Below are 72,089 nucleotides of genomic sequence, written 5' to 3'. Positions count from 1 at the left end.
AATCTTTAGTTCTTTTCTGATGCTCCAGCCGGACAGCTCTGGGCCAGGAGGTCACATCCTGACCTTAAGTATTTTTATTGATTTCAGAAAGGAAGGAAGAGGGAGAGAGAGATAAAAACATCAAGGATAAGAGAGAACCATTAATCAGTTGCCTCCTGCATGCCACACTGGGGATTGAACCTGCAATCCACTCATGTGCCCCGACTGGGAATCAAACTGTGACCTACTGGATCATAGGTCAATGTTCAACCGCTGAGCCACACTGGCTGAGCTACTTACGTACTGTTTTAAGCTGCTACATTTGTGGTGATTTGTTGTAGAGCAACGAAAAACTAATGTCAAGAATAAAAGAAAGAAAAAAAGAAAGAAAGAAAACTAATGCAATAGCTAATAACTAATGCAGACCACAATTTAATCTGTTGAACACCTCTTCTTTTATCTCAATGAAATAGAAATCAGATCTTGACATTTACCTGTAACTTTATTGATCTACTAGGAGCCCAGTACATGAATTTGTGCACCTTGATGGGAACTGTGGGCCGTGAGGCTGCGGTGGGCACAGGGGCGGGTCTTGGCCCATCCTCCGTGCCCCTGCTTGGCCCCTCCCACCATGGCCACTGTATCCTGTCTGCTGGCAGCCCCGCTCCCACTGCCACTCCCACACGCTGACAGTGCCAGCCCCACTTGATGGCCAAGTGATCGGGATGCGCCAGCAGTGGGTGTGAGTGAGGCAGCACCAGCAGAAGGTGTGAGTGCCCTGCGGGACCACAGTGCATGGGAGCAAAGAAATTTCAGTTACCACCAGAGGTTCGCCCCAATGACAGCAACCAGCACCCCACCTTGGTCTGGCACCCCGCTCACCTGTTCCACCATCCCTCTGTTGCTTATGCCTGCCATGTTCTGTGTATGCCCCCTGGTGGTCAGCACACATCATAGTGACTGGTTGTTCCATTGTTCGGTTGTTCTGCCATTCGGTCTATTTGCATATTAGGGTTTTATATATAGAGATTCCTAGTGGGCTTAAGCTGACCCTATGTAGATCATTATAAGTCATTTCCTCCAAAACAATCTTTTTTGTTGTTTGTTTTTGCTTTATAGTCATCCTACCTAAAATAGAACCAAGGTTAATAAGCCTTCAGTTGATTCCACATTTCCTTTGGTACAGCCTTATTTATTATTCCAATCCATACAGTCTCTCTTTATTGAACCTATGATTAGTATATTCCTACAAAATTTAGTATTTAATTGTTCTTAACAATTATATTGTTTCTACAGCATAATCGTAGATCCTCTATTTGTCTTACAGGTATTTTATATTTCCCAACAGCATCAGGCAAAAAGGAGATGCTCATTAAATATCTCTTGATTGACAAGCATGATCTGGTATCTCAGCTGTTCCTGCTAACAACTTATCTGCCTGGATATTGCAGAATTATAAACTTGCCCTGCACCACCATCCACTCTCCACTCTCCTCTACTCTGGGCTGTTTAACTCATCCCAAAGCCCCAAACTGAAATAACCTCTGGGGGAAAAATGAGGTCTTATGTCAAAATCACTTTCTGGGTTAGTTTTATTTTCAATTACTATGTGACATAATTTATCCCCATGTCAGAGGACACATCCATTTGAATACACAGGATTAGTCTTTATACATAAATTAAATCAGAATTTCAACATATCTGTTACAAAAAGAATAATGGAATGGATAATTAGGTAATCATAAAAATGAGGAGGAAAAAAATTTCAAAGATCCTTCCAAAAATACAAACTTTGGCCTTAGCTGGTTTGGCTCAGTAGTAAAGCATAAGCCCACACACTGAAGGGTCTCAGTTGCAGGCTTCATCCCTCTTCAGGGCTTCATCCCCATTGAGGGCGTGTGCAGGAGGCAACTAATTTGTGTGTCTCTCTCACATTGATGTTTTTCTCTATCTCTCCCCCTTCCTTCCATTTTCTATAAAAGTGAGTGGAAAAAATATCCTCAGGTGAGGCTTAACAAATAATAATAATAATAATAAGTAAAAATACAGACTTTGTTGTAAGGAAATAAGCATGTATCTATAATTATTGGATACTAATAGATTTAGGTTATAATTTTATTAGCCATAAGTTTAAACCAGTCACTTCTCATTCCTAAAATTCTTTCTAGTGGCAAGCAGCCAGCATTCTTGGGATGATATATAAAACGTTGGCATTATAAACCTTTTGCATTTTACCTCAAACTGGAATATATCTGACAAGATAAAATAGCAGATAGTTCAAGTTTGGCTTTATGATTTAATAAAGACTAATTAGGCTCTAGCTGGTTTGGTTCAGTGGATAGAGCGTCAGCCTGCGGACTGAGGGGTCCTGGGTTTGATTCCGATCAAGGGCACAGACCCAGGTTGTGGGCTCCATCCCCAGTAGGGGGTGTACAGGAGGCAGCGAATCAATGATTCTCTCTCATCATTGATGTTTCTCTCTCTCTCTCTCTCTCTCTCTCTCTCTCTCTCTCTCTCTCTCTCTCTTTCTCTCTCCCTTCTTCTCTGAAATCAATAAAAATGTATACAAAATAAAATAAAATAAAGACTAATTATATCCCCCAAAAGTGAGTTATTGCTATATGCCTGTTCATTTTCTACAGAGACATGATGGGATAAAGCCAAACATTCGTAAAAGTCTATTTTTTAATTGATTTGAGAGAGAGGCAGAAAAAGAGAAACACTAATGTAAGAAACATCCATCAGCTGCCTCCTGCAAGCCCCCTAATGGGAATCAAGGCCAAAACATACCAGGCATGTGCCCTCTCAGGGAACCAAACCAGCGACCTTTTTGTGCATAGAACCATGCTCATTCAACTGAGCCACACATGTCAGGGCTGTAAAAATCTATATATAAAACAAACAAACAAACAAACAAAAAACACAGAAGAAAACACAAAAACATAACTTTTTACTTGAAAAATATTTTTGACCCATTCATATTGGAGGAGAAGCTCTCTGTCTCAGTTTCTCTCACACACATAATTGGAAATTTCTGCTTAACTTTTATTTACATAAGCCTGTTTGAGGAATTTTTAAATTGTATAAACATTGAACCAATCACCTGCCATTTTAGCTTTAAACCAGTAGTGACTTACTGCTTCCTTTTGAAAATAACTTTGTTAAAACAATTGATATAATTCTAAATTACAGTCTATGTATAAAGATAATGATAATGTTAACTTAGTGGGATGTATTGTTACCTACATTTCTTTACCATAGAATTACTTGAATTTCCATTTCTTAGATGGTGTTTAGTATTCGCTGATCCTGACTTGCTGTTATATATTGTTCAGTCTATACTAAAGGCAAAGTATTTAAAATAGAAATCCAAAAGTTTGAAAACAATCACTTCCTTTGTTAAGAACTAAAGGCCCGGTGCACAATATTCATGCATCAGGGAAGGGGTCCCTCAGCCCGGCCTGCATCCTCTTGGGATGTCGGGCCTAAACTGGCAGTCAGGCATCCTTCTCGCAATCTGGGAGGCTGCATGCACCAGTGACCATACTTTTCATACAGGTGAAAGGCATCTTGCTGTTGTATGGGCAGCTACATGTTTTTGCCCTGATTATAAAAAGTACTACATAACATGATCCCTCTGAGGCAGTAGTACCATTTCCCCCATTTTATGGGTGGAAAAACTGAAGCAGAGAGAAGTTAAGTAATTGGCTTTGTCACATGGTTATAAGTGTCAGAATCAGGGCTGGCCACAAAATGTGCAAGCCAGAGTCCATGCATGTCATTGCTGCATCATCCTCTGGGGCTACCAGCAGGCGGGGCCATCAGGGGACCTCAGCCTGCACCCACCTTGGCTGGTGGCCTGGCGCCGCCCGCTGGTCGGGGGGAGCTCCTGCATTGAACGTCTGCCCCTGGTGGTCAGTGCACATCATAGCAATGGGTTGTTCCACCAGTTTGGTAAATTTGCATATTAGGGTTTTATTATATGGGATACATTAGATAATTATTTAGTGCCTTGCTCATATTTTGTCCTCAGTAAATATTTGGAAAATTAAAAATAGCCAAAAAGAGCACAAAACTGGGATAGTTCATTACAAGAAGACCTGTCTTACAAGAAATGCTAAAGGAAATTTTTCAGACTGAAGGGCAATGACACCAGATAGAAAGTTAGTTCTATAGAAAAAAATTAAGACCACTGGAAATGCTCTTTTAAAAAAGACAACAGAAAAAAACATTCCTGATTGGAACCAAGATGGAGGCATAGTTAAACAACTAATCTGCTGCCTCACACAACAATTTCAAAAATACAACTAAAAGACAAAAACGTCTACCACCCAGAACCACGGGAAAGCTGGCTGAGTGGAAGATTTACAACTAAGAAGAGAAAGGAGCACAATCGCTGAAAAGCTGAGGTACGGAGGCACGCGAATCGGGCCAGCGGCGGGCGGCTGGGTGCGCGGCTTTTCTTCAACCCGCAGGGAGACAAGCTCCCGATCACTCTGAAATCCAGTTTCTGGGGACACTCGGGGGACCCAGGCACCTACGGGGAGAAGCTGGACTCTCAGCCATCGGGTCGGAAAGTGAGAGTGACTTTTTTGCAGTGGTGCGCCCAGCAATCATTGTTTACTGCACTGGAGCGCGGGGCGCAGGGACTTGGAAACGTGGAAAGGCAGAGACGGCTGACGGCAGCCATCGCCGTTGGCCACGCCCCAGCCTAGTGACGCCCTGAGACCCCGCCCCGCCCTGAGGCCCCGCCCCGCACATTCTACAAACCCTGCCAGGCTCCACACAGCGGCTTTTGCATATAAATGGCCTGTTCTGTGCCAGCTTAACCAAAATAACTGCAGCTCCAGTCAGACTGCTCCAAAACCGCCCAAGCAAAGGAGGAGAAAACTAGCCCTTGCTGTAGCTCCTGCTGGGGGAAACACAGTACACAAGGGTACACCAAGAGTGTCCACCTCAAGTAACTGGGAGGCTGACCCGTTGAACCAATAGGACACCTAGTACACAAAACTACCCTACCAACTTAGGGAAGCAGAGAATATGAGAAGGCAAGGAAACAGATCACAAACCAAAGAAATGGAGGAGAACAAGCGACTGGACATAGAGTTCAAAACCATGGTTATAAGGTTTTTCAAGAATTTCATGGAAAAGGCCGATAAATTCAATGAGGGCCAACTAGAAATTAAACATACACTGACTGAGATAAAAAATATTATACAGAGACCCAAAAGCAGACTAGAGGATTGCAAGAATCAACTCAAAGATTTGGAATACAAAGAGGCTAAGGACACTCTTCCAGAGAAGCATGAAGAGAAGAGAATTCAGAAAGTTGAAGATAGTGTAAGAAGCCTCTGGGACAACTTCAAGTGAACCAACATCAGAATTATGGGGGTACCAGAAGAAGAGAGAGAGCAAGATGCTGAAAACCTATTTGAAGAAATAATGAACGAAAACTTCCCCCACCTGATGAAAGAAATAGACTTACAAGTCCAGGAAGCACACAGAACCCCAAACAAAAGGAATCCAAAGAGGATCACACCAAGACACATCATAATTAAAATGCCAAGAGCAAAAGACAAAGAGAGAATCTTACAAGCAGCAAGAGAAAAACAGTTAGTTACCTACAAGGGAGCTCCCATACGATTATCAGCTAATTTCTCAACAGAAACCATGCAGGCCAGACGGGAGTGGCAAGAAATATTCAAAGTGATGAATAGCAGGAACCTACAACCAAGACTACTCTACCCAGCAAAGTTATCATTCAGAATTGAAGGTCAGATAAAGAGCTTCACAGATAAGAAAAAGCTAAAGGAGTTCATCACCACCAAACCAGCATTATATGAAATGCTGAAAGGTATTCTTTAAAAAGAGGAAAAAGAAGAAGAAAGATAAAAATTATGAACAACAAATACATATCTATCAACAAGTGAATCTAAAAGTCAAGTGAATTAAAAATCTGAGGAACAGAATAAACTGGTGAACTTAATAGAATCAGGCATAGAATGGGAGTGGATTGATAATTCTCAGGGGGAAAGGGGTGTCTGTGTGGGGAGTATGGGAAGAGACTGGACAAAAATCATACACCTATGGATAAGGACAGTGGGGGGGGGGGAGGTAAGGGAAGGGGGGGTAGGAACTGGGTGGTGGGGAGATATGTGGGGAAAAAGGAGAAACAATTGTAATCTGAACAATAAAGATTCATTAAAAAAAACAAAAAAAAAACACACACACACAAAAAAAAAAAAGACAACAGATTGTTCAATGTAAATATTACAATACTCTTTTTGGGGGATGATAACTTTTGTAGTTTTAAAATACTTGGCAATAATACTACAAAGAATGGATGCAGTAAGTGGAAATATACTGTAGTGTTATATGGTTCTTACATTATGTGTAACTTAGTGGTTTGTGGTTCTCTTTCATCTGTAAGCTGGCAATGACCAGTCAAGTCTTCCTCATGTACGTCACTCTGCCTCTGCCTTCCTCGTCCTCATATTAGGACCCTTGTGATTACATTGGGTCCTCATGATTAATCCAGGATAAACTCCTTATTTTAAGGTCAACTGATTAGCAACCTTAATTCCATCCACTACCTAAATTTCTGGGGATTAGAATGTGGACTTCTTTGTGGAGTCACTATTCTTCCCACCACAATCCATATGTTACATATTAGCAACCCACCCCCTAGATTATTTCGGAATAAAAATCTCTGACATCCTATCATCTCATTTCTTAGCTATTTCAGTATATATTTTTATTTTTTTAATCTATATATTTTAAATATATTTTTATTGATTTCAGGGAGGAAGGGAGAGGAAGAGAGAGATAGAAACATCTATGATGAGAGAGAATCATTGATCATCTGCCTCCTGCATGCCCCTCACTGAGGATCAAGCCTGAAACCCAGTCATGTGCCCTGATAGGAATCAAACTATGATCTCCTGGTTCATAGGTCGATGTTCAACCACTGAGCAACACCGGCTGGGTATCAGCATATATTTTTAAAAGATAAGAATTATTTAAAAGGAGCCCTGAAGAGCCCTCGCTGGTTTGGCTCAGTGAATAGAGCATCAGCCTGCAGACTGAAAGGTCCTAGGGTTCGATTCCAGTCAAGGACACATGCCCAGGTTGCAGGCTTAATCCCCAGTGCCGGGCATGCATGCAGGAGGCAGCCAATCAATGATTCTCTCTCGTCATTTGATGTTTCTCTCTCTCTCCCCCTCTTCCTTCCTCTCTGAAATTATATATATATATATATATATATATATATATATATATATATATATATATTTAAAAAGAAGCCATAAAGAAAAAGAGAAGGAGAGGGCAAGAGCGAAGGGGAAGGGGAAGGGGGAGGGGGAGGGGGAGGGAAAAGGGAAGGAGAGGGAGAAGGAGAAGGAGGAGAGGGAGAGGGCGAGGGCGAGGGTGAAGGGGAAGGGGAAGAAGTAGGAGGAACCCTGGCCAGGAAGCTACAAATGGTTAGAGCATTGTCCCAATCCTCCAGGGTTTCAAGTTCAATCCCAAGTCAGGACACTTATAAGAATCAACCAATGAAAATAAATAAATAAAAATAAAAATTAATAAAATCATCTTTAAAAAAAAAAGAATCAACCAATGGATGCATAAATAAGTGGAAAAGCAAATCAATGTTTCTCTCTTTCTCTCTCAAAAATAAAAATTATTTAAGAGAAAATAATTTCTTCAAATCATCAAATACCCAGTAATTATTTAGAGTTCCCTTACTCTGTCATGATTTTAAAAATATTTTGCAGTTTGTTTGAAAGAATTTAAGTGAAATCTATAAATGGCATTGAATAATTGTCTATTAAAAGGATAATATTTCTGAGGATTCATAATATTCCTTTAAATTATTTTAATTTCAGGTATACTTTTGGTTAAATACATACAAACATGAAGCCAGATCTAAATTCCTCAAGTGTATGGTTGTCATATATATATATATATATAATAAAATAATATTCTTGAAGCAAACTTGTGGACCCAATTTGAGAAACATACTCCTGTATCATTCTCTACATAGTTCATTTTATATAATTTTTTAAATTATGTTTTTATTGATTTTAGAGAGAGAAGGGAGAGGGATAGAGAGATAGAAACATCCAGGAGAGAGAAACCTCATTGATCGGCCTCCTGCACACTCCTTACTGGAGATTTAGTCTGCAACTCGGGCATGTGCCCTGACCAGGAATCAAACCAGTGACCTCTTGTTTCCTGGGTTGACGCTCAACCGCTGGGCCACATCAGCTGGGATCTACATAGTTCATTTAAAGTTAGCTATATCATGTCCTGTGAGAGTTCTTCATTATTGCCTAAACTGATGCTTGATATTCTTATTTAATTACCATTATTCAGTATACAATTTGCTCACCTACTATTTGCCAGTCACTTTCCTAGGTAGGAAAACAAAAAGGTGAAGAAAACTTGACCTATGGCTCAAAGTGAATTTTTCAAAAGGCTGTATATTATCAGGACAACTGGAATGTAAGTTCTATGAAGATGGGAAGCAGTTCTTATGCATCTTTATATTCCCCCAGGGGCCTGAGTGCTTTTATAAAGTAGTACTCAACCAATGTTCAATAATTGATTATACCTGAACGTCTATATTTTAGTAGCTCAGTCAAATTTGGCAGGCAAGCCTGGAAAGAACATCCCTCTGTCTTTCTCTTTTTCTCTTTAGAATGAAGAGGTGAGTGTGCATGCTTGTGTGTTGGCAATTACAGTGAAGGGAAGGATGCTTGGAGATAGCAACGGTGTGACAGCCACTGTGGCCAATATGAAGCCAAGCAAGTCATAAAACTGACCTCGTTGTGGGCAGCTCCTTACCAGTCAGTATAATAGATGGATAGCTATTATGGGTCAACAGTGATGGATGGAATTTGCTCAAAATAGCACAACAAATTCAGCTTTTTGGGGACCATGAACATTTATCACTGATGATTAATCCTTTCATGAGTCCATTTCGAGGTTAACAGAGCTCTTTTCTTCTATTCTTTGTTCTCTGTATATCAGGCCCATAGTCCTGCTCACAGGATATGTTTACTTGATGGGGCTATGCTATATGTAGAACTCCTGGATATTTATTTATTTATTTATTTTTGGATATAGTACTTTTTTATTTTATAAATAGATTTTTATTGTTCAGATTATTACAGTTGTTCCTCTTTTTTTTTCCCCATAGCTCCCCTCCACCCAGTTCCCACACCACCCCATGCCCTTACCCTCCCTCCACTGTCCTCATACATAGGTATACTATTTTTGTCCAGTCTCTTCCCACACCCCCCACACCCCTTTCCCCTCTGAGAATTGTCAGTCCACTCCCTTTCTATGTCCCTGATTCTATTATATTCACCAGTTTATTCTGTTCATCAGATTTTTTATTCACTTGGTTTTTAGATTCACTTGTTGATAGATATGTATTTGTTGTTCATAATTTTTATCTTTACCTTTTTCTTCTTCTTTCTCTTCTTACAGAATACCCTTCAGCATTTCATATAATACTGGTTTGGCGGTGATGAACTCCTTTAGCTTTTTCTTATCTGTGAAGCTCTTTATCTGACCTTCAATTCTGAATGATAGCTTTGCTTGGTAGAGTAATCTTGGTTGTAGGTTCTTGCTATTCATCACTGAATATTTCTTGCCTCTCCCATCTGGCCTGCATAGTTTCTGCTGAGAAATCAGCTGACATGCCCTAGCCAGTTTTGCTCAGTGGATAGAGCATCTGCCTGCGGACTAAGGGGTCCCAGGTTCGAATCCAGTCAAGGGCACATGCCTGGGTTGCAGGCTCGACCCCCCAGTGGGGGGCTTGCAAGAGGCAGCCAATCAATGATTCTCTCTCATCATTGATGTTTCTGTCTCTCTCTCCCTCTCCCTTCTTCTCTGAAATCAATAAAAATATTTAAAAAAAAAAGAAATCAGCTGACATTCCTATGGGTACTCCCTTATAGGTAACTAACTGTTTTTCTCTTGGCTGCTTTTAATATTCTCTCTTTGTCTTTTGCTCTTGGCATTTTAATTATCATGTGTCTTGGTGTGGTCCTCTTTGGATTTCTTTTGTTTGGGGTTCTCTGCACTTCCTGGACTTGAAAGTCTATTTCTTTCACCAGGTGGGGGAAGTTTTCTGTCATTATTTCTTCAAATAGGTTTTCAGTATCTTGCTCTCTCTCTTCTTCTGGAACCCCCATAATTCAGATGTTGGTACGCTTGAAGTTGTCCCAGAGGCTTCTTACACTATCTTCATATTTTTGGATTCTTTTTTCTTTTTGCTTTTCCGGTTGGGTGTTTTTTGTTTCTTTGTATTTCAAATCTGACTTGATTCTTGCTATCCTCTAGGCTGCTGTTGATCTCTGTATATTATTCTTTATTTCAGTCAGTGTATGCTTAATTTCTAGTTGGTCCTTTTTCGTATCTTCAAGGGTCTCACTAAATTTATCGGCCTTTTCTAGAAAGTCTTGAAAAACCTTATAACGGTGGTTTTGAACTCTATATCCAGTAGTTTGCTTTCCTCCATGTTTTTCATTTGTGACCTGTTTCTTTTTCTCCATGGTTTGGCTGCTTCCCTGTGTTGATAAAGTGGCTTTGTGTGCTAAGTGTCCTATAGGGCCCAGTGGCTCAGCCTCCCCAATTACCTGAGGTGGACACTCTTGGTGCAACCCTTTGTGGGCTATGTGCACAGTCTTGTTGTAGTTAAGCCTTGATTGTTGTTGGTATCACTGGCAGGAATTGACCTCCAGGCCAGCTGGCTGGGAGGATCAGTTGTGTCTAAGATGGGAGAACTTCTGTGCTGGAGATACCCTATTGGGGCAGGATTTGTTCCAGTGAGACTTTGGTGCTCACTGTGTCTGCCCCCTGAGTGTGTCCCTTATGGATCTGAGGAGTTGTAATCTGGATGGTCCCACTCTGACCCCTGGGTACACTGGCTCTTGGATCTCCAAGGAGGTGCAAATTTAGCTTCTGCCTGAGACCACCCAGCAGGAGCTACAGAGATATCTGCAGATTCCTCTTCTTTTTTGGGGGTTTGGAGGTGCCCAGATGAGGCCCAGCTGTGAAGCAATGCAAGCTGCTTTGGAGCCTTGGGCCTTCTTTTGGAAGTTCTGGGGCTCTCTGACCAAGCTGCAGTTTGTTAGGTAATTTTAGATTGCAAAGGGCCAGACCATTCATATGCAAAAGCCTCTGTGCACAGCTGGGGTGGGGTTGTAAATTGGGTGGAGCAGGGTCTCAGGGAATCAACAGGGTGGAGCAAACAGCAATGGCTGACCTTTAGCCTTGCCCTAAGAGTAAGGTGACCAGATTTTAACATTGGTAAAGTGGGACACCATTGACTAGGGGGGGTGGGAGATTCTTTTTTTAAAAAATATATTTTATTGATTTTTTACAGAAAGGAAGAGAGAGGGATAGAGAGTTAGAAACATCGATGAGAGAGAAACATTGATCAGCTGCCTCTTGCACACCCCCTACTGGGGATGTGCCCGCAACCAAGGTACATGCCCTTGACCGGAATTGAACCTGGGACCCTTGAGTCTGCAGGCCAATGCTCTATCCACTGAGCCAAACAGGTTTCGGCCTGGTGGGGGTTCTTGATGAAAAATTTGGTCTATATTGTAATCGCTTTTGTTTTTTTTAATAAAAGGAAATTCACTTCTTAGATCATCATTGAATTTGCATCCTCTTTTCTTACTCATTATGTTAAAAATCTAAAAAAAATAATTTAAAATTATATTATAAATTATTATATACATATTGCTTAAAAACACAGTAAGTAGGTACATAATTACATGAACATATTTTATTGTTAGTTTATAAATTAAATTAATTTGATTGTTATAAAGTAACTATATTTTAAAAATTATTTTAATCCTATATTTCTTTCTAAATAATAACAATACTAACTTGTATTATTTTTCCTCTGAATTTGCCGTAACGTAAGTCGTAAGTATCACTTTCAAGACTGACGCTAGACGTTTTGCTGCCACTATAAAATATAAATAATACAAGTACTGTCTGCTAAATTCAAGAAAATTTATGTATTTATGAAATAAATAAATAAATTACTTACCTAAATTATCTGAATAGCTGATTTGTAATGACATCACTTGTTTAACTAGCTTACTAGCACACAGTACGATGTGTATCGTCTGAGAGACAGTTACAAAATGTTTTCGTCATTGCCAATCCCCAAAAAATGCCATTGTTCATTAAGTCCAAACAATGGTGGTCGAATTCTAACAACTGATCAACAATGCGAACTTTGATAAGCAGTTCTCGATAATCAGTTCTCAACAATTATTTGTTATTATTAAAGTTTAACATTATAAAATTAACAAAAATAATATGAAACTCATATACTGGGAGAAACCAAGATGGCGGCATAGGTAAACACCTAACCTGCAGCCTTGCACAACAATTTCAAAAATACAACTAAAAGTCAAAACAGACATCATCCAGAACCACAGAAAAGCTGGCTGACTGAAACACCCACAACTAGAAGGAAAGAGAAAACCACAAGGAAAATCAGAAGAGCTGTATAAGCCTGAGGTATGGAGACACGGGTGGAGACACGGGCATGCGCGCATGCGGGGAGGATGACAAGTGTTGGCGAGGATGCGGAGAAAAAGGAACCCTCGTGCACTGCTGGTGGGAATGCAGACTGATGCAGCCACTGTGGAGAACAGTATGGAGTTTCCTCAAAAAACTAAAAATGGAACTCCCATTTGACCCAGTAATCCCACTCTTAGGAATATATCCTAAGAAACTAGAAACACCAATCAGAAAGGATATATGCACCCCTATGTTCATAGCAGCACAATTTACTATAGCTAAGATTTGGAAACAGCCTAGGTGCCCATCAGCAGATGACTGGATCGGAAAACTGTGGTACATCTACACAATGGAATACTATGCTGCCATAAAAAAGAAGGAATTCTTACCATTTGCAGCAACCTGGATGGAACTGGAGAGCATTATGCTCTGTGAAATAAGCCAGTCAATGAAAGAAAAATACCACATGATCTCACTCATTTGTGGATAATAAAGAACATTATAAACTGATGAATAAAAAGATAGATACAGAGGCAGATAAGCATCAAACAGACTGTCAAATTACAGTGGGAGGGTTAGGGAGAGGTGGGGGACATAAGAGATCAACCGAAGGACTTGTATGCATGCATATAAGCATAACCAATGGACACAAAACACTGGGAGGTGAGGGCATGTATGGGAGTGGGGTGGGGGAGGGGCAATGGTAAGATATGTACACATATAACACCTTAATAAAAAAAATGGCCCTAACCAGTTTGGCTCAGTGGATAGAGCGTCAGTCTGCAGACTGGGGGGTCCCAAGTTCGATTCTGGTCAAGGGCATGTACCTTGGTTGCAGGCACATCCCCAGTGGGGAGTGTGCAGGCAGCTGATCAATGTTTCACTCTCATCGATGTTTCTAACTCTCTAACCCTCTCTCTTCCTCTCTGTTAAAAATCAATAAAATATATTTTAAAAAATAAAAAGAAATGGAAAAAAAAAAAGAAAGAAAAAGACAACCATGTCCTCAGTTGCCAGCCCTTTCCTCGCGCGCCTCCGTACCTCTGTACTTTACTTCTGTACCTTCTCTGAGTTTCAGTGTGCTTTTCTCTTCCCTTCTAGTTGTAGAATTTCCACTCATCCAGCCTTCCTGTGGTTCTGGATGATATCCGTTTTGTCTTTTAGTTGTAGTTTTGAAGTGGTTGTATGAGGCAGCAAGTTCAGGTGTTTACCTATGCTGCCATCTTGGTTTCTCCGAACTCCAGGATATTTAAACATGGACCTGCATGGCATCATTGCTTTTATGCATCCTGTATTTGCCTGTAGACTGAAACTTTGATACTGAGAAATTACAATGTCAAAATTTCAAATAGCAGCTTGCCCAATAGGGGGTGCTCCTGAAATAGAATAATTTACAGTGAAATAATTACTTGGAAAAAAATAGTATTTGAGGCAGAAATATCTGAAAGAACTGCAGGCTTATGTGGTTTTTGGTTAAGTCCTAATTCTTTGGATGCATTATCAAAATTATTACTGAAGCTGTCATTGAACCTGCAGACTCCTTTTACAGAATTATCTAAGGAACATAAATTATAGACGTTAGCATCTTGGTGGGACCCCAAGAACTATAACAGTACAATCACTGCTTTGAGGAAACATAAGTGATAACCTAAATGCAAACTTAAATTACAATAAAATGCAGTATTTACAATAAGAATTCAGACAACAAGAGAAGCAACTCTCAACTTATGTGGGGAGTCCTTTGCTGTTTGGTCTTTTTATTAGAGAGGATGGAGTAGGCAGAGAAAAGTACATGGAGATGACAGGTCAAGGTTGGAGGACAACTGGAACTGAAGTCTAGAAGTAAACAAGAAAAAGACCTCACTTGCTGGTGTGGCTCAGTGGTTGAGCATCGACCTATGAACCAGGAGGTCATGAGTTTGATTCCTGGTCAGGGCACATGTGGGTTGTGGGCTCAATCCCCAGTGTGGGCTGTGCAGGAGGTAGCCAATCAATGATTATCTCTCATCACCAATGTTTCTATCTCTCTCTCTCTCCCTCTCCCTTTCTCTCTGAAATCAATAAAAAAATATATATTTTAAAAAATGAAAAAGACCTCTCTACTGCCAGTCAGGATTAGAAATTTACACTGGGAATCTGAAAAATAAATTTGAAAATAAAGTAACAGATTATGAACAGACATGAACTTCCTACTAAGGCAGTGGCAGAGGAAGACAGATTTCAAGCAGGTGAGTTAAATAAGGAAGAAAGCTCAAGATTCTTTATTTGACAATCGAGACATTTTGGAAAAAAATTGTACAAAAGGTAAACCTTTCATAATCTTCCAAGGGTCCTGCCTGATAATTGTATAGATTCTCCTTCCTTTTCCACACTTTCTCCTATCTACTAAAAATAATAGCTACCTTTTATTAAAGATCTGTTTTCTGCAAGGAGTTTTACAGGCATTCTCTCACAAAACAACCACCAGCCTGGTAAAAAACCTCGCTGTTGTTTTACTGATGACGAACTCACAGCTGTCAAGTGGGGAAACCAGAATTTTCCCACTGCTCTGTTTAATTCCAACATTATTATCCTTTTCAGTATGCCTTTAAAATTCAGAGAGATCAGCCTGGCTGGCATGGCTCAATGGTTGAGCATCGACCTATGACCCAGGAGATCAAGGTTCAAATCCCAGTCAGGGCACGTGCCTGGGTTGCGGGTTGCAGGATCAATCCCCAGTAGGGGGCATGCAGGAGGAACCTGATCAATGATTCTCTCGCATCATTGATATCTCTCTCTCTCTCTCTCTCTCTCTCTCTCTCTCTCTCTCTCTCTTTCTCCCTTCCTTTCTGAAATCAATAAAAAATAAAGTAAAATTCAGAGAGGCTAAGGACAGGCATGGGAGATCATAATCTTTAATAGTGCCAATGGGAAAAGTCCTTGAGATGTCCCAATAACACATTTATTTATATGCAATGAGTAGTCATCTGTACATTTCATGATCTCATATACCATTGTCTAAGTTGAAGGACAATATTTAAAAATAGGTATATCCCTAGCCAGTTTGGCTCCGAGGATAGATCATCAGCCTGCAGACCAAAGAATCCCGGGTTTGATTCCGGTCAAGAGCACCATATCTTGGTTGCAGGCTCCTCCCTGGCCTGGGCCTTGATTGGGGCAAGTGTAGGAGGCAACCAATTGATGTGTTTTTCTCACATCGATATTGCTCTCCATCTTTCCCTCTCCCATTCTCTCTAAAAATCAATGGAAAAATATCCTCAGGTGAGGATTTAAGTAAAGAAATAAAATAAAAATAGATATAAACCCTAAATCCCATCATTTAGAATTTCATAAAGTACATTTTGCTAACAAGAAAGTGTCTGTGGGCTTTTAGGAAAGGCTCTTTTTATTTTAATCTAAATAACTTTCAAGTAATGTTATATAGTTTATAATTTTGGCCATATAGCCACTAATTTGCCTTTGTACAAGAGATGATAAATAGCAGAAGGTAAGGAGTGACCAAAACCAAGATGGCAGCATAGGTAAACACCTAAAATGCAGCCTTGCACAACAATTTCAAAACTACAACTAAAAGACAAAACGTCTATCACCCAGAACCACGGGAAAGCTGGCTGAGTGGAAGTTTTACAACTAGAAGGAAAGAGAAAAGAGCATTGAGATGTGCACAGGGTCTGAAAAGCTGAGGTATGGAGGCGCACGAATCGGGCTGGCAGCGGGAGACTGGGTGCGCTGTTTTTTTCAATGCAAAGGGAGACAAGCTCCCAATTACTCTGAACTTCAGTTTCTGGGGAGATGCTGGGGACCCAAACTCCTACAGGGAGAAGCTGGACTGTCTGCCATCGGGTCAGAAAGTGAGGGTGGCTTTCTTGCAGAACTGCACATAGCAATCATTGTTTACTGCGCTGGGGCACGAGACGTGAGGACGAGGAAACTCAGAGACACAGAGACGGCTGACTAGCAGCCATCACTGTTTGCCACGCCTTAGCCTAGTGACTCCCTGAGACCTCGCCCCGCACAGTCTACAAACCCACCCAAGCTCCACACAGTGGCTTTTTCATATAAATGGCCTGTCCTTTCACAGCTGAACCTAACAAACTGCAGCTCTGGTCAGACAGCTCCAAAACCTCCAAACACCAAGCAAAGAGGAGAAATCTGCAGATATCGCTGTAGCTCCTGCTGGGTGGACTCAGACAGTAGCTGACCTGCACCCCATTAGAGATCCAGGAGCTAGTGTATCTAGTGGTCAGTGTGAGACAACACCAGATTTCAACTACTCACATCCATAAGTGACACATTCAAGAGGCAGACTCAGTGAGCACCAAAGCCCCAATGAAATAAGTCCTGCCCCATAAGCGTGTCTCCAGCACAATAGTTCTTCCATTATAGACACAGTAGGTCCTCACAGCCAATTGGCCTGGAGATCAATTCCTCCCAGTGTACCAAAAGCAATCAAGGCTTAACTACACCAAGACTTTGTACTCAGCCCACCAAGGGGTGCACCAAGAGTGTCCACCTCAGGTGATAGGGGAGGCTGAACCACTGGGCCCTATAGGTCACCTACCACAGAAAACCACTCCATCAACACAGGGAAGCAGCAAAATGCAGAGACAAAGAAACATGTAACGAATGAAAGAAATGGAGGAAAGCAAACTACCGAACATAGAGTTCAAAACCACATTTATAAGGTTACTCAAGAATCTTCTAAAAACCACTGAGAAACTTGATGAGACCTACGAGGAGCTTAGTGAGAGCTTCAAGGACCTTAATGAGAATTCAAAAAAAAAAATAAAATGGAAAAGGACCAGTCAGAAATTAAGTATATACTGTATGAAATAAAAAATATACAGAAATTCAACTGTAGATCAAAGGACCCCAAGAATTAAACCAAAGATCTGAAATATGAGGAAACAAAAAACACCCAACCAGAAAAACAAAAAGAAAAAAGAATCCAAAAATATGAAGATAGTATAAGGAGCCTCTGGGACAACTTTAAGCGTACCAACACCCAAATTATTGGGGTGCCAGAAGAAGAGAGAGAGCAAGATATTGAAAACCTATTAGAAGAAATAATGTCAGAAAACTTTCCCTACCTGGTGGAAGAAATAGACTTACAAGTCCAGAAAGTGCAAGAACCCCAAACAAGAGGAATCCAAAGAGGACCACACCAAGACACATCATAATTAAAATGCCAAGGGCAAAAGACAAAGAGAGAATCTTGAAAGCAGCAAGAGAAAAACAGTTAGTTACCTTCAAGGGAGTACCCATACAACTGTCAGCTGATTTCTCAACAGAAACTATGCAGGCCAGAAGGGAGTGGCAAGAAATATTTAAAGTGATGGACAGCAAGAACCTACAACCAAGATTATTCTACCTAGCAAAGCTATCATTCAGAATTGAAGGTCAGATAAAGAGCTTCACAGATAAGAAAAAGCTAAAGGAGTTCATCACCACCAAACTAGGATTATATAAAATGCTGAAGGGTATTCTTTAAGAAGAGGAAGAAAAAGGTTAAGGTAAAAATTACGAACAACAAAATGACAACAAATACATACTTACCAACAAGTGAATCTAAAAATCAAGTGAATAAAAAATCTGATAAACAGAATGGACTGATGAATATAATAGAATCAGGGACATAGAAAGGGAGTGGACTGACAATTGTCAGGGGGAAGAGGGTGTGAGAGGTGCGGGAAGAGATTGGACAAAAATCGTATACCTATGGATGAAGACAGTGGTGGGGGGGTAAGGGCATGGGGTGGGGTGGGGAATCAGGTGTAGGGGAGCTATGGGGGGGGGGGGAAGAGTAACACCTCTAATAATCTGAACAATAAATATTTATTTAAAATAAAAATATAAAAAGAAAGTAAGGAGTGTTTTCATCAAGTTGTATACTCTCCCCGACTACTGCATGCTCAGTATAAATTAGTATCACAATTCTGAAACCACACTATCAATTCATAGCACTTTTAAAGACAGACCTCAGAGTACTTTGCCCTGTCTATTTTGCTCTGAGAGCCCAGCTAAGCACTCTCTTGGGAAGGCTTTCAAGTGCCATTTGATCTTTCAGTTCTAGTCTCCCCACCATTCTGGGCTCCCTATAAAACACTGATGACTAGACAACTGTGTTGTCAGCCATCAATAGCCTGAGTTCAGGGTAGCCTCACTTTAATTCTACAAAATATACTGCAGGTCACAAATACTCATATTCTCAAGCTTGTAGAGTTTGAAATGTAAGTAATAAAAGTGTCAAGCCCTGCTGACGTGGCTCAGTGGTTGAGCATCGACCTATGAACCAGGAGGTCAAGGTTCCATTTTGGGTCAGGGCACATGCCCAGGTTTCGAGCTCGATCCCCAATAAGGGGCATGCTGGAGGCAGCTGATTGATGTACTTTCACATGGATGTTTCTCTTTCTCTCCCTTGCTCTCTCTAAAAATCCGTAAAAAAAAATTTCTTTTAAAGAGTTGTTGGGAAGGGGCAAGATAATCAGATGATGTCAAAGTATCATCCTACAAAGTAATTACAAATTTCAAAGTGAAAACTGCACCTCAGACCTTGGACAAATAAAATGTTTACCACTGTAATTAAGTCATAACATCTACACTAATAAAAGAGAAACATGCAAATTAACTATCACTCTGCTACGCCCACCAACCAATCAGGAGGGAATATGCAAATTAGAAGGAGAAAGATGGCGGCCGCCCAGCTGCTCCAGGTGTGGAATGGGCAGGCAGGATGCCTGCTATAAGAGGGAGGGCGGGGGGGCAAAGACGAAGACTGCAGACTCCGGAGTCTGCAGCGAACACGAAGAGGGCAGACTCTGGCCGGAGCCTGCAGCAAAGACAAAGAAGGCAGACTCTGGCCAGAGTCAGCAGCAAAGATGGCAGACTCCAGCTGGAGCGAAAGCCTGGGTCCCAGGTGTCAGAGGCAAACCAATGCTGGAAGCCAAGGGAAGGAAGGCCTATTGCACGAATCTCTTCATGCAACGGGCCTCTAGTTTTTATTATAATGATGAGACCATCTGAATTATGTACCTTCTCATGCAATGAAATATGAAATCCTCAATCTCATGTATGAAGTATTTTTCTAAAAATGTTTTATCTAAATCTAATCAAGTCTTTAGTCTTATTTTTGAGTTTACAGAAAATATAGAGAATTAGTCGAAGAACACCACAGGAAACAATCCAGAATGTAGTATAATGTACAAGAAAAGTGACCTTTTCAAAGACAGTATTATAAAAAAATCTATAAAAAAAAAAGATCTTTGACTAAAACAAACTAGAAAAATATTACAATCAATTAAATGTCTAAAACTACTGAATCCTGGATTTTTGAAAGTATAAAACATATTTTGGAGACAATTAATCATATTTGAATATGAACTAGATATTAGATGCCATTATATTACTATTTCTTAGGTTTGACAATGACATTGATTATGTAGACCGTCCTTATTCTTAGAGGCTGCATGCTAAAGCATTTAGGGGCAAAGAATACTCTATATAGCAGGATAACCAATAAAAAACAAATCAAAAAGATTTCTCAACTGTGGGGAAAATGATAATCATAAATTGTTGCTATTCTTCCCACTTTGGTGCAAAATTTTTTGCTTGTTTATTTTGTTAATTCTCATCCAAATATATTTTCCCATGGATTTTTAGAGAGTGGAAGAGAGAGAAATATTGATGTGAGAGAGAAATATTGATGTGAGAGAGACACGTTGATTTATTGCCTCCCGCACATCCCAGATCAGGGTTCAGGTATCGAGCCTGCTACCAAGGTATGTTCCCTTGACCATATTTGAACCTGGAACCCTTCAGTCTACTGTCCAATGCTCTTATCCACTGGGCAAAACTGGCTAGGGTCAAAATTTTTTTAATAAAATGCATAAGGTAGCAATATAAAAAATAAAAGGGCATTTCTACATCAAAATTAATGTTTACCACACTTCCTGTGAACTAAGGGATAATTTCTTTCAGAAATGCTTTGCAGTTCTTCAGTATACATGTCTTATAATTTATTAAGTTTATTCTTTTAATATATTTTTAATGCTACTTGAAATGAAATCATTTTAATTTTTTCAGATTGTTGCAACTTTTGTGATTTATATATTCTTCAAATTTGCTGTATTTGTTAATTAGTTCTAAACGTTTTTTAAATAATTACTATAGACGCCCTAACCGGTTTGGCTCAGTGGATAGAGCATCAGCCTGCGAACTCAAGGATCCCAGGTTTGATTCCGGTAAAGGGCATGTATCTTGGTTGCAGGCACATCCCCAGTGGGGAGTGTGCAGGAGGCAGTTGATTGATGTTTCTCTCATCAATGTTTCTGGCTCTCTATCCCTCTCCCTTCCTCTCTGTAAAAAATCAATAAAATATATTTTTAAAAATTACTATAGATAATTGTCATCTATAGTTTTCTATAGATAATGTCATCTGTGTATAGACAGTTTTATTTCTGCAGTTCCTATTTAGATGACCCTTATTTTTCTTGCCTAACTTCTCTGGCGAGAACTTCCAGTACCATCTTGAATAGAAGTGGTAAAAATGAGCATCCTGCCCTAGCTGGTTTGTCTAGCGTCAGCCTGGGGACCAAAGGGTCCCAGGTTCGATTCAGGTCAAGGGCACATGCCAGTGTTGTGGGATGGATCCCCAGTAGGGGGTGTGCAGGAGGCAGCAATTGATGGTTCTTTCATCATTGATGTTTCATCTCTCTCCCTCTCTGAAAAAAAAAAAAAAAAAGGCGGGGGGGGGGGGGGGGGGGGTGCATCCTTGCCTTGTCCCTGACTTCAGGGGAAAAACTTTCAGCCTTTCACCACTTAGTATATTAACTGTGGGCTTTTCACATGAAATCTTGTTATCACCTTGAGGTTGTTACATTCTAGTCTTTTTTTTTTTTTTAATTCTCACCAGAGGATATCTGTGGATTTTGTTTGACAGAGAAAAAAAAAGAAACATCTATTGATTGCCTCCTGTTATGTGCCCCGGATGGAACCTGCAACCTAAGTATGTGCTCTGACTGGGAATTGGACAATTTGACTCACAACCTTTTGGTTTAATGGACAATGCTCCAACCCAGGCAGGGCTCCATTCTAAATAAATAAATAAATACACACACACACACACACACACACACATACACACACACACATAAATTATATATATATATGTATATATATATATATATATATATATATAATATATGGATTTCAGAGAGGAAGGGGATTGAGCCCACAACCTGAGCATGTGCCATTGACTAGAATTGAACCCAAGACCCTTCAGTACGCAGGCTGATGCTCTCTATCCATTGAGCCAAACCAGCTAGGGCCATTCTATTCTTTTTGTATTGAATGTTTCCATCATGCTAACATTGTATTTTGTTAAATGCTTTTCCTGCATCCAGATGTGTTTTTAAATTCTATTAATGGTTATCCATTTTATTAATATCTAATAAAATGTTTCAATTAGAACCAGAGAAGGGAACAAAAACAAAACATAAAACTAAAAATGGGGGAATGAAAAATATCTCAATGCATCTCTATTAATCATTTTAAATATCAATGATCTAAATATACTAATTAATCAACAGAATGAGGGGACAAGCCAAAAACTGGGAAAAATATTTGCAAAAGATTTATCTGATAAAGGAATGTCATCCAAAATATAAAAAGAACTCTTAAAACTTAATAAGCCTGGCTGAATAGCTCAGTTGGTTAGAGTGTTGTCCAGATATGACAAGGTTTTGGGTTTGACCCCTAGTCAGGGCACATATAATAATCAACCAATGAATGCATAATGAGTGTAGTGTAACAACAAATTGATGTTTTTATTTCTCTTCCTCTCTCTCTCAAAGCAATCAAAGAAAAAAAATTTTAAAAACATATTATAAAAGATCACTAACCTTCAAAAATAAAAAAAATAAATGAATAGCCAGGTTAAAAACAAATGGGCAAAAGACCTGAACTGACACTTCACCAAAGATATACAGATAACAAAGCATATTAAAAGCTGGTTCACATAATATGTAATTAGGGAATTACAAATTATAACAATGAGATACCATTACACACCTATTAGAATGGCTAAAATCCAAATCACTAACTCTAATTCATCATTGGTGGCAATTCAGAATGGTACAGCTACTTTGGAAGAAAGTTTGGCAGTTTCTCATAAAGCTAAACCCTCTTAACATAAGATCCAAAAATCATGCTCCTCGGTATTTACCCAAATAAGTTGAAAATGTATGTCCACAAAAACCTGAACACAAATGTGTATAGCAGTTTTATTCATAATTGCCAAAATTTGGAAGCAACCAAGATGACCTTCAATATGTGAATGGATAAACACATTATGGTACACCCAGACAACTGAATATTTAGTGCCAAAAAGGAGCGGGCTATCAAGCTGTGAAAAGACACGGAGAAACCTTACATGCATCTTGTTGTGAAAGAAGTGACTATGAAAAGGCTATGGTATGATTCCAACTGTATGACATTTTGGAAAAGGCAAAGCTATGGATACAGTAAAAATATCAGGGGGTCAGGGATAGGGAACGGGGAAAGTCAAATAGGAGTACAGAATTTTTAGGGCAGTGAAACTATTTTTGTGTGATTTTATAATAGTGGATACATCTCTGTAAATTTGTCAAAACTCATAGAATATAAAACACAAAGAGTGAACCCTAATGTCAATTATGGGCTTTCAATGATAATGATGGGTTAATATAAATTCAACAAATTTACAATTCCGGTGCAGGGTATTTATAGTAGTAGGGGAAATTGTGGGGAGGGAGGGGGGTGACACAACAGAATTTGGGAACTCTTACTTTCTGCTCAATTTTTCCAAAAGTCTTAAAACTGCTTTAAAAATCTATTAACTAAAATAAAACTATATTCTACATAGCTGAACACCTGAAGCAGCAGTGACAGTCACTTTTTGGTAAACCTCCAATACAGAATCCAAACATTCACATCTGTTCTCAAGGCATCAGGAATGCTGAGGGTGTCCAGGGCAGAGCACAACAGTCAATGGGACACAAGTTAATTTAGTTGTGAGCTCTCCACCATTTCTTCTGGGTTGGGAGTGTTCAAACCAGGTTACCTTCTCTTCCTCATTTTACCTAATTTCTCCATCATCTTTTTATTCCTAGAAAACAAGTGAGAAAAGAATTAGAATAAGATAACCATTCCATACCAACCCCCTGGAAATGAGCAATAAAATAAGGAATCTACTTCTGGAGTTCCTAAGTAGTTAGCACCCGCATCCTCACCTAAAAATGGTGGGTGAAAGAATTCTATGTCTTAAACAAAGAAACAAGATTGTCCACTTAATATCAAGCCACACATTCTGTTTACTACAATCGGTTCCATTTCCTTTATTCTTTATACTGTCCCTTCCCTTCCCACAGTTTCTTCCACATTCCCTCTCTGTTCACACATGCTCATGATTTTCCCATTAAAAAATACAAAGAAAAAAGAAGGGAGGGAGAAAGGAAGGAATGTAGGAAGAAAGGAAGGAAGCACCCATGATCTTATTATTTCAGCTGACTGCTATCTCCTCACTCAGGTGGTACAGATTATCAGTCAGTATGTCCTGCCATAATCCTTCACATGCTCTAACTTGTCACTATCACATTTCTGCATATACTGACCCCCTTAACCCACTCTCGGAAAAGGTACCAATTATATCCTAAACTGACATTCTCGATAGTACTGTGGCTGTGGCCTATGTGGCACAATTGGATGGAGCATTGTCCCATGCACCAAAGGGTTTGATTCCCAGTAGGGGAACATACCCAGGTTGCAGTTCCATCCCAGGTCCGGGCATGTGCAGTAGGCAACCAATCAATGTTTCTCTTTCTCTCTTCCCCTCCCTTCCTCTAGCATCAGTTAAAAAAGCAAGCAAACAAACAAAACAAAAAAAAACCAGCACTGCATTATTCATAATCTTACATGGCCATCTCACTGCCAACCATATTCTTCAGAAACTCTGCCCATTGCTTCTTTTTCTTACTTGTTTCCCAACCTTTAACAGTCCTTCTACATCTCCATTGTTCACCTGCCATCAAAATACTGATTCTCTTTAGGGTTCTTTCCTATGTCCCTTTTAATTCCTACATTCTCTTATGTACAAATTTACCATTCTGGGGCAGGGTGTTGATAGTAGTAGAGGAAATTGGGGGGGGGGAAGGGTGTGACACAACAGAATTTGGGAACTCTTACTTCCTGCTCAATTTTTCCAAAAGCCTTAAAACTGCTTTAAAAATTTATTAATTAAAACAAAACTATATTCTACATAGCTGAACACCTGAAGCAGCAGTGACAGTCACTTTTTGGTAAATGCTAATGGCTTCCAAAAATGTTTCTCTATAAAACCATCCTTATCTCAAGCCTCTAGGCCCATGTCAAGCGTGTCCCACATGTCATATTCTTCCCCACTGAACTGAATAAGCTAGCACCCTTCCTTTTACATTTATCCCATTCCTGTTTAAATTTTTTGCCAAGTTTATGCCGAAACCGGTTTGGCTCAGTGGATAAAGCGTCGGCCTGCGGACTCAAGGGTCCCAGGTTCGATTCCGGTCAAGGGCATGTACCTTGGTTGCGGGCACATCCCCAGTGGGGGGTGTGCAGGAGGCAGCTGATCGATGTTTCTAACTCTATCCCTCTCTCTTCCTCTCTGTAAAAAATCAATAAAATATATTTAAATAAATAAATAAATATTTTGCCAAGCTTATAAATTATCTTTTCAGAATTATTAGAGTAATCTCTTACTTACCCTCCAACCTAGTTTTTGTTGCAAGATTACAGTCCACATACAATCCATGTCCTTAAAAAAGCCTTAGTTTCCCTTGACACCCATCTTACATCACCTCCACCCAAACTTATCACTAAAAGCTGTTACTAATGGGTGAACATTAAGAGTTCTATAGTCTAAAAAAATAAACAACCAAAAAACAGTTCTATAGTCTATAGAAAATCTAAACGAGTGCTTGTGTATGCCTAATGCGTATTTTCCTGAACACTGGGTTTATAATTATCATAATATTCTCAAGGGACTGTATGTCCCAAAAGTGACTGAGAAATTATAACCCACCAGATAGTGAGACCATCATTACAGATAGAAACCCATTAGTGATCTACCCCTCCCTCTCCAGACTTATTTGTCAATATAGCTTCAATCATATTGACCTATCTGCTATTTCTAAGTATGTCATGTTCTTTTACTTCCAGTTATTTGTATGGGCTGTTTCTACTACCAAATGCCCAAATTATTATTTCCCAACTGATAAGATCTTCCTCAGTGCATGTACTCCTTTCTGAAGTTTCCCTAAGCTACTCTACTTATTCCTCAGCATCTCTTTTTTTAAATTTAAATTCTTTATTGTTTAAAGTATTACATAAGTCTCCCTTTTCCCCCATGCTACATGGATTTTGCCTTACTAATTTTTTTTAACCCAGCTAAATATCTGACATATTAAGAACTTTATTTCTTAAAACAGATCTCTAAACTTGAGGAAATTAATATTCTAACTTGTCACATACTTTAAGATTGCTAAGAAGCCACACTTATCTGAGTTCTAATCCACTATCAAGTTCTTTTTCCTTCCTATGTTTGCCTGATCTATATGGCAAATTAAGAAAATAATATGTTTGACCATTTGCTTTCTCCTACCAGTTAGATATACAGAAAAAAAATATTTAAGGGTTACCTCTTAACACAGTCAGGGCATAACATATTATCTTCTAGGTCTGGGGATGGGAAAGTACAGGCCGGTAAAAGTAAGAGAGAAATCATCTTCGTGGGAGTGTCAGGCACCCAGGTCTGACCTGCATGGAACTGCAGGCGAACCCAACCCTTTTTGTCTGCCAGGAGATGTCTGCCATGGACCACACACCACCTGACACCTGGGGAGGAAAGAGAAACAAATATAAGCAGTGAAAAGCAAGTAATTGCACCCCAATCCAACCTCTCAGCAACTCACTCTTGACTTTGTTCTTATTTTCTGTTGATGGATCAATTGATTGAGAAGCATGAAAAAATGTAGACCAAAAGACATTATACTCTAACTTCACAGATTATATAGCATAAGGGATAACAATTACATTTTTAAATGCTTGCTAAGTGGTTTGCATGTATTCATAAATTTATTAAGAACATTTATATTTACCTTCTATTCACTTTTCTTATTTAAAAATGAAGTAACTGAAGCTTGCAGTGTTAAATATTATAATTTTCTCAGAACCAAGCCATGGATCCAGGTATTAATTCACAACCCATTTGTCTAACTACTTCATTCTACTGTTTCAAATATATAAAAAACAGGCAAAAAGATCTTTGTTGAAAGCCTAAGGAACAATCTAATTGGGGAGAGGGTTATTTAAGACAAAACAAGGTAAGGTATCAAGTGTTTGAAATTGAGAAAGAAGCAGTCACAGTGAGCTCAAATATTCATAAAAACTCCCCAGTCAGACTGTAAAACAATAGAGATTATGTTTAGCACTATATACCCGGTGATTAGGAACACTCTTAGATCATAGTAGATGCTTAATAACTGCTAAATAGAGAGGTACTACTGCCCTAGCTGATTTGGCTCAGTGGATAGAGCATCGGCCTGCAGATGTTTCTGTCTCTCTTTCCCCCTCCCTTCCTTTCTGAAATCAATAATATATGTATATATGTATATGTGTATATATACTATGTATGTATGTATTTAAAAAATAGAGAGGTACTAAAAGGATGAATAAGTGTGCAATGCTACTAGGTCATATGGCACATTAATGAAAATTAGAAAGGTGTCATTGCTGGGTAAGCAGTCCTTCAGAGACAGCTATGTTACTAGACAGTGCTTTTGGAAATTAGCAAAATGGTGCTCATTTCTTTTCATACGAGGGAGTGTGACTTGGAGAGCAGACTGTAGGCCAGTTTCAGCTTCTGTCTGTCTTCCTTTTGGTTGGGTTCCTTGTGTAATGAACAACGTGCCTTACAAGTCAGCCCTGGATAAAAGAGGAGCCAGAACACTTTTGGAAATGATGTGGAGAGAAAAAAAACTCAAGCAAAAAAGAATGGAGGACTTTTAGCTGACCTGAGGTAGGGCCAGCTAGAGAAGAAAACAAAAATATCAAGGAGAGAGGAGGATTTGGAGGAAGGCAGGGCTAAGTTATTCTCAAGATTTCTTAAGAGGATAGGGACCCCAAACTTTGCTTATTGCCTGCTTTTTAATGTGCCAAGTTATATCTCTTAAGTCTCACAATTACTCTTTGAAATACAATAGTTGTAATCTTCATTTTATAAAACAGGATACCAGGGCTTGTGCTAACTTGCCAATGCGACATACCAAGGAAGTCATAAAACAAGAATCTGGCCTGGGTGCTCTCCCTCCTGGGAGCATGCCTGTGCCTTTTCCTTTCCCCTGCCCTTTCCACTCTCTCTCTACCCTCTCCCCCAGGCATATTACCATTAGCTTCCTCACTCCCAAGCTCCAAGGGCCCTTCATTTACCTCTATAACTTGTTTCCAAAGCCCATTTCTTCTAGAAATTACTTTTTCTACCTCTGTAATTTACCCAATAATTGTTCTCTTACAAAAAAGAATCTGGTCTAGCTCAGTGGTTGAGCATCGACCTATGAACCAGGAGGTCATAGGTTTGATTCAGTGGACACATGCCCAGGTTTCGGGCTCGATCCCCAGTTTGGGCCCATGCAGAAGGCAGCGGACCAATGATTTTCACTCATCACTGATGTTTCTCTCTCTCTTTTCCTCCCTTCACTTCTGAAATAAAAAAAATATATATCTTTAAAAAAAAGAATCTGAACCAGGGCTGTTCAAATCCCCACATTATACTATGAAGAAAGCCTTGAGGAAAGGGAGAGGAAAAGACCTCAGGTTGGCCCTAGCTGGTTTGGCTCAGTGGACAGAGCATGGACCTATGGGTTGAAGGGTCCTGGGTTTGATTCTGGTCAAGGGCACATGCCTGGGATGTGGGCTCGATCCCCAGTGGGGGGCATGCAGGAGGCAGTGGGTCAATGATTCTCTCTCATCATTGATGTTTCTATTTCTCTCTCCCTCTCCCTTCCTCACTGAATCAATAAAAATATGTTTTAAAAATAAAAGACCTCAGGCTATGGCTGACCGCATTATCAGATTATGCTTTTTTCCCCACCTTGTACTTCTGCTTTGTCATCAGAAAGGGTCACCACTCTATCACCTGGCTTAGAAATTCATCCAGAAAAACTCGACTATCAATCAAAAGGTAAGTTTTCTATGAATCTAATATCCAATCTACAGATATTTTAACTCTTTTCCTTATACCACCTTTCAGTATTGGACTATTGAAAGTTAACCTTCTTTCTCTGCTATGGCGCTTACTATTTAAAGTTGATCTTACCAGATGTTTGCAGCAGAAAATTCTCAACAGAAATAGGAATTTTATATGTATTTGCAGCCTTAGATAGCGAGCCTCTTGCAGCAATTCTTGACCATGCTGCCAACATGGCCTCACGAGCTGAAGTTATCACTTCAACTGTATTGGTCACTTCAACTGTATTGGCCACTTCAACTGTACTGGCCACTTCAACTGTACTGGCCACTTCAACTGTATTGGCCACTTCAATTGTACTGGTCATTTCAACTGTATGAGTCTCTTCCTCTCTTTTACTCATCTGATGACTTTTCTTACTCCTTGCTTTCTTGGTCAATTCCCCCGAACATGACTGCAATGTGTCCTCTTCTGGTGTTTCAGCAACACTCTGCAAATGAGATTCATGAAGAGTATTCTGTGAAGTGCTACTACCATAATGACTTCTATATCAATTTTATCATTCTTTATACATTTACCCAAGTAGGTCAGCATGGGAAAGGTTTAGGAATATTAGTTCCTTTAGAGTAGTGGTTCTCAAATGGAAGAAATTATTGATTGCTAAAACTGTGAGGCAGGAAGCACTGCTACTAACATCAAGTGGATAAGAGGCCAGGGATGTTTAGTCTGCTAAACATCCTAAAATACACAGGACAGCCTCCAAACAAAAAGAACTTATTTGGCTCAAAATGTGAATAGTCTTGGTTGAGAAATCTTGCCTTAGAGCAAGCAAGGTTGAGGAACCTTTTTTTGACCAACAGCCATTTGAATATTTGTGACATCATTCGCTTAATATAATTCACTTAATATAAATTCATGTTGCTATGAAACAAGCTCCTAGACAACCTGCAGTTGTCTTGGCATGGCCAGATGAAATGATTTCATGCGCCTTAGATGGCTGGACATTCCTCACCCCTACGTTAGAGGTACAACATATGAAGAGATGCTGGGAGAGGAGGAACAATTCAGTCAGAACTCACATTTACACTGCATCCATGCTTCCCATTCACTCGCTTTTTTTCAAAATAAGCATGTTCCCTGAGCCTCAGATAAACCTCTAGTTTCTAAGGAAATTAAGGAGAGAAAAAGCAAAGTTAGCAAGACTTTGAATATTGGCTCTGAGCAGCAGAAATTCTCACCAATGTACTCACCTTACCATCAGTACTCAAATTCAATTGTTGGCACCAGTTCTGCAAAGTGTTGAGACGTACTTTATTATATGATGGCAAAGTGGTTGGCAAGGGAAGGATTGGTTTTGGGCAATCTTTGAATTGTTCACTCATTTGAGGAAGATTAACTGAAAAAAGAAGAAAACCAAAGTAGTAATAATTTAAAATTTGTAAGATTCTTTATAATTTTACCTTACAAGTTCTCATTTATTTCTTACAACCCAATTTATGCAGATAGGTACCAAATATTTTTTCTCATATTACAACTAAGATAACAGATTCAAGAATAAAGAACTTGCCCTAGCTGGTTTGGCTCAGTGGATAGAGCATCAGCCTGAGGACTGAAGGGTCCCTGGTTCTACTCCGGTCAAGGGCACATGCCCAGGTTGCAGGCTCAATCCCCAGTAGGGGGTATGCAGGAGGCAGCCGATCAATGATTCTTTCTCATCATTGATGTTTCTATCTTTCTCTTCCTCTGCCTTCCTCTCTGAAATAAATAAAAATATATTTAAAAAAAAAAAAAAGAATAAAGGACTTGCCCTAACCGGTTTGGCTCAGTGGATAGAGCATTGGCCTGCGGACTCAAGGGTCCCAGGTTCGATTCCGGTCAAGGGCATGTGCCTTGGTTGTGGGCACAAGTGGGGAGTGTGCAGGAGGCAGCTGATTGATATTTCTCTCTCATCGATGTTTCTAACTCTCTGTCCCTCTCCCTTCCTCCCTCTAAAAAAACAATAAAGTATATTTTAAAAATAAAAATAAAGGACTTGTCCAATACCACATATCCAATAAAATGACAGACTTGGGACTCAAATGTACATTTTGATATTCAAAATTCCATGTTGTTTTTTAAATATATTTTTAAAATTGATTTCAGAGAGGAAGGGAGAGGGAGAGATAGAAACATCAATGAGGAGAGGGAATCATTGATCAGCTGCCTTCTGCATGCCCCTTACTTGGGATGAAGCCCAAAACCCAGGAATATGCCCTGACTGGGAATTGAATCGTGACCTCCTGGTTCATAGGTAGGTGCTCAACCACTGACCACGCCGGCTGGGCTCCATGCTTTTTACACTAACATAGCAGCAACCTGTTGTGTTTATGGCCATCACCACCACCTAAATAGAACATTTTGGATAGCTCCTCCACAATGTCTAGATCTTGGACCAACAGGAATCCAAGAAAGCACCCTAACCAACAATAGTTATCCTTTTACTTTCCTCTACTCAATCTGCTTGGCCGTAATTTGTCATTATGTACTTCATCATCTGAAAATACTTATTCAATGCCTTATATGAAGTGCTAAGGAAATAAAGGGTTATGATATTAAAAGCTGCTAGATATTTGATCAGTAATTACTCAACCTAGCAAAATATTACATGTTTTTCAAAATTATTTTATCTTCCTAATACTCTATGATCTCACTTGTATGTGGAATTTTGAAAAGCAGAATTCACTCATAGAAACCGAAAGAATGGTGGTTGCCTGGGGTTTGGAGGTAAGAAAAATGGGGAGATGTTGGTCAAAGGGTATACATTTTCAGTTATAAGATGAATATGTTTTGGAGATCTAATGTACAGCATGGTGCCTATATTAACAATATTGTATTGTATGCTTGAAAGTTACAAGATAGAAAATCTTGCCCTGGTCAGTGTGGCTCAGTTGGTTAGAGTGTCATCCTATATGCAGATTCCTGGTCAAGGCACATATCCAGGTTTTGGATTGGGTACAAGAGGCGATTGATCTCTCTCTCTCTCTCTCCCCCTCCCTCGCTCCCTAAAATCAATAAAAACATCCTCAGTCCTAGCTGGTTTGGCTCTGTGGATAGGAGTGTCAGCCTTCAGACCTAAGATTTGTTTCTAGTCAAGGGCACATGCCTGGGTTGTGGGCTCAATCCCCAGTAGGGGGCGTGCAGAAAGCAGTGGATCTATGATTCTCTCTCATCGATGTTTCTATCTCTCTCTCCCTCTCCCTTCTGCTCTGAAATTAATAAAAATATAATTAATTAACTAATTACGACATCCTCAGATGATGATTAAAAAAAAAGAGTAAATCTTAAATGTTCTTACCACAAGGGGAAAAAGCTAAGTGTGTGAGGTGATGCATGTGTTAATTAACCTTATTTTTGTAATCATTTTACAGTATATATGTATACCAATCATCACAATATACACCTTAAAATTACAGTATTGTGTAAATATATCAATAAAGCTGGAAAAAATTAGTCTTTGTAAGAGGTATGTAAAGTATGTATTAACCAAAATGAAGAGAAGGTTGAGGGTCATGGGTTGGAAATTTGAACTTCTATCCAGCTGCCCCATAAAACTATGCTCTTTCCAAAACACGCCACATGCTGATTTTTGTGTGTCTTAAAAGCAAGGCAGTACATAGTGCTTAGCAAATGACAAGCATGGGAGTTAGAGAAATCTCTTATTACAGGTAATTGAGGTGAGATTTAAGCTGGGTCTTGTATGGCCAAAGAAGAGAAAAGAAAAATCCTTTTTCCTGGGCTTTCCAGAGCTGGAGGAGCAGTACACTGAGCAATCCTTATCATCACACCTTTATCGTTGCTGTCTGAGGTTGAAGAAACACTTGGTTCCACTTGATGTTCATTATGTTCCTCGCTTATTGGAACCAAGGTGAGTATCACATTTTCTTCTTCTAATTCATCCTGAAAGAAATCCTGAAAAGGGTCAGTTACCAATTCTCATTTGATGCATACAATTAAACTGCTTACTTTCAAATCACAACTAATGAATACAAAACTGAGAAGGTGATGGGAAAAAAAATTACTGAGATTTCCTTAAATATGATGTTATTATCAGACCCTTTACTAGATTTTAAAAAACAAACAAAATGAGAAAATGGGTAAAAACAGATTTACAAGTGATAAAGAGAAAATGGAAGGGCCCCCGCCAGTTTTGCTCAGTGGATAGAGCTTTGGCCCGTGGAAGGGTCTGTGGAAGGGTCCTGGGTCCCAATATGACCATGTGCCGGAGGCAACCAATCGCTGTGTCTCTCTCACATCCATGTTTCTCTCCCCCTACCTTATACCCTTTAAAAATCAATGGAGGCACTTCCGCTTCCGGTTCCCAGCGCAGCCTCCGGTCCCCGCTTTGCTGTCAAGCGACGAGATGGTGGCGTGGGCAGGTTCCAGGCGATTCGCGGATGATGGAGGTTGTTTTACAACGACCGTCTGGGGAAGAAGGTCCGCGTGAGGTGCAACACCGATGACACCATCGGGGACCTGAAGAAGCTGATCGCAGCCCAAACGGGGACCCGTTGGAACAAGATCGTGTTGAAGAAGTGGTACACGATTTTTAAGGACCACGTTTCTCTGGGGGACTATGAAACCCATGATGGGATGAACCTGGAGCTTTATTACCAATAAAGCGGAATTCCTTCCTCGTGTCCTGTCCACTCTCCCCTTTTCTCCTGCTCTCAGCCCCAGCACTGGGATGGATGCTTGTTTTTAAAAAGTCATGTTAATAAAAACTTAGAACAACAACAACAAAAAAATCAATGGAAAAATATTTTCAGGGGAGGATTAACAAAAAAGAGGAAATTGAAGGGGTTTGCAGAAACCAATCCCCTCGTGGTCTCCCTTTCCATCAACTAAAACACTAAATACTTTCATTTAATCTCCGAAATCCATATGAAATGTGTTGCTGCCTTCCCATCTTCCATCACATGATTTACAACTCAAGCGATCATTAACTCTTACTGGCAGATGCAAAAATCTAGTTATTAAAAATCCATTCTAACTCCATTCTTTCTTTAGATTACTCTCCTGCTTGATTAAAATACTTGCATCGCTCATCATTTCTTTTTGAGTAAATGACAAAACTCTCTCAGGTAGCTTACATGACACATTCCTAGACAGTGTGGCCCTGCCATTCCAGCTTAAGAGCTTTCTGAGCTCCAGCCATCTTGGCTTATTTCAGCCTAGGACCTCAGGAGAGAGAATGCATCTGTGCTACTCCCTTTGCTATCACAGTAACTAACGCAGTGCCCAGCACGGATTGGCCTTTAATGATCTAGTGACTGCAAGGAGAAGTGGACAGGCAGGAAGTAACATTTACTGGTTTTGTACAGTAAACATGCACTATGCTAGATGCTTTCTGTATTTCTCTTGTTTAATCCTTATAACATGCTTGTAGTAATTTATTAGTTTTCCTATTTTACAAATTAGGCCACTAAGTCTCAGAAATTAAATTACCAATGCCACAAAGTAACACATGCTTGAGTAAATCTCTGAACTGTAATACACTTTTCCCACAGCAGCCAAGTGGCATCTGAAGCAGCCATCCATTTCCCCTATTTAAATAATCTTAATGACTTTCTGTAGCTATCAAACTCCTAGCTTGCAAATAGGGATTTTACATTTGTATACCACTTTTTCAAAGCACTTTCACACACATGCAATGGTCAGCTTCAAAAAAGCATTGACATTATTGGAGAAGTATTACTCCACTCTAGAGATAAATGGGGCTCAAAGCAGCTATATGGCCTGCCTATAATCATATATTTAATGTTGGCCAACTCAGTCCTCGTCTAGCCTGGTACAGCAGCCCTGAAAATACCCATGAAGCCTCTCCTCCAGTCCAGGGTGACCCAAGCCTGGTCTGGAAACCCATTTGATACCAAGGCCATTGGGATTACATTACTTCTCACTTCTGGAAGAAACTAATCGGTCCCTTCATGTTTGGCCTTATCCATGTTAATCTTTCCCGAGTTCTTTGTACAGCAGCTCTCCTTCTTTTCAGTCTTTATCTTGTTGACCTACAACATGCCTTTCTGCAAAATAAATCTCTTACTTTGTACTATGAAGAAGAATCTTTGCTTTTCCTTTCTACTCTCGCCCAAGTATACAGAGCCACAATCACGTGCAAGAAAATAATCAACCATGAAGAGATTCCTAGATGAAGAAATGAGAGATTCCTAGACGAAGAAATCAATTAAGATTCTTGGCAAGAGAAAAACATAAGTGAGCTCCGAAAAGGCTTTGAAAAGTGAATCTGGGGGAAAATTAATTTTATTTAAATTAAACTTACCTTTTCGCTTCTTGAGTTTGCCATTTCCAGGAACACTCAGAGGAAGGCAATGCCAGCAGTGTTGAAGATACGTGCAGTTGACTCCATTTAACCACAGGGTTTCTCTTTTTATAAGCAAATGTCTCCTTCGACTTCCTGTTTCTCAAAAGAGCTTTTCTTTCTCTTCCCAAGCCCCGCCCTTCCGCCATTGTCTGACTGGGTGATGTTTTTATCAGTTTTATCCCCTATCTTATCTTAGAATTTTTGGGTAAGTATTAGCATTCGTGAATTCTTAAAAAGAGAGATTTTTACTTTTAAGAAATAAAGACTTGGGATAAAACTGGAAGTGAAAAACTCTTGAAGACAAGTTACAATTGAACAGAGTAGTTTTAAATATTTCTCAGAGAATACTGATGATGGATTGAATGGTGTTATTATGGAAGGAATAAAAAATATTCAGAGGTATTTCATAACTGATTTAGGCCCAAAGGTGTGTCACTCACTGGAAGATTAGATTTGAATTGTAGGGTTTGAATAACATAATCCCTTCTGGATTTAGTTCTAGACGTAAATATTAACATTGTAATACTGGGGAGCGACCCACAGTTTGAGAACCCCTAGCAGGGTCGCCTAAGATCATCGGAAAACACAGATATTTACATTATGATTCATAACAGTAGCAAAATTACAGTTATGAAGTAGCAACAAAAATAATTTTATGGTTGGGGTCACCACAACATGAGGAACTGTATTAAAGGGTCAAAGCATTAAGAAGGTTGAGAACCACTGACCCTGAAGAAGCCACTCCAAGGAGTCAGAGCCACTAAAGAAATTATTAGCAAGCATTATGGCAGCTTTGTCATGCAGTGGTCTCACGGGGCGCTTTCTCTGCCCTAGGAGATTGGTCAGTCCTTTGGTCTCAGGACCCATGGAGCCCAGATCAGTTTAATTTCGTTTATATGTACTATATTCAAAATGTGGTCTGAAAGGGCTCAGCTTCAGTTTACTGAAGAAATGACTGGGAAAATAAATTATGAGACCATACCCCAGATCTTCAGGATGTGTGCTTCATCAAACCTTCACGGTAAAGAATTACTTTAAAAAAAAAATTACTTAAAAGTCTAGAAGCATAGTCTAGATCAGGGTGTGACCAAACGGTTTTGGATTAGACAGATAATGGTTGGAATCCTGACTCCTTTCTTTCAGATTAGAAACTGAATCGCCCCTTGGAAATTCAACCAGAAAAGCACTTCACCTATCTACTTGAGGGGGGTGGGGTGGGGGGAGTGGCCTGGTGGGCTTTTCCTCGGTAATTTAGAGAGGAACTAATCCTGTAGCCTGAACTGATCCCAGTGCCTTAAGCTAGTCAGAACTTCAAGTGGGAAAACTATTTTATTACCACTTTTTTTCTTCTTAGCATTTATTACAACATAATTATCTTATTTGTTTTCTTGTGGTTTGTTTGATGTTGGTTTTTGGGTGTTTTTTGTTTGTTTGTTTTTGCTTTTTGAAACTTATATTATGGGAAAGTTCAAACACATACAAATCAGACAATAATGTCATGAACCCTCTATATCCATCATCCAGCATCAACAACTATTGAGTTCTAGCCAATCTCATTTCATCTCAAACACCTCCTATTCCCCTGGGTTAGTTTGAAGGAACTACCAGACCTCCTGTCATTTCTTTTATAAATTTGGGGATGGGAGACTTTTTCTAAGTATAATTACTGTTAGGCCTACAGGGCAATACAATCTTTAACGGCCATTTGCAAGCTTCCCGCCACAAAACAAAAAAACAGGTAAAACTTGCTGGACAACAGGAATCAGGCCATACAAAGAATGGAAACTGTCCTGAAGGCACCTGACTGCACACCTGCATTCCATCCACATTCCAAGCCCGCCAGCTCAACCCCCAAACCCAAATGAACACCAGTTTCCCGCCAGAGACTGCATGTAAGGATGAAACTCCAGTTCTTGGGGGCTGCCAACATCGACCCAATGTCCCCTTGGCTCGGTGCTGTGCAGCCCTTCCCTTTGGATATCCCATCCCCCACCCCCTTTCTCTACATAAATTCAATTTTCTTTAGTCATCATCTGAGATGGCTATTTAGCCTACCCAGGTGTGTTAACCCACCACAATGCTAACCCACCACGTTCACCTTTCAATTACAATATCCTTTTCATATCTGAAAATAATTTTATTTTTGCCCTACCCAATTTGGCTCAGCAGAGAGTAGACTGTGGAATGAAGGGTCCGGGTTTGATTCTGATCAAGGGCACTCAGCCCGGGCTCTGGTCAGGGCTCATTCAGGAGGCAACCAATAGATGTGTTTCTCTCACTTGAATATTTCTCTGTCTTTCCCCTCTCTTCTACTCTCTCAAAAAATCAATGGAAAAATATCCTAAGGTGAGGATTTAAAAAAAATAAATAAATAAAAAAATAAATAAATAACTTTATTTTTTGTTTAATCACCCAAGGATATTTTTTCCATTGATTTTTAGAGAGTGAAAAGGAGGTAGAGAGGGAAAGAAGGGGAGAGAGAGAGAGAGAGAGAGAGAGAGAGAGAGAAACACTAATGTGAGAGAGACACATTGATCAGTTGCCACCTGAATGTGCTCTGACCAGGTCAGAGATTGAACCTGCTACCCACGTATGTGCCCTTGACCAGAAATTGAACCTGAGACCTTTCTGTGCATGGGCCAATGCTCTAACTATTGAGCTCACTGGCCAATGCAATATCTAAAAATAATTTTAAATAATTATGTAATATTATCAAACCATCCAGGCTGACAAATATGTAGTGGTATTATAGAAAAGTAAGAAGCTAAGAAAATTCCAGGACAAGTGGAATGGGAAAGTTGAGACAGATAGTTAAACGCAGTTTGTATCCATCAAGTAAATCCTATCTTCCCTAAACCAAGGACACTTAAGAGTAAATGGTCTTCACTCTCCTCCCCAACCAGAAGGTAAATAGCTTAAATCACCCTACTCAGGGAGACAGATAACAGAAATCCAATTAAGTCCCATTTGCCAACCACACCCAAGGACAAATTAAAAAAATAAATCTCATTTTGGTATATCAGCATAAAGCTAATGAATATTCTATTGATTCGATTCCAAGACCTCCCTAAATCCCCAGCCTTTAGAACCCCTGAAAATGAAGGTCCCAGGGACCTTCTATGCTGTGTCTGGCTGTGTCTGAATGCTGGCTATGCAGGTTTGCTCCAGCTTCTTCCTGTCTTCCTCAGCCCACCCAACCCCCTTTTGAGTAGAAGCCCCTATCAGCGCTGCTGCTAAAGGATGTGGTGTAAACACTGACCACAGACTCATGTGACTCTCTTACCAGTCTGTGACACTCTTGAGTTAGCAAAGGCATCTTCATTCTAAGCATAGCGCTTGGTTCAGAGAAGGCTCTTAATTAGGTGCAACAAATTTCTCTAAGTTGTGTTACATCAACTTAAGATTGGGGCTTCAGTATATACCTCAAAGCTCAAAAGCAGGATGTAAAGCTATTTAAAAAAAAATAATAATAATAACCTAGGCCTGGCCGGTATGGTTTGGTGGTTGAGCAACAACCCATAATCCAGGAGGTCATGGTTAGATTCCCAATCAGAGTACATGCCTGAGTTGTGGTCTCAATCCCCAGTGTGGGGCATGCAGGAGGCAGCAGATCAATGATTCTTCCCCATCACTGATGTTTCTATCTCTCTCTCTCCCTCTCCCTTTCTCTATGAAGTTAATAAAATATATTTTAAAAAATAATCTAGGCTGTAGGGTAGATATATTAAAAATTAAGAAAAATTGTTTATGAATACTTGCATTTTAATATTTATTTCAATAACAGGGTTCTGAAAGAAAAATGCATTACCTATTTCAAATATATTTTTATTTGCAAATGCATTGTATTTTCAAAATCCTTTTAAAAAAATAATTAGAAGAACATATTCTAAAGGGTAAATATTTATGGAGCACCAACACATAACAGGTAAAAGTGGAGTGACTCTAGCTGAGAAATAAAACCCGTAAGACATCTGCAGAGCCCTCGGGTTCTGAGAAACAGTTTGGCCATGACAGTTCCATCTCACTTCCAAATGGAAGGGACCGCTACTGAGTTCTTTCCTTTTCTGAGGAGGAAAATGAAATTGTACTGGAAGGTGTTCCCAACTTTTGCCACATTCTTCATTTCAAGAAATTCCCACTTAAAAGGACTATTGAACTAATTTCTACTTTAGAGCAATAGTTATAAATCTTAACCTTCTGACTGAGAATAAATGGGCATTTTTGCTTTTTTTTTTTTTCTTTTGAAGGAAAAAAACTCTTCTGAATGATGGAACAATAGTGTTTTGCTTTATCTATTGTTTCAAGGGGCAGCAAAAGTTATGCTCAGAGACTGAATTGTCTTTGCCAGCAATTTATTTAGCCCTGGTACTCTGTGGAAATTACAATTACACATCCACATTTAATACGAGGTGTGTCTTTTTATGCTAGAAGGCACTTCAGAGAGATGGCATCCAAGCTAGAGCTGGCTTTCTAGCTGCCAGCACAAAAGTAAAAGTTCCCTGTTGCTAGAGCATGATATGATGCTAGGGAATGAAGACCTCAGTGTAATAGGCAGGCTGATGTCTTTCACCTGGATTCTGGGGTGGTTTATCACCCACCACCATCTATATGGAATGAGAGATGCACAAAGAGTCTTTGGAGAGTTTTTAGGTTAGAAAAGAGTCACTTTGCCCAAATCTAAACTCTCAGATAGTCCTCACAAATTCTAAATGTCCCTTTCAGTCTAAATGTCCCTTTGCCAGAGTTGCTTCTCCACTTGTATTTATCTACTAGAGGCCCTGTGTATGAAATTTGTGCACTCAGGAGAGGTGGGAGAAGTCTCTCAGCCTGGATTGCCAGAGGGCACAGGTCAGGCACAGGGAACCCCACTTGTGCACAATCAGGGCCAGGGAGTGATATGGGAGGTTGGCCAGCCGGGAAGGGACCACAGGAGGGCCCCAGGGCATGTCCAGTCCATCTTGTTCAGTCCAGATCGACCAGCCAACTCAACACTTAACATATTAGGCTTTTATTATCTTACTAGTGGCCTGGTGCATGAAATTTGTGCACGGGGGGGGGGGGGGTGTCCCTCAGCCTGGCCTGCACCCTCTCCAATCTGGGACTCCTTGAAAAATGTCCTACTGCTGGTTTACAGGGATCAGGCCTAAACCGGCAGTCGGACATCCCTCTCACTATCTGGGACTGCTGGGTCCTAACCGCTCACCTGCCTGCTTGTCTGATTGCCCCTAACCACTCTGCCTGCCAGCCTGCTTGCCCCCAACTGCCCCATACCGCTGGCCTGCTCACCCCCAAAGGCCCCCCCGCCAGCCTGATCAACCCCAACTACCCCCGTGCCAGTGTGTTCGCCCCCAGTTGGTCCCCAGCTGGCCTGCTCACCCCCAACTGCCCCCCATACTGGCCTGCTTGCCCCCACCTGCCCTCCCCACTGTCCTGATCACTCCCAACTAACTCCCACTGACAGCCTACTTGCCCCCAACTCCCCCCCACCATCGCCTGCTTGATCACCCCCAATCGACAACCCACCAGCCTGATCACCCAGAAATGCTGTCCTATCCTGGTCTAATCACCCACAACTTCTCTCCCCTCTTGGCCTCTACCCACCTCTACCTCGGCCCCGCCACCATGGCTTTGTCCAGAAGAACATCCAGAAGGTCTCCTGGAAGGTCTCCCAGTCTAATTAGCATATTACCCTTTTATTAGTATAGATAGAGGCCTGGTGCATGGGTGGGGCCAGCTGGTTTGCCCTGAAGGGTGCCCTGGATCAGGGTGGGGGTTCCCTTGGGGCATGGGGCAGCCTGGGCGAGGGACCTGTGGTGGTTTACAGGCTGGCCATGCCCCCAGGGGTGAGGGTCCAACTGGGGTGCCTGGTCAGCCTGGGTGAGGGGCTGATGGCTGTTTGTAGGCTGGCCAAGCCTCCCAGTGAGGACCCTCATCCCATGGGGATGTGGCCAGCCTGGGTAAGGGGCTGAGGGCCGTTTTCAGGCTTGCCACTCCCCCGTCCCTCCTTGACCAGCAGCCAGGGTGGGCTGGAAGCCTGGGTCGTCCCCGGTGACCCAGGCCCCCAGCCCCTCCTCAAGCAGAGGCCAGGGCAGGCTGGAAGCTTAGCTTCCTCCATCACCAGGGGCAACCCAAGCCTCCTGCTTTCTCTAGCTCCATGGCCGACACCATCTTTGTTGGGTTAATTTGCATACCCACTCCTGATTGGCTGGTGGGTGTAGCGAAGGGATGGTCAATTTTCATGTTTCTCTTTTATTAGTGTAGATATAATAAAAAGGTAATATTCAAATAGACCAAGTGGCAGAACAACTGAACAACCAATCAAAGCGTAATATGCTAATGAATGCTAAGCCTGTTCAATCACTTGCTATGATGTGCACTGAACACCAGAGGGCAGGCAGATGCTCAGACTGGTAGGTTAGCTTGCTGCTGGGGTCTGGCTGATTGGGACTGAGCAAGATGGGCCAGACATGCCCTCCCACATTCCCTCCCCAGACTTATTGTGCACCGGTGGGGTTCCTCAGCCTGGCCTGCACCCTCTCACAATTGGGACCCCTCAGGAAATGTCAGAGAGCAGGTTTCAGCCCAATCCCACAGGCCCCTCCCCTTGGGAGGGCACCAGATGCAGGACTCTCCCAATCAGGACTGATTGGGCGTGAGCCTGTGGCAAGCACAGTGGGGCCGGGATGAGCAAGAGTGGCAGGTAGGAGCTGCAGTTGGTGTTGGACTGCAGACCACCCAGAGGGACCCCACCTGTGCATGAATTCATGCACTGGGTCTCTAGTGTAGGATAAGCCCCCAGTGGGGCTCCTTAGGTGTTGGGCTGCTGACTGCTTATCAATGACAACAGATGAAGAATGAAGATGTCTTTACTTGTGTCAAAACAACTTTGCTTCTAAAAAAAAAAAATGAGTTTTGCCTTGGCTATTCTAGCTCAGTGGATAGAGCTTTGGCCCATGGACTGAAGGGTCCTGGGTTTGATTCTGGTCAAGGTCATGTACCTTGGTTGCAGGTTTGGTCAGTGCTTGTAGGAGGCAATTAATGGACACATCGATGTTTTTCTGTCTTTTTTCTCTCTAAAAATCAATGGAGCCCTAACTGGTTTGGCTCAGTGGATAGAGCGTCAGCCTGGCCTGTGGACTGAAGGGTCCCAAGTTTGATTCTGGTCAAGGGCATGTACTTGGTTTTGGGCATATCCCCAGTAGGGGGTGTGCAGGAGGCAGCTGTTCGATGTTTCTAACCGTCTATCCCTCTCCCTTCCTCTCTGTGAAAATCAATAAAATATATTTTGAAAATAAAGTTGCTGCTCCAGCCATGAAGTCTGAAGAGAAACAGTCCAGAGATGGAAGACGCTGACCATGCCTTGCCATACTAGCAGTCAGCAGATGTGCATCACTGCAGATTGCCCAGGACCAAACCAGAGAGGGTCGGACCTGCATTACCACCATTTGCCCACCATCCAGAACTGAAATATCATTGCTGTTATGTACACATAAACAACTGTTGGACATAGAAACCAGGACTCAAAAGAACTGTTGGCCCAGAAGGAAACTCACTATAGACTGATTCATTTGCCTCTCAGCATAACTATTATTGCTTGTCTCATTTTCGGTTCCTATAAGTGTATTCCTAGTATCACATGAGCTCACTCATCTAGGGGAAAAGATGAACAACATAGACTGAAGAAGAACAGCATTGATCAGACTGTCAGACCTCAGAGGGAAGGTAGGGGAGGGTGGGGACAAGGGAGATAGATCAACCAAAGGACTTGTGTGCTTGCACATGAGCCTAACCAGTGATCACGGACAACAGGGGGAGAGGGGCATGCATGTGGGGGGGGTTTGGGAAGGTAACGGGGAGGGGGGGTTTGATGACAAATATGTGATACCTTAATCAATAAAATAATTAAAAAATAAAATAAATAAATAAATAAATAAATAAAGTTGCCTGGTAAAAGGGAATGACCTTAAAAAAAAAAAAAGTCAATGAAAAAGTATCCTTGGGTGAGGATTAACAAAAAAATGAAAAATAAGTTTTTGCCCTAACCAGTTTGGCTCAGTGGATAGAGGAGCATCAGCCCTTGGACTGAAGGATCCCGGGTTCAATTTTGGTCAAGGGCATGTACCTCACCATCCTGCAGGAGGCAATCAGTCGATGTGTCTCTTTTACATCCATGTTTTTCTCTCTCTCTGTCTCTCCCCTTCCCTACCATTCTTTCTCCCCCTCCCCACCCTTCCACTCTTTCTAAAAATCAATGGAAAAATATCTTTGGGTTAGGATTAACAAAAAAATTTCTCCCCTCTTTCTTCTTTCCATCTCTGCTCCTTAGGGTTGGGGGATCCTCGAAGATGTGGTCACTTCCACTTTTGCTTCCTGTCAGTGAGTTCACAGACTTTCTACAAGCAGGTTCCTTTGCCTCAGTCAGCAATGTCTTGGCAGGACTTTGGACTCCAGAGCTGTTACTTCAGCACCAACTCTTAGTTGTCTGTTTCTTGGGAGATAAGGAAAATTTGGAGGGCTGGCCCCAGATTTCTATTGCACCTCATACTTTACACACACACACAAACACACCACACATGTGCTTATGGGCACAGACATATCTTTGTGGCTGTTAATTTTAATTTCTAGATGGGAAAAATGGCTCTTCTCTTGCCTCCGCCCTCCCCCATCAAGACCATACCACAAGGCCCCTTTGTCATGGAGTTATAGAGTATGTAACTTCAATTTGTCCCTTCTTTGAAATATTCTAAGAGCTTGGGACAAAGACAGTGAAGGGGGGATAGTGAAAACTTTATAGTAATTTGGGGGAGGTTTGTGGATTTTATGGAGGATTGGGGAATGTGACTAGATTTTATTCTGCCAGGGGCAGTAAGGAGGGGTAACTAAACAATCTTAGTGATAGGACTTATTTTATATAAAGATAATTTTAAGTTTATTTTAGTGTGTTAGGAACAGGGAACTGTCTATAAGCAGAACTGAAAAGCAAAGTAGGTAAGATTCCCAAATTAATAAAGAGAGGAAGGAAATAAAATAGAAATTTGAGCAATCCAATGTAAAAAGGGAAAAAGTTAAAAAAGAAAACAAAATAATATACATACACTAATAAGAAATAGAGTGTATATTATTTATTACACTGAAACAAAATCATGCCTTTTGGCTTAATCCTACCGATTTAAGAACATTAGCAATAATTTGCATACAGCAAAGTTCCCGAAACATAGCAGATGGATTATTTTACATATGTATTTTAAGCATACTAGGTATTTATGACTCAGAAGTAACCTTGGACATAATATACAAAACAGTTACAACTGGCAATGATACTGGCCCAAGTGCCCCGTGTTTTTATCCCAGAGACACACTACAGAAATCCCAAGTTAAGACAACTTCACAAAATGTTTTGAATATTAAGAATGTCTTTTGGGAGTGGACACAATTCTGAGGCAGGAGTCTAGTGAGGGAGCACATCCATCTCTCCACTCCCCTCGAGAGGTTCAGTTCAGGCTCCCACCGTGAAAGAACTGCTGGAGTCCCTTCTGTTTCAGATGGGTAATCCTTGGATGGTGTGCCTTTTGCATCTTCACTGCAATGAATGGTAGTTTGTGAAATGCATGTCTCTTTTAAAACATAACCGTAACCCAGCAGACGAACCAGCAGGCACTGTTGGTAGTCTGAGAGTAACATCTGCTCCCCACCTGTCTGGGCCCTGTAAGCAGGGAGCATGGAGGGTGTCGAGCAGCCCGGAGTTGCTGTCAGTGGCACCGTGGAGTTGATTGCAGTCACCTTTCTATCATATTAGTTACAATCATAGCCGTACCCTTTTCCTTCGCAATGGAAGCTTCTCGCTAATACCTTATTCCTATAAAGCAAATGAAATGATTGTCATCTTTAAAATTCCAAACAAGAAATGTCAAGAAACCCAGTGCTGGAATGCCAGTAAAATTGTCTTTAAACTTTAGGATAGTGGGTGGGAAGCTCATGGCCAGGTCCTCTAGGAATGGCAATTTCAGCCACGTTACCATTCGTCTCTATCATATTCCTGTTCTGTGCAGCCTGGGGCCTGAGAGGCCCCCGAGTGATTTTTTTTAACCATTTCCCATGGTCCCAGTGTGTCAGTAGGACAGCCAAAAGGGGAAAGATAAGCATACACTCCCTGTGCCAGGTCCCAGGGGCTGCCACTCCTAGATGGTGAAGGGGGAGTTTGGCCTGAGGGGCCCCACTTCAGACTGCTATCCTCTACCAGCTGTGCTGGGTCTCTGGTGTTCAGTAACCATGACACCAAAGGGGTGGAGGGTAAGTGGGACAACAGAAAGCTGAGATAGAGCCCCAGGTGATTCCTTACAGCTGAGCAGTAGGGGCACAGACCCCTAGGAGTTAAGACTGGGCTGCACCAGAGGGATTCTTTTCTCCCCATCTTCCTTGTCCCTAATGAAAATCCCCTGTAAGCATCCTATTACTCCATTTGTACTTTCAGAAAATACCTCCAAGTGCAGCGTCTACTTCCTCCCCTGACTCAACCAACACCAAATTTTCTATATCCTGTACTGCTTTGAATCTTATATCATCTAAACAAGTATATTATGTGTACCTTCTTCAAGCTTCACTTGAATTAGAAAAGTTTCCCCAGGCACTCTCCCCATTAACTTCATAGTCCAGCTCTTGTTTCTTTTCTGCCTCCTTTAACATGTTCGTACACCCTTTCTTCCTTGGAATGTAAGCCTCAGTCCATTTACCTGCTTAAAACCCTTCAGTGGCCCATCGCCTAGGGATGAGCTGCTTGACTCAACTCCTCATCATCCCCCCAACTGCAAATGTACATTTTTTTTGTTTACGCATTTATTTTTTTAAAAAAACCTTTAGATAGGCATTATCATGCGTATTTTGTAACAGAAAACTGAGGCTTATTTTCTGCAATATTCTGTCACAATGAACTACTTTCAATTCTATATTGTCCTAAGGTTCCTTCACAGCCTCGGCTCTGATCCCCATATTGAAAAATGACCTTACTGCTTTTCATCTAGTCAGTTCTTCCCGTAGGTTAATAAGTCTCTTTTTTGATGCCAGTCACCACATGGCATCAAATGTTTCCAGATGTTTACAAACCAATCATCTGCATTAGACTGTAGGCTACTTAAAAGAATATTTCTTTGGTTTTTTTGGATAGTCATCATTTCAGTGTAGTGCATATACTTGGAATATAGTAATTATAAATGTCTGTTTCTCTAAAATTATGGTTCTCCAAATAGACATAACTTTTTTTCCTAGGAATATACTAATGGGTGATAATTTTCTTGAAATTCTTTACTGATAACTTTTGCTTGAAATACAGGGCTTATTAAAATGAAGAAACAGCCAAAACCAGTTTGGCTCAGTGATAGAGCATCGGCCTGTGGACTCAAGGGTCCCAGGTTCGATTCCGGTCAAGGGCATGTACCTTGGTTGCGGGCACATCCCCAGTAGGGGTGTGCAAGAGGCAGCTGATTGATGTTTCTCTCTCATCGATGTTTCTAACTCTCTATCCCTCTCTCTTCCTCTCTGTAAAAAATCAATAAAAAAAATATTTAAAAAAAGAGCACATACAATATGCATAATAAATATAAGTTCTATTTAAAAAAAATAAATAAATAAAATGAAGAAACATCCATTTCTTGTCTCCCTCAACTAAAATCCAAGGGCCCACTTTTAGTTTGTAGAAAAGAACTAGGTAATTACCTGTGAATGCATTTGGGGCACAACATATTATCCTCCAGGTGTGGGGGTGGAAAGTTGCGGGAAGGTATCAAGAAGAGTGCACACACTTGCCCCGGTTTCTCAGGAACCCAGGCTTGCCCAGCATAAAACTGTAGCTGAACCCAACCCTCTGTGTCTGCAGGGAGACTCTGTCCATGGACCACACACCACTTGTTATCTGGGGAAGGAAAAAGAGATAAGTACGAACAGAGCAAGACCAAATCACGTTCAAAATTGCATCCTGGTCTTTGATTCTTTCTCAAGTGCTAGCTCTTGAGATATGAACCCTGGAATTTTGAGTTAACCTGCTGTATCCTATTCCCTTTAGAAAAGAATGCAAGACGGCTCCTGTTACAACTTTAAAAAGAAACAAAAACTATAGTTGGAAGTGGTATAAGCTGCAAGTGGGTAGATGGTGGTGTGGGGGAGGCAAAACTTTACCTCTACCCATCTTAGGCTTCCGGCTGGGATTCTAAAAAGACAGATTAATATGAGAAAAACACTTTATTAATGCATGAAGTTCATGCCAGGTAGGAGAAAACACAACAAAACTGGACTCAAAATGGCGGCTTAGAATTCCATCTTATAGAACATCTTCTACAAAGAACAATATACTTGTGGAGAGATGACAGGATGAAGGAAAGCAGGTTTAGGCCACAAGGGGTGGTGAACTGTGGGGAGGTAAATACATGGGAGGACACTAATGGAGTAAGGTTTGCTCACAGGTTCCTCTGGTACCATCTCTCAGTTGACCAAAGCATCTCTGGCAAAAGGATAATTTATGTCCTCCCTTTAGGCAGAAAAGGGGGAGGGTTTTTTTCCTGAGTTTAATTGCCTTCACCTCAAAATAAATCTATTTATGTCGAAGAGTTATATTGGTGGATGACCCATTCTGGTTTCCTTCCACAGAAAGACTAACCCAGAGAGGTCTGAATGGCCTTCATGAAATAGGCCCAAGGGTGTGAACACTTCAACAGGCAGTTTGTTTAGCTCGCCAGTTTATTGTCTTCCTTAATTATATCATCTATAACCCTTACAGATGTAGAGGTGGCATTGTATTCTTAACCCATTTTATGATGGGAAAAAGCTGAAACAATCTGTCAGTGTTTCTCATTTAATGGATGTTAGAAGACCCAAGATTTCAGCTCAGGCAGTTGATTTTAGAGTCTGCCCTTCTTTTTTTTTTTTAAATCTTTACCCGAGGGTATTTTTTCCATTGATTTTTAGAGATAGTGGAAGTGAGAGGGAAAGAGAATTATCAGAAATATTGATGTGAGAGGAACACATCAACTGGTTGCCTCCTGCACACTCCCTGACCATGCCCTGGAAGAAGCCTGAAACCGAGGGACATGCCCTTGACCAGAATCAAACCTGGGATCCTTTGGTCCGAAGGCTGACACTCTATCCACTGAGCCAAAATGATTACACTCTAATTCCTTAAAGGGGAAATAAATGAACTCAAACAGATTGTCATCCCTTTGTGATGACACCAGTAATTTAGAGCAGTGGTTTTCAGAGTGGGTGGTCCCCCGACTAGCATCCTCAGCAGTGCCAAGAAAATTGCCAGAATTGCACATTCTCAGGCCTTGAATCAGAAACTAGGGGTGATGGCAGGAATCACTAGCCCTTTAGGTCATTTAGATATACCTAAATTGAGATTAATATCAATTAAGCTCCTTAGCTGGTTTGGCTCAGTAGGTAGAGCATAAGCCTGCAGACTGAAGGGTCTCAGGTTCAATTCTGGTCAAAGGTCTGTATCTTGGTTGCAGGCTTGATCCCCAGCCCTGGTCCAGGCCTGTGCAGGAGGCAACCAATTGATGTCTCTCTCTATCACATCAATGTTTCTGTTTGTAGTCTTGCTCCTTTCCATTCTCTGAAAACAAAAAACAAAAAACTGTCCTCTGGTGAGGACTAACAACAACAAAAACACACACCATTAAATAATAATAATATCAATTAAACTTATTTCCTAATCTGAACCAGAACCAGCTTTGATATGGGGCTTACCAGAGGCCTCCTGTGTCAACCTCACAGTCTCCATCTTCCTAGTTTTCCCAGTCTTCCCGGTAGTGGCTGCAATTCTGCTCCAGGAGGCAAACACATCATCCGGGGTGGAAGTTGTCACGAAAATATTGTCCATTCCCTCCAGGAGAGCAGCAGCACCCCCGTCAGGAGCAGGCCCCCCCACCAGGGGAGCAGGCAGTTCAGGAAGACCAAAACTGTCCAGAGTCATTTCCCCCTGCTGCATCTTCAATTTCCTTTGTGCTAAAGTCAATATCTTTGCCTCCTCTGGTTTGACTGGAATATTCTACAAATAGGATTGGAGAGATTAGTGTTATCAGAAGTGCAGCCTCGCTCAGTTGGCGTGGCTCAGTGGTTGAGCATTGAACTATGAACCAGAAGGTCATGGTTCAATTACTGGTCAAGGCACATGTCCGGGTTGTGGGTTCGATCCCCAATGGGGAGGCGGGGGAGGGGATGCAGGAGGCAACCAATCAATGATTCTCTCTCATCATTGATGTTTCTATCTCCCTCTCTCTTCCTGTCTGAAATAAAATAAATAAAATAAAATAAATGAAGCCTCACCCAGGCTAGTGTCCCTTAAAAGGTTGACGGTTCGATTCCTGGTTGGGGCACATGCGGGAGGCAACAGCTTGATACTCCTCTCTCCAAATCAATAAAAACATTTTTTTTTTTTAAAAAAAAGAAGTACAGCATCATTTTTATTACTCTTTGCAGAGTTGGTGAAAACTGAGGACAGGGATGTTGTGCCTTTTTAGGAGTGGAGGGGAAAAGAAGGGCTAGGTCAATTATTTTACAACTTTTTCATGCTAAAATAGGTAATTAGGATGATAACGGAAGCCTCCATTCTACCAAATTTCTTACAAATTACTCACCTTTTGATTAGGGTAAGCATATGCGCGCAGCCTATCATATGTTTCCCATTTCTAAGACAAGAGAAAATGAGTCAATAATTAGATCAAGGTTCCCACGCTGCCTTCTAGCCACACTAACTAACAGCCCAGGCCCTCACCTGGCCGCTGGTGCTCAGCTTTAATTGCTGACACCAACCCCTCACGACGTCTCGATGAATCAGGTTAACTGGTGGCAAGTGAAGGGGCAGCGGAGGAATTGGTATCTTCTTGTGAATTCTTATTCTTTTTTTTTCTGGTTCCATCTTTTCTGGACAAGAAACTGAAGGAGAAAGGGATAAAATTAGTAATAATTAACTCTCATGTGACCTTTTAAAATGTCAAAAGTACAATCACTTTTAGTTATCATAGTACAGTCCCCAGTATAGAGTTAAATGATTTACCCATGTCCACAAAACCTCAAAGGCACAGTCCTCACACCTAAGACTTAATACTTCTGAGTTCCCCAGTTTTTAATTCCTAAAACTCCCCACTCCTCACACACACTTGTGACCTACTTAGCCCAGAAATTCCAAGGAAGTTGCTTAGAGATCGTACTTCCAATCCAGGGAAATGAGAGAAGTTTTAGACCTGTGATCATAAATATGCAGTGATGCCTTGTCCTCTCGCAAAACTGTAAACCACTCAGCAATGTGCAGCACAACCACTGTTACCCACAGATCTGCCAGCCCACCCCACCAGGGCAGCACTGCTGTCCTAGCACACAGGCCTCCTGCTGCACCCCAACACACCATTTAAGAAAAGACTTACAGAACACAACTCCAGAACAGACACAATTATGTCTACACTAATAATTCCCAGCATTTACTGAGTCCACGTTACTAGCTGGGTATAGTTTAGAAGTTTTACCGAATCATTCTATATAAATTACAACTGACCTTCCACCCCTGACTCAGCCATCGATTGGTTTGCCTCCCGCATATACCCCAACCAGAGCCAGGAGCCTGCAACCTAAAAACTGAACCAGGGACCCTTCAGTCTGCAGGCTGATGCTCTATCCACTGAGCCAAACCAGCCAGGGTGAGTTTCAAGAATGTAATTGCAAACCTGCATTGGTCTGCCCCAAGTCATTGCACATTGAGGTCCTTACTCCAAGCAGCTAGTTAAAATAAAAATTTTAATTTCCATGGCTCAAAGTCCTTTTTTTTTTTTTTTAAAGAAAGGTTTCATTGAGCCAGAAATGCTAGCTAAAAAGGAGATGGGTCTTGGGACATGAAGTCCGAACCACCAGTAGCTTGGGTAGGTGGAAGAGACAAGCATGTCCATTGACTTGGGAGTTTACAAGTGTTTTTATATATTAAGAAGCAGGGAGGGGGAAGAAAGGTGTACAGCCACGTGAAAGAATTTAGATTAGCCGTCGGCAAAGGGGTGGGAGAGGGTGAAGTGGAGCCAGGACTGGGATAGGCATAGATAAGCATAGAGTCAGAAAGCCCACACTTAAAGACACAGCTCATGGAGTGTGATGGTGTTTGGCTAAAATAATCTGTAGAAATACAGCCGGGAATTTAATCCAAGCTCCAAACAACAGGAAGAATGTGAGCAGTCCTTTCTTAGCTGGCCTCTGGACATCAACAGACCAACAGTTCTGTCTTTTGCTCCCACTTGGGCGGCTGTAATTTAGGACATCTCAGAATTTTCTCCTAGTCAGAGTGGGAGCAAAATGATTGTGGGAGTTTGGAGACAGGAAGTAATAGCTTTTAAGAGGTGACTGAAAGAAGGCTTCAGGAAGGTGAGATTTAAGCCAGGCTTCAAAGGACGCATATGGCTTTGCAGAGTAGAGGACAAACATTTATTTCCTTCTCCAGAAAAGTTCCTCAGGCTTAAACCAAGAAAATGAGATTTGAGGGGCTGTGTACCTCTTACCTTGGTCATCTTTCTTAGATCGCTTCCGTTTGGTCTCCATCTCTGAGGTTCTTTGTTGACTTGGTTCACCAGCAGCCCCGTATTTCTCTTTAGTTGGTACCGGTTGGGATTTTGAAGCTTTTTGCCGCTCCCCTGACTTCTTTGGGGACTTCTGCTGGGGATAGAAGAGCCAGTCAGTCATTCCTCTGGTGTCTGACCCACCACATCACATTATCTGCCTTAAGGTTATCCACACCCAAGACACCAAGACGGTTACTGAAGGTCACTGAAACCCGCTGGCAGTGTGTATTCCCTGGGTATCATCTTAATGCTCGGGTTTATGTATAAGATAGTGAAACAATGATGGAGAAATGGGAGAAGGCCAATTTGAATGTATGAGAGAAGACACAAAATATAGATACAAATAAAATAGAGGAAATTATGCTCAGCTTTGGAGGAAGCCCTTATATCACCCACATTATCCTTATCTCTCACCAGGAAGATTTACAACCCCTTCCCCCCACCCCCATTTCTTTATTCTTGACCGCTTCCAAGAAATGTTTCCCATAGAGATGCTATACATCCATTATTGTTCTTAGCAGGGAAATATCTGGATAATCAAATGCCCTTAATACAACATACCAGCCTCATATTTTCCATTTCAATTTTTTATTTTTTCTACTACTCTCCATTGCCCCAAGTTTCAGTATCAGCATTCCTTTCCTTCCCAACATAGTTACGGTACTTTGACCTAAAGAGATTTCCCTACCTTAGCCCGTTTGGCTCAGTGGATAGAGTGTCGGCCTGCAAATCCAAGGGTCCCAGGTTAGATTCCAGTCAAGGGCAAGTACCTTGGTTGCAGGCTCCTCTCTGGCCCGGGCTCTGTTGGGGTGGGTGCAGGAGGCAACCAATCGATGTGTTTCCTTCACATCAGATATTTCTCTCTGTTTTTTCCTCTCTCTAAAAATCAATGGGAAAAGATCCTTGGGTGAGGATAAAAAAAACACACAAAAAAAACCTGATAGATAAAAATAAAAAGATTTCCCTCAGCTCCACCCTCCCCCTCCACCCTACCCTCGGGTTCTATTTACATTTTAAAACTTACTCTTTTTGACTCTCACTTCCAGTTTTAGTTCATCTGGTAATCCTTTTTAGCCTTTATAGACCACGGCAAATCTACATCATTTCCTCATTCCACCAGTTGTCAGCTGCAATTTTACATTTGCTTGTGATTTGATCAGTGCCTATTACTCCATTTGATTGTAACCCCCACCAGGGTAGAATTTCTTTACTTTTCATTATAGGCACTTATTGGTTAATTGAATCAAAAGAAACAAGAGAACAGTGGATATGGAGAAACAGAGAAACTGACCTCTGTTGAGCCTCTATCTTCTATCAGGTATTGATAACTAAGGTTACAAAATTAAGGGCACACAGTATTTTAGATAAAATTAAATCTAAGGTCAATTTGCTCCCAAATCTAAAGCCTTTCTATCATCCATCCAGGTGGGAGTACTGGACAAATTAACATTTGTATGGCATTTTTACAACTCTATAGCAGTTTAACATTCATATTCAAATTTTACATTTGCAAAGCTCTTTCACAAAATACTCACTTTTGGACCTCACAAAAATCTTAAAATTGAGAGGGCAAAAATGACTCGGTTCTAGGAAGAGATCCCAAGAGTGATCAGGTTTCTTGGCAATTGTTCAATTCTTCTGTACTGAAAGAAACCAAACTTTGGCCACCCTGAGGCTGCCCTTATTGGATATTGATTTTAAGCTGTTTATTAAGAAACATGTCTCAGAAAGAATATTAAGGTTTTGTAACCTTAGTTATCAATACCTGATAGAAGATTCGTGAAGTGTTCAATATATATATATATATATATATATATATATGGAACACTTCACGAATTTGCGTGTCATCCTTGCACAGGGACCATGCTAATCTCTGTATCATTCCAAGTTTAGTATATGTGCTGCCGAAGCAAGCACTGGAAAGAACCTTTGACCCCCTCACCCCAAGAGCTTCAGACTGAGAAACTGCTTCACAAAGATCTTAGGATGTTCACCTTGGCCTAATTTGAATTAAGATAATAAGAGGGCTTCAGGTGGGGGGGGTCTTTGGCTAGGATTTTTCTGCCATGTAAGCTCTGCTCTTTCTCTACCTGTAAATTGCCCATTCTCACTTACGAATGTAAGATCTCACTATTCTCCCCTGCAGCGCCCCCCCCCCCCCCCCCCCCCCCGCCACACACATACACACCCTTTTCTATTTTGTCCAAAATGGCAAAGTTGCCTCACTGTCTTCGGGAATTTTCATGCCCATGTGAATTCCCCACGCGCATGTATTAAAACTTTATTTTCTCCTATTAATCTGTCTCTGCTAATTTGATTAGTCCAGCCAGAAGAACTTAGAAGGTGGGAGGAAAAGTATAATATAGTTTTTTAGCCCCCACAGTAGTAACCTCAAAGCCTCTCCACCTTTCGTTTCTGTCTGCAGTGCTCATCAGTATGTATGGCTTCTAATTATTTCTTGGCTCTAACAACCCCAGGAAAAGACCAGCTCAGACACAGCACCTTTGGTTTAGGATCTCATTTTTCTCCCAGCCTTAGTCAACTGCCTCTTTCTAAAGTCTTTTCCTCGCCTCTCTTTTTCTCCCATTACCATTTCCTTCTAGCCCCGATACCTGATTATTTCGACAGGATAAAGCATCTCTTTAAAACCAAAAACAGCCAACTCATTTCTTATTTATTTTCTCACTGCAACATAGCAGGCTTCCATCATATCTAGAACTTACTTTCCCTTCCCCCTCTCTCTCCCTGCCCCAGGCACCTCACCATTAGCTTCCTCACTCTCTTTTACCTCTAGAACTTGTTTGCTAAGCCCATTTCTTCTAGCAATTACTTTTTCTACCTCTGTAATTTACCCAATAAATGTTCTCTTACCCCCCAAAAAAAGAAAAGAATGAATGTGCTGATGATGAGAGTGTAACACACAAAGACAGAAAACAAAGCCATTAAAATGTCCTTACCTTCTTGCCTTTTGCATTTTCCATACTGAGAAACTAATTCAAGGCTGACGAAGAAAATGTTCTTATTTCTGAAATGGCCCCTGACCCAAGATTGCTTTAAAAAGCCTCCTCCTAGACACAAGATAAAAAAAGAAAGAAAAAAAAAAGTCTCCTCCTACTTCCTGCCAACCAAAGGAACTCCTTCCTCCTTCCTTTTCTTCCCTCCCCCACAATGCTACCTGTGTTTTTATATAAGAGGGAACTGTGGTATGAAGGGATTAATACCATTCCTGGCCTTTTTTTTGTGTGTGTGTGAGCTTTTTAACATAATTATCTAAGGTGTGGCTCAGGAGATCTGGGGAAGTTAAAACTTCAGAAAAATTCTAAGGGAAAAACAAAAAAAGACTTCTGAACCATAGGAATGAAGGGATTTAAACCAGAACTTTCGGAAACAGTTGAATTTCAGGGCCAGATTGGTGGCTTGAAGAAAGCAAAAATTGTTTTCATGTACTACATAACATCTTTCTTTAAAAAAAAAAAAAAAATATATATATATATATATATATATATATTATATATATATATATATATATATATATATATTCTTATTGATTTCAGAGAGAAAGCAAGAGATAGAAACATCAATGATGAGAATCATTGACCGGCTGCCTCCTGCACGCCCCCTACTGGGGATCAAACCTGCAACTCCAGCATGTGCCCTTAACCAGAATCAAACCCAGGACCCTTCAGTTTGTAGGCCCATGCTCTATCTACTGAGCCAAAATGGCTAAGGCAACATCTTCTTTCTTAAGAAAGTTGCTCAAACAATTAAAACTCCAGCTTTTCAGTTGTCCCAGGAAAGGTGGCAGATTCAATTCCTGGTCAGAGCACATACACGGGTTTTGGGTTGGATCCCTGGTTGGGGCAGGTACAGGAAGCAATGGATTGATGTTTCTTGCATCAATGGATCCTCCCCGACTCCCTCTCCCTAAAATACATATCTTCAGGTGAGAATTTAAAAACACACACACAAAAACCTCCAGCTTCTGCCAAAACCGGTTTGGCTCAATGGATAGAGCGTCGGCCTGCGGACTCAAGGGTCGCAGGTTCGATTCTGGTCAAGGGCATGTACCTTGGTTGCGGGCACATCCCCAGTAGGGGGTGTGCAGGAGGCAGCTGATCGATGTTTCTCTCTCATCGATGTTTCTGACTCTCTATCCCTCTCTCTTCCTCTCTGTAAAAAATCAATAAAATATATTTAAAAAAAAAAAAAAAAACCTCCAGCTTCCCATCTGTACTAATGATAACTAACACCTTCCCATCTGTCAGAAACTAATAGTTTTATAAGTTCAATAAGTATTTAAAATTCATTAAGTCTAGGTTAGCCTGATTCTACTGCTTGAGGGCCTAACCTATTGACTACCAAACAATAAGTTTGAAAATGGCCTCCTCAGATCACTCCTCACTGCTAAACTGTCAGGGATTAAGGATACCTGAAGCCTGGGCTGGTATGGCTCAGTGGTTTAGCGTTGACCTATGAACCAGCAGATCCTGGTTCAGTTCTCGCTCAGGGCACATTCCCGAGTTTCTGACTCGAACCCTAGTATAGGGCATGCAGAAGGCAGCTAATCAAGGATTCTCTGTCATCATTGATGCTTCTCTCGCTCTTCCTCTCTGAAATCAATGAAAATATATTTTTTAAAAAAGGATAAGTGAAGACATTTCCTATGTTCAGAACAAGTGACTGTTGGGTTTCAAACCTTCCCTTGTCAGATTACAAAGTTTGTTTTGTTCCTTTATTTTGTTTTGTTTTCATATATCTCATTACTTGCCCTAAAATGATGAAAAAGAGATAATTTTTTACTCAGATGGAAGTGATAATCTACTCACAGTATAGAAATCGGTGGCCATAGGAAGTAAGTGTAGAGAAGGAAGTGTAGGTTTGAACTGAGCAAGCCCCAAAATACCAAAGAGGAAAGCAAGGTCTAGATCAAGCATGTCAAGCTCATGGCCAACGGGCCGCATGAGGCCCACAAGGAATATTTTTGCAGCCCAGACAATATAATGGTACTAGTATATAAAAAACGTTTTAATAAAAATTTTGTGACCTAATTTTTACAATAATCTGTTATACATAATTATTAATAATGAAATACAACATTTGCTAATGACTGGTTACTATAATCATGTTGCATTCATTTCCCTTACGTGCAGGCACACCATTTCTCTCCACTAATACTAGCAGAGAATATGTTAGCAACCTATTGCCACGTCATTAGTCTTGGACTGCCTTGTTTGATGTGCTCAACAGGAAATATTTCACTTTCGGAGAACAAGAAAAGTAGCTTTAGTTTCCTTATGCTCATTAATTTGTGCAATTATTCAGTGTCTGGTAAGTTAATGTTCAAGAATAAAATATTAATTTATATTAAAATGTTCTATTATTTTATGTTAATGATTACTCTTTATTTCAGCCCTTTGTATTCAGCATGTCTCTATTGAAATAAACCTACCTTTCTATGAAAATTGAAGCTTTTGTTTTTTGGGGCCCACATAAACTTAAACCTGTTTATTTGGCCCATGTTAACCTTTGAGTTTGACATCCTTGGGGTACAGCATTGGCCTGTGGACTGAAGGGTCCCAGGTTCAATTCCAGTCAAGGGTACATGCCCAGGTTGTGTGCTAAATCCCCAGTAGGTGGCGTGCAGCTGATCAATGGTCCTATCTCATCATTGATGTTTCTATATCTCTCTCCCTCTTCCTTCCTCTCTGAAATCAGTAATACAAAAAAATTTAAAAAATAAAGTTGTAAAAAGGTTTGTGAAAGTCATAGAAGGTTTATAAAGATAAATGTTAAAAGAAAGTTATATGGATACAGTGAAGATTAGCAGGTCCCTGCACAAGGATGACACCCAAATTTGTAAAGTGTTTATATATATTTTTTAAAGTAAGTTATATAGGATAAACCAAGATGGCAGCATAGGTAGACACCTGAACTTGCTGCCTCCCACAACCACTTCAAAACTACAACTAAAAGACAAAATGGGCATCATCCAGAACCACAGAAAGGCTGGCTGAGTGGAAATTCTACAACCAGAAGGGAAGAGAAAAGCACACTGAGACTCAGAGGAGGTGAAAAAGTAAAGTGCAGAGGTACGGAGGCACGCACGGAAAGGGCTGGCAACTGAGGACACAGTTGTCTTGTTCAATTGGGAGGGAGACACAAACTACCGACTACTCTGAACTCCAGTTCCGGGAGAGACTCTGGGGACCCAGACTCATACGGGGGGGGGGGGGGGGGGGGGGGGGGGGGGCGGACAAGACTGTCTGGCATCAGGTTGGAACACGAGGGCAGCTTTTTCTCAGAAGTACTTGCAGGATACTGAGACCCAGGGGCCTCTTAGGGCAGGGCTGAAGTTCACCCATTGCTGTTTGCTCTGCCCCGTTGATTTCCTGAGACCCTGCCCCACCAATTTACAACCCCATGCCAGCTGTGTGCAAAGGCTTTTGCATATAAATAGTCTGGCCCTTTGCAATCTAAAATTACCTAACAAACTGCAGCTTGGTCAGAGAGCCCCAGAACTTCCAAAAGAAGGCCTAAGGCTCCACAGCAGCTAGCATTGCTTCACAGCCGGGCCTCATCTGGGCACCTCCAAACCCCAAACAAAGAAAAGAAATCTGCAGCCGAAACCAGTTTGGCTCAGTGGATAGAGCGTCGGCCTGCGACTGAAAGGTCCCAGATTCGATTCCAGTCAAGGGCATGTACCTTGGTTGCGGGCACATCCCCAGTGGGGGCTGTGTAGGAGGCAGCTGGTCGGTGTTTCTCTCTCATCGATGTTTCTAGCTCTCTATCCCTCTCCCTTCCTCTCTGTGAAAAATCAATAAAATATATTTTAAAAAAAAGAAAAGAAATCTGAAGATCTCTCCATAGCTCCTGCTGGGTGGCCTTAGGCAGAAGCTAAATTTGCACCTCCTTGGAGATCCAAGGGCCAGTGTACCCAGTGGTCAGAGTAGGACCACCCAGATTACAACTCCTCAGATCCATAAGGGACACACTCAGGGGGCAGACTCAGTGAGCACCAAAGCCCCACTGAAGCAAGTCTTGTCTCATAAGGGTGTCTCCAGCACAGCAGTTCTTCCATTATAGACACAGCCGATCCTCACAGCCAATTGGCCTAGAGGTCAATTCTGCCAGTGATACCAACAACAATCAAGGCTTAACTACAGCAAGACTGTGCACACAGCCCACAAAGGGGTGCACCAAGAGTGTCCACCTCAGGTAACTGGGGAGGCTGAGCCACTGGCCCTATAGGACACCTAGCACACAAAGCCACTCTACAACAAAGGGAGGGAGCCAAAATGCAGAGACAAAGAAACAGGTCACAAATGAAAGAAATGGAGGAAAGCAAATGACTGGATATAGATTTCAAAACCATGGTTACAAGGTTTTGCAAGAATTTTCTAGAAACCACCAATAAATTTAGTGAGTCCCTCGAGAATAAAAAAAAGGACCAACTAGAAATTAAGCATACACTGACTGAAATAAAGAATAATATTTATTCCAACAGCAGACTAGAGGATCACAAGAATCAAGTCAAAGATTTGAAATACGAATAAGCAAAAAACACCCAACCGGAAAGCAAAAAGGAAAAAGAATCCAAAAATATGAAGATAGTGTAAGGAGCCTCTGGGGCAACTTCAAGCATACCAACATCTGAATTATGGGGGTGCCAGAAGAAGAGAGAGAACAAGATATTGAAAACCTATTAGAAGAAATAATGACAGGAAACTTCCCCTACCTGGTGAAAGAAATAGACTTACAATGAAATATGGTAGCAACCATACTTAGGTAAAAACTGCTGTTTGAATTTTAACCCTGCTATTCTGGCTTCTTTACTCACTTACTTGCTTGAACAATGGGGTAGTTACCTCAGCTTCCAGATTGAGACCTGGAAACTTACATAAATCCATCCCACATCACAAAGGCAATTTTCCTGTGCCTGAGGGCCAGAACCACAGGAGATTGATTCCCATTGACTCAGTAGCTTTAGGAGTTGAAACTTTAGATAACCTTCAGAGATTATTAACTCTGCTTGATTCTGCTTCTGTACAATCTGCTTTCACAAGATAGGTCCACATTCCAATGTCCAGCAGGATGTGGATAGGAACGGCCCTGCAGGTTATTCCCAGCATTTAGAATTGAGAACAAAGGAAAATTTTTGTGGTTTAGACCTTTAAAAGGACTGCCTACACCTGGAACAGCGCGGTCGTGAGTGTGGACTCCACCTGCGTGTGGTGCTCTCGTGGCCGTCGCTAGCCAGCTCAATAAATCCTTGCCTGCTTTTTAAATCAATTAGCAGCCTCCGGTGGTCTTATTTTGACTCCAGGGTTCGACCCCACAACAACAAGTCCAGGAAGTGCAGAGAACCCCAAACAAAAGGAATCCAAAGAGGACCATACTAAGGCACATCATAATTAAAATGCAAAGAGCAAAAGACAAAGAGAGAATATTAAAAGCAGCAAGAGAAAAACAGTTAGTTACCTACAAGGGAGTACCCATAGGAATGTCAGCTGATTTCTCAATAGAAACTATGCAGGCCAGAAGGGAGTGGCAAGAAATATTTAAAGTGATGAATAGCAAGAACCTCTAACCAAGATTACTCTACCCAACAAAGCTATCATTCAGAATTGAAGGTCAGATAAAGAGCTTCACAGATAAGGAAAAGCTAAAAGAGTTCATCACCACCAAACCAGGATTATATGAAACGCAGAAGGGTATTCTTTAAGAAGAGGAAGAAGAAGAAAAAGGTAAAGATAAAAATTATGAACAACAAATACATATCTATCAACAAATGAATCTAAAAATCAAGGGAATAAAAAATCTGATGAATAGAATAAACTGGTGAATATAATAGAATCAGGGGCATAGAAAAGGAATGGACTTACAATTCTTGAGGGGGAAGGGATGTGAGGGGTGCAGGAAGAGACTGAACAAAAAGAATACACCTATGGATGAGGACAGTGTGGGGGGAGGTAAGGGCAGAGGGTGGGTTGGGATCCAGGTGGAGGGGAGCTATGGAGGAAAAAAGAGGAACAACTGTAATAATCTGAACAATAAAGATTTATTAAGAAAAAAAGAAAGTTATATAAATGACACATGCCAATAAGCCAGGACAAGCAGAATAGGGAATCTGAGATAGTTAAACAGCAGTTTGCAGCCATCTAGAAAATCTAGATGCCAAGCAGTCCACAGCCATCTAGTAAATCCTACCTTCCCTAAACCAACAACAATTGAGTAAAAGATTTGTACTATTCCTCCCTAGCCAGAGAGTAAAAGCTTAAATCAACTTACTCATGGAAACAGGACAGAAATCTAATTAGTGCCATTTGTCAACCTCAACCAAGGACAAATGAAGTTAAGATAATAAACCTCATGCTAGGCAGGCATGGTTCTTGGTTGAGTGTGGACCAGAAGGTCACGGTTTAATTCCCAGTCACAGCACATGTCTGGGTTGAAGGCTTTCTTATCATTGATGTTTCTATCTCTCTCTCTGTCTCTCTCCCTCTCTCTCTCCCCAATCCTAACCCTACTAGAGGCATGGTGCACGAAATTCATGCACGGGTTGGTCCCTAGGCCTGACCGGTGATCAAAGTGGGAGCGTCTGGCATGGAAGGGCAGGTCCCAGCTGACCTCTGGGCCATGGGCAGCACCTGGGCCCCCAGGGCCCAGTGCGCCCTCCCCATCTGAGTCACAGCATCCGAGTCCCCACATGGAGATGCAATAAGCATGGCCAGATGCTGCAGGCCAGGGCACAGTGTGGGCCTCTGGGCTACCCAGCAGTGCTGCATGGAAGCTGCGTGGGTAGCGTGCTCTCTCTTGGCCAGCCTTGCAGACTGGCTTCTGCATGAACTTATGGGGATCCCGACTGGCCCTTGTGGTCCTGGCAGCTGTGGCCCAGTTCACCCGGAAGAGGCCACATGGGTGTGGGGTGGACTCCTTGTGGGTGCCCAGCACCTGTGCACAGGGGCTTCCCCAGCATGCGAGCCCTGGTGTCCCGGGGGAGGGTAGCAGGGGGAGTGAGATCAAGCTCAGTGGACACCCTCATTCTCACACACCTCCGTCCCCATCACCCTTGCCCCCAGGTAGCCGGCGAGAGGTTGCAACCCCTGACCTGTGGTCCTCAGGAGGTTGGTTGCCACCACCCATCCCCAGTTCCCTGTCCCAGCCCGGGACTGGCCCCGATTGGGCAGGTAATCAGGGCCTGTCGGCTGCTGGTTGCTGTCTGCAGGGTAATTAATCAGGGCCAGAACCCCCGCTGCTGCCACTGAAGCCGTCTGCAGGGTGATCAGTGAGGCGATTGGCCCCCGCTCACACCCACCTTGGCCTGGTGCCACCTGCTCACCTGCTCCTCCATCCTGCCGGGGTCCCACTCTTGTAGGGGTCCATTGGGGCCAGCAGCGCCTCCACTGCCACCCACTGCCAGCATCGCATCGTCAGCACCCGCCATGTTCCGTGCCGCCCCCTGGTGGTCAGGCACCTTGTAGTGAGCAATCGAACTCCTTGTTGAATAATTTGCATATTAGGCTTTTTTTTTATTTTTTTTATTTACAGAAAGGAAGGGAGAGGGATAGAGAGTTAGAGACATCAATGAGAGAGAAACATGGATCAGCTGCCTCCTGCACACTCCCCACTAGGGATGTGCCCGCAACCAAGGTACATGCCCTTGACTGGAATCGAACCTGGGACCCTTCAGTCCGCAGGCGGACGCTCTATCCACTGAGCCAAACCGGTCAGGGCTGCATATTAGGCTTTTATTCTATAGTATACATATATATATAATATAGAAAGCAAGAAAATAAACCTTATTTTGCCATAGCTGGTTTGGTTCAGTGGATAGAATGTGGGCCCAAGGACTGAAGGGTCCTAGGTTCAATTCTGATCAAGGGCATGTACCTTGGTTGCAGGCTCAATCCCTGACTGGTCGGGGTGTGTGCGGGAGGCAACAAATCATTGTGTCTCCCGCACATAGATGTTTCCCTCTCTCTCTGTGTGTTTCCCCCCTCCCTTCCACTCTCTAAATATCAATGAAAACATATTCTCGAATTTATAATTTAAGAAGAGAGAGAGAGAGAATAAAGCTCATCTCATTTTGGTATATTAGACTACAACCCTCCAAACTAATATCTCTTCCCTTCCACTGGACCGTCCTATCTAATAAAATAGGATGGTCCTGTGGAAGAGAAGAGATATTAGGACCAAACCAGAGAGTGTCAGACCTGCATTGCCACCATGTGCCCACCATTCAGATATCATTGCTGACATGTACACATAAGGAACTGTTTGACATTGAAATGGGGACTCAGAACTGTTGGAAATTGAAATTGGGACTCAAACATTTTTTGTTATTATATGTTTAATTCTAGTCTGCAGAGGCAAGATTTTTGAAAGGAAATAAATGGGGGGAAAATAGATACAGAGGCAAAGAAGCATTGAACAGACTGCCAAACTACAGTGGGAAGGTAGGGGAGGTTGCGGGGGGGGGGGGGGGGGAGGCTGTAAGAGATCAACCGAAGGACTTGTACGCAGGCATATAAGCATAACCAATGGATACAAGACACTGTAGGGGGCAGGTGAGGGCATGTACTGGGGGGTAGGGGAGGCCAGGGGGATGTCAATGGGGGGGGGAGGGAAGGAGATATATGTACCACTATTTGTAATACTTCAAACAATAAAAAAATAAATAAAAAAAATAAAAAAAGAGAAACATGCAAATTGACCATACCTTCGCTATGCCCACAAGCCACGCCACCAGCCAATCAGGGCGAGTATTCAAATTAACCCAACCAATATGGCGGTTAATTTGCATATCCAGGCACAGAGAGAAGACTGAAGACAGCGTAGAAAGAAGCCAAGCGCTGCAGAAAGGAGTGAAGCTGTGGAGAAGCAAGCAAGCAGGGCAGGGGAGAAGGGAGGGAAGCAGGTGGGGTGTCAGAGAAGGGAGGGAAGCAGGTGTGGGGGGAGAAGGAAGGGAAGCAGGTGGGGCTGCAGAGAAGAGAGGAAGCAGGCAGGGGGGAAGGGAGGGAAGCAGGCGGGGCAGCGGAGACCGAAGCAGGAAGCCCTATTGCAGGAATCTCCCTGCAATGGGCCTCTAGTTTGTCATAATTCTTGTTGTTCTACCTTTTGCCCCAGTAATACTAAAATTTGTAAAAACAGTTTGTCTCCACCAGGTTACCAGTTGCCAGCCCTACTTGTACTTAGGAAACACCATCTCAAGACACTGTCACACGGGTGAGACCATGTGTCCCTGGATCCAGGTGAGGCCTCGTGCACCTAGGCCCGGGTGAGCCCAAGTGGCCCTGGGTCTGGGAGAGGCCAAGCGTCCCTGGGTCCGGGTGAGACCATGTGTCCCTGGATCCGGGTGAGGCCTCGTGCACCTAGGCCCGGGTGAGCCCAAGTGGCCCTGGGTCTGGGAGAGGCCAAGCGTCCCTGGGTCCGGGTGAGACCATGTGTCCCTGGATCCGGGTGAGGCCTCGTGCACTTAGGCCCGGGTGAGCCCAAGTGGCCCTGGGACTGGGAGAGGCCAAGCGTCCCTGGGTCCGGGTGAGACCATGTGTCCCAGGATCCGGGTGAGGCCTCGTGCACCTAGGCCCGGGTGAGCCCAAGTGGCCCTGGGTCTGGGAGAGGCCAAGCGTCCCTGGGTCCGGGTGAGACCATGTGTCCCTGGATCCGGGTGAGGCCTCGTGCACCTAGGCCCGGGTGAGCCCAAGAGGCCCTGGGTCTGGGAGAGGCCAAGCGTCCCTGGGTCCGGGTGAGACCATGTGTCCCTGGATCCGGATGAGGCCTCGTGCACCTAGGCCCGGGTGAGCCCAAGTGGCCCTGGGTCTGGGAGTGGCCATTCGTTCCTGGGTCTGGGTGTGACCATGTGTCCCTGGATCCGAGTGAGGCCTCGTGAACCTAGGCCCGGGTGAGGCCACGTGCCCCTGGGTCTGGGAGAGGCCAAGCGTCCCTGGGTCCGGGTGAGACCATGCGTCCCTGGATCCGGATGAGGCCTCGTGCACCTAGGCCCGGGTGAGCCCAAGTGGCCCTGGGTCTGGGAGAGGCCAAGCGTCCCTGGGTCCGGGAGAGACCATGTGTCCCTGGATCCAGGTGAGGCCTTGTGCAACTAAGCCCGGGTGAGGCCACGTGCCCCTGGGTCTGGGAGAGGCCAAGTGTCCTTGGGTACGGGTGAAGCCAGATCCTGGGTCCGGGTGAGGCCGTGCGCCCCTGGATCCATCCGGGTGAGGCTGGGTCCCAGGCCCGGGTGAGACCACGCGCCCCTTGGATATGGGTGAGGCCACGTGCCCCTTAGTCCAGGTGACACCGTGCCCCTGGGATCGGCCAAGACCAAACCAGAGGGAGTCAGACCTCCATTACCACCATTTGTCCACCATCCAGAGCTGAGGGGTCAGTGCTGACATGTACACATAAGGAACTACTGGACATCGAAATTGGGTCTCAAAAGAACTGTTGGTCCAGGGGGAAGCTCGCTACAGATTGATTCATTTGCCTGTCAGCATAAATATTATTGCTCGTCTCACATTCAGTTCTTATTAGTATATATCTAGTGACATTTGATCTCGTTCATCTAGAGGAAATGATGAACAACATAGACTGAGGAACAAGAACAGAACCAGAAGCAAGGAGGCATCGATCGGACTATCGGGCCTCAGAGGGAGGATACGGGAGGGTAGGGGGAGGGTGGGGGGAGGGGGAGAGTTCAACCAAAGGACCTGTATGCATGCATATAAGCCTATCCAACGGTTAAGTTCAACAGGGGATTGGGGCATGCGTGGGGAGAGGGGTGGGATGGGAATGGGGGGATGAGGACAAATATGTGACACCTTAATCAATAAAGAAATTTAAAAAAAAAAAAAAAAAAAAGACACTGTCACAACCTCATTTTGTGCCTAGATCTCCTGACCTCCCCAAAGCAAGGATGATGGGCCAGATATAAAAAGCTCCAGATGCCTGGCAAGTGGCAAAACTGGGACAACAAGCATCGTAATCAAACACGTACTATAATTAATGATTTGGCATGTGATAGGGATTTTTTTTTCTACATCCCTTTTTAATGGGAGACTTTTCTACTCAAAACATGGATGATCAATTGGAGGGAAACCTGTACTCTAATCTATCTCTCACCCAACATAGACGTAGCCACCCAATAATCAGTCTTTTTAAAAAATTATTTATTGATTTAAGAGGGGAAGGGAGAGAGGGATAGAGAGATAGAAACATCAATGATGAGAGAGAATCATTGATTGGCTGACTCCTGCACACCCCACACTTGGAATTGAACCCACAACCCAGGCATGTGCCCTGACTGGGAATCGAATCATGATCTCCTTGTTCATAGGTCAATGTTCAACTACTGAGCCACGCTGGTCAAGCCGAAATTCACTTATTAAATCTAGTAGTTTCCTGATGAGTATTTAGGGTTTTTTATGCACCATATCATGTCATCTGCAAATAATGACAGTTTTACTTCCTCTTTTCCAATTTGGATGCCTTTTATCTCTTCTTGTCTGATTGCTGTGGCTAGGACTTCTAATATTAGATTGAATAAGAGTGGTGAAAGCATCCCTGTCTTGTTCCTGTTCTTAGGGGAAATGATTTTAGTTTTTGCCCATTGGGAATGATGTTCGCTCTAGGTTTGTCATATATGGCCTTTATTATGTTGCGGTATGATCCCTCTCTTCCCATTTTGCTGAGAGTTTTTGTCAAAAAGGGCACTGGATTTGGTCGAATGCTTTTTCTGTATCTATTGTTATGATCATGTGATTTTTATTTTTCATTTTGTTTATGTGATGTGTCAGATTTATTTATTTATTAAATATATTTTTGTTGATTTCAGAGAGGAAAGGAGAGTAAGAGAGATAGAAACATCAATTATGAGAGAGAATCATTGATTGGCTGCCTTTTGCACACCCCACACTGGGAATCAAACCTGCAACCCCAACATGTGCCCTGACCAGGAATCAAACCTCAACTTGATTAATAGGTCAATGCTCAACCTCTTAGCCACATTGGGTGGGTGATGTATCACATTTATTGATTTGCAAATATTGTACTAGCCTTGCATCTCTGGAATAAATCTCACTTGATTATGGTGCATGAGCTTTTTAAAATAATGCTGGATCCAATTTTCGAAAATTCTGTTGAGGATTTTAGCATCTGTGTTCATCAGAGATATTAGCCTGCAATTGTCTTTCTTTGTAGTGTCTTTATCTGGTTTTGGAATTAGGAAAATGCTGGCTTTGTAAAAAGAGCTTGTAAGTGTTCTGCCCAGTTGAATTTTTTGAAATAGTTTGAGGAGGATATATGTTAGTTCTTCTTTGAATGTTTGGAAAAATTCTGTAAATCCATCCAGTCCCCAAGACGTTTGTTTGCTAGGAGTTTTTAAATTACTGCTTCAAATTCATCAGTTGTTTTTGGCCTATTAAGGTTTTCTGATTCATTTTGATTGGATTTTGGAAGATTGTATGTTTCTAGAAATTTGTCCATTTAACCTGGTTGTCCAGTTTATTGGCATATAGTTGTTTGTAGTATTTGCTTACAAACCTTTGTATTTCTGTGGTGTCCATTGTTATATGACCTCTTTCATTTCTGATTTTATTTATTTGGGTTTTCTCTCTTTGTTCATATTTTTATTTGTTTGTTTGTTTCATTTTCACAGAAGGAAAGGCAGCTGTTTTCCCAGGGCCAATGTCTGTTCTGGCCAAGATGTCTCGCTCCAGGAGCCCCACAAGATCTCTTTGTATCTTGATGAGTCTGGCAATGGGTTCATCAATCTTGTTTATCTTTTCAAAAAACCAGCTCTTGGATTCATTCATCTTTTGTATTGTCTTTTTAAAAAATTTTTTTTAAGTCTCTATGTCATTATTTTCTCTCTGATCTTCATTATTTTCTTCCTTCTCATTCTGGGCTTTTCTTGTTTTTCTCTTTCTAATTCATTAAGTTGTAGGGTTGGGCAGTTTATTAATGCTTTTAAAAAATAACTTTTTATTAATTTTAGAGAGGAAGGGGAGGGAGAAGAGATAGAAACATCAGTGATGAGAGAGAATCAATAATTGGCTGCCTCCTGAAAGCCCCCTAGTGTTGATTGAGCCTGCAACCTGGACACGTGCCCTGATCAGGAATGGAATCATGACCTCCTGGTTCATAGGTCCAGGGTCAACCACTGAGCCACAGTGGCTGGACAATTAGTGCTTTTTCTTGTTTCTTAAGGTAGGCTTGTAATGCTATGAAGTTCCCTCCCATGACTGTTTTCACTGTATCTCATAAGTTTTGGGTGGTTTTGTGTTAATTTTCATGTTTTCAGGAAATTTTTAATTTCTTTCTTCATCTCATTGCTAACTCATTCATTGTTTAATAACATGCTATTTAGCCTTCATTTATTTGAATGGTTTTGAGTTATTTTTTTATTGTAGTTGATTATTAACTTCATGCCATTGTAATCTGAGAAGATGCTTTGGTATGATATCAATCTTCTTGAATTTGTATAGACTTGTTTGTGTCCTAACATGTGATCTATCTATGAGAATGTTCCATGTGTGGTTGAGAAGAATATTTTATTGCTTTGGGTTGAAATATTCTGTAAATATCAGTTAGATCCATCTGATCTAGTGTGTCATTTAAGGCCTCTCTTTCTTTGTTGAGTTTTTGTCTGGAATATCTATCCAGTGATGTCAGTGGTATGTTAAAGTCCCCTACTATGACTGTATTGCTGTCAATCTTTCTTAAAATACATCAAGAGATATTTTATATATTTGGGTGCTCCTCTAATGGGTGTATATATGTTTACCAGGGTCACATTTTCTTGTTGAATCATTCCCTATAGTCTTATGAAGTGGTCTTCTTTGTCTCTTGTTGTGGCCTTTGTTTTGAAGTCTATTTTGTCAGATATGAATATTGCTACCCCAGCTTTTTTTTCCTTTCCATTTGTATGGAATATTTTTTCCCATATCTTACTGCTCATTCTATGTGTCTCTTTTGTTCTTAGGTGGCTCTCTTGTAAACAGCATATATAGGGGCCATATTTTCTTTTTCTTTTTTTTAATATATTTTATTTTATTTTATTTTTATAGAGAGGAAGGGAGAGGGATACAGAGTTAGAAACATTGATGAGAGAGAAACACCAATCAGCTGCCTCCTGCACACCCCCCACTGGGGATGTGCCCCCAACCAAGGTACATCCCCCTGACCGGAATCGAACCTGTGACCCTTCAGTCCACAGGCCAACGATCCATCTACTGAGCCAAACCGGTCAGGGCATGGGCCATATTTTCTTATCTGTTCAATCATCCTATATCTTTTGACTAGAGCATTTGATCCATTTACATTTAAGATTATTATTGATAGGTATTTATTACTATTTTTATTTTCTTTATGTCTATGATCCTCTTTCCTTTTCTTTTTCTTAAAGCAGTTGCTTTAACATTTTTTGCATTGCTGATTTGGTGGTAATCTACTCCTTGAGTCTATTTTTCTTTTCTGTCTGAAAAACTTTTTATTTCACCTTCAATTTTATTTTTATTTATTTATTTATTAATATATTTTATTGATTTTTTTTTTTTTACAGAGAGGAAGGGAGAGAGATAGAGCGTTAGAAACATCGATGAGAGAGAAACATTGATCAGCTGCCTCCTATACATCCCCACTGTGGATGTGCCCGCAACCAAGGTCCATGCCCTTGCCGGAATCGAACCCGGGACCTTTTAGTCCGCAGACCGACGCTCTATCCACTGAGCCAAACCGGTTTCGGCTCATCTTCAATTTTAAATTATACCCATGATGGATACAGTAGTCTTGGATTTAGACCCTTACTTTTATTACTTTGAATACTTTATTCCACTCCCTTCTGGCCTGAAGTATTTCTATTGAGAATTTAGCTGACATTCTAATGGAAACTCCTTTGTAGGTAATTTTCTGTCTCTGTCTTGCTGTCTTTATGATTATTTCTTTGTCTTTCCCTACCCAGTTTGGCTCAGTGGGTAAAGCATAGGCCCACAGACCAAAGGTCATGGGTTAAATTCTTGTCAAGGGCATGTACCTTGGTTGTAGGCTCAATCCCCAGCCATGGTCTAGGCACGTGCAGCGATATCTCATATCACTGTTTCTTTCTCTCTGTCTCTACCTCTTCCTTCCACTCTGTCTAAAAATCAACCAAAAAATGTCATAGGACTAGGATGAACAACCACAACAAAATAATAAAAGATTCTTTCTTTGTCTATAACATTTGCCATTTTAATTATGATATGTCTAGGTGTGGGTCACTTTGGGTTCATATTTTTTAAAATATATTTTCATTGATTTCAGAGAGAAGGGGAGAGAGAGAGAGAGAGAGAGAGAGAGAGAGAGAGAGAGAGATCAATAATGAGAGAGAATCATTGATTGGCTGCCTCTTGTATGCCCCACACTGGAGCGAGCCCACAACCCAGGCATGTGCCCTGACAGAAAATCTAACTGTGACCTTCTGGTTCATAGGTTGACACTCAACCACTGAGCCACGCCACCGGCCTTTGGGTTTATCTTGATTGGGACTCTCTGTGCCTTTTGAACTTGTCTGACATTTTCCATCAACAGATTGGGTAAGTATTAGTATTCTGTCACTATTTCTTCAAACAGATTCTCTGTTCCTTGCTCTCATTCTTCCCCTTCTGATATTCCTATGATACAGAAGTTGTTATGTTTCATGTTGTCCCAGAGCTCCCTTATACTATCTTTCTCCTTTTTAACTGTTTTTTATATTTTCTGTTCTAATTGAGTATTTATTTCTACCTTGTCTTTCAAATCACTAATTTGGTCCTCTGCTGCATCCAATCTACTTTTAATTCCTTGCAGTGAGTTTTTAATGTCTGATATGCTATTCTTTATTTCTGTCTGGTTCTTGTTCATGATTTCTATTTCCTTTTTTTATGCTGTTTTAGTTTTCACTGAGTTCCTTGTAATTTGTACTAAGTTCTTTAAGCATCTTTATAACTATTACTTTGAACTCTATGTCTGATAGGTTGCTTAGCTCCATTTCATGTAGTTCTTTTTCTGGAGATTATTCCTCATCTTTCATTTTTGGAATTGTTTCTTTGTCTTCCCATTTTAGAAGTCTCTTTGTATTTGTTTTCATGTATTAGATAGAACTTTTTTTTTTTTTAATATATTTTATTGATATTTTACAGAGAGGAAGGGAGAGGGATAGAGAGTTAGAAACATCGATGAGAGAGAAACATCAATCAGCTGCCTCCTGCACACTCCCTACAGGGGATGTGCCCGCAACCAAGGTACATGCCCTTGACCGGAATCGAACCTGGGACCCTTCAGTCCGCAGGCCGACGCTCTATCCACTGAGCCAAACCGGTTTCGGCTAGATAGAACTTTTATGCCTCCCAGTCTTTGTGGGACAGCCTTGTGTAGAAAGTGTCTTGAGGGATCCAGTGATACAGTCTCTTTGTTTTCATGAGCTGGATGTTCTAGAAATGCCCCTTGTATGTATTATTTGGGCTCTCCCATTGATGCCCCATTCATGAAAGGGATCTCCTCTCTGACTTGCTGACAATGAGGCTCAACCCCAACCTCTTCATGCCAGCTGTTGTATACATGCTTACAGAATAGAACAAGACACAGCAGGACCAAACAAAAAACAACAACAAAAAAATAAAGTTACGAAAAGCAACAATAGGTCTCTCCATGCTCTCTCAAAGGGCTAGAGAGCCTTCTTTTTTACTGCTGCATAGTATACCATGGTGTAAGTGTACTGCAGCTTTTTTATCCATGCATTTACTGATGGACACTTGGGGTGTTTCAAGATCTCAGCTATAACATATTGTGCTGGTATGAACATAGGGGTTCATACATTCTTTCTGATTGATGTTTTGGGTTTTTTAGAATATATTCCTAGAAGTGGGATCACTGGGTTAAATAGCAGTTCCATATTTAATTTTCTGATGACCTGGAGAGAATTACGCTAAGCAAAATAAGCCCGTTAGAGCCCTGGCTGGTTTGGATCAGTGGATGGAGCATTGACCTGTGGACTGAAAGGTCCCGGGTTCGATTCAGGTTGGGGGAATGTGCCTGGGTTGTAGGCTCAGTCCCCAGCTGATCAATGAATCTCTCTCATCATTGATGTTTCTGTCTCTCTCTCCTTTTGCCTTCCTCTCTGGAATCAATAAAAAAAATTTAAAAAATCAAGCCAGACAGAGTAAGACAAGGATCACATGATCTCACTCATACATGGAATCTAATGAACAAAATAAACTGATGAACAAAATAGATCCAGAGATAAAACCATAGAACAAATTGCGGAATCTCAGAGAGGAGATGGGGGAAGGTGGGTGGGTGGGAAGAGATCAATCAAAGAACTTGTATGAATAACTCATGGATATAGACA

The 72,089-nt window shown here is 41.6% G+C and overlaps 2 protein-coding genes and 2 non-coding genes across 4 annotated transcripts; 1 reads left to right on the top strand and 3 right to left on the bottom strand.

Annotated features, from left to right (window-relative positions):
* Positions 1–23,628: 23,628 nt before the first annotated feature.
* DPPA2 (developmental pluripotency associated 2) lies at positions 23,629–35,129 on the bottom strand. The gene is made up of 8 exons (XM_054712077.1): positions 35,106–35,129; positions 32,611–32,734; positions 30,037–30,182; positions 29,866–29,949; positions 29,147–29,276; positions 28,916–29,062; positions 26,241–26,436; positions 23,629–23,677 (listed from the first exon to the last, which is right to left on the bottom strand). Exons 1-8 carry the CDS (start codon positions 35,127–35,129, stop codon positions 23,629–23,631), a joined length of 900 nt encoding a protein of 299 aa, XP_054568052.1.
* Positions 35,130–46,824: 11,695 nt separating this feature from the next.
* On the bottom strand, positions 46,825–54,711 carry DPPA4 (developmental pluripotency associated 4). The gene is made up of 6 exons (XM_008146684.2): positions 54,688–54,711; positions 51,671–51,824; positions 49,909–50,069; positions 49,772–49,822; positions 48,882–49,182; positions 46,825–47,052 (listed from the first exon to the last, which is right to left on the bottom strand). Exons 1-6 carry the CDS (start codon positions 54,709–54,711, stop codon positions 46,853–46,855), a joined length of 891 nt encoding a protein of 296 aa, XP_008144906.2. The 3' UTR covers positions 46,825–46,852.
* On the bottom strand, positions 53,544–53,647 carry LOC114233427 (U6 spliceosomal RNA). The gene has a single exon (XR_003619570.1). It is a non-coding gene; the product is annotated as a U6 spliceosomal RNA (small nuclear RNA).
* Positions 54,712–57,502: 2,791 nt separating the features above from the next.
* On the top strand, positions 57,503–57,607 carry LOC129148625 (U6 spliceosomal RNA). The gene has a single exon (XR_008555627.1). It is a non-coding gene; the product is annotated as a U6 spliceosomal RNA (small nuclear RNA).
* The last annotated feature ends 14,482 nt before the right edge of the window (positions 57,608–72,089 follow it).

The sequence above is a fragment of the Eptesicus fuscus genome, chromosome 3, assembly GCF_027574615.1.
Source record: "Eptesicus fuscus isolate TK198812 chromosome 3, DD_ASM_mEF_20220401, whole genome shotgun sequence".
In the NCBI taxonomy this organism is placed as follows: Eukaryota; Metazoa; Chordata; class Mammalia; order Chiroptera; family Vespertilionidae; genus Eptesicus; species Eptesicus fuscus.
Note: the sequence above shows the minus strand (reverse complement) of the source record. Positions and strands in the feature narration are given on the sequence as shown.

Bases quoted from the DNA above. Each gene is read 5' to 3' on its own strand.
- DPPA2 (XM_054712077.1), bottom strand. From the start codon at position 35,129: ATGGCAAACTCAAGAAGCGAAAAG. The intron at 30,183-32,610 runs GTGTGATGATAA...TTCTTTTTTCAG, and splicing joins CTCAGACAGCAACGATAAAG to TTAATCTTCCTCAAATGAGT. The intron at 29,063-29,146 runs GTACAATTGAAG...ATACAGTTGAAG, and splicing joins TCATACAGTTGAAATGACCA to TGACCAATACAGTTGAAGTG.
- DPPA4 (XM_008146684.2), bottom strand. From the start codon at position 54,711: ATGGAAAATGCAAAAGGCAAGAAG. The intron at 49,183-49,771 runs GTGAGTAATTTG...TCCTATTTGTAG, and splicing joins ATGCTTACCCTAATCAAAAG to AATATTCCAGTCAAACCAGA. The intron at 47,053-48,881 runs GTAAGCCCCATA...TTCCTTCCCCAG, and splicing joins GTTGACACAGGAGGCCTCTG to ATAACAAGTGGTGTGTGGTC.